Source organism: Hyla sarda, chromosome 3, assembly GCF_029499605.1.
Source record: "Hyla sarda isolate aHylSar1 chromosome 3, aHylSar1.hap1, whole genome shotgun sequence".
Classification (NCBI taxonomy): domain Eukaryota; kingdom Metazoa; phylum Chordata; class Amphibia; order Anura; family Hylidae; genus Hyla; species Hyla sarda.
Genome location: NC_079191.1, coordinates 339,945,954 through 340,018,042, shown reverse-complemented (window position 1 = coordinate 340,018,042; position 72,089 = coordinate 339,945,954). Strand labels below are relative to the sequence as shown.

Here is a 72,089-nt window from a genome sequence, read left to right as displayed (position 1 = left end):
TCAACCAATGGTGATATCGCTTGACATATCTTACTGACGTGTCAAGTATGGTGTAAATATTCATAGATGAAGTTTAAAGAGATGGTTCTATCAGGGCAGTCCAGAGCCATAGGTTTCAATTTGTGTGATGGATATCATAAAAGGGGAAGTGCAATGTGTGATACCGTTTATTAGCAAACCACCTTTCAATTTAAAAGACAAAAAAAAAACAAAACATTAATTTCACAAAATAAGAGTAGCACACACTAAAGCATGCATTTTACATGACATTTTTAAAGATGTTACAATATATCTATTTCTCAGGTTAGTACATTGCCTATAACTGTACAGAAACTCTGCACTTGTTAAAAAAAATTTTTATTTAGTTTATTTAAATCAAACTGAGTGTGGGAGATAGGTGAAAAAAGACACATCCATCAAGTTTAACCAAGTGAGGGAGGAAGATGTGGATGAAAGGGAGGGGCATAGGGAAATGGAGCATGTGACCATGCGTGCATGCCTGACGCCTCTTTGAACACCAGGGAAATGATCCGTTAATGCCTTCGACCTGAGGTGATCTAAGGTGGTGGCAGCACTATCACTTTGAGCTGCAGCGGTTGTAAGGGACCAGGAGATCGTGAGCCTGCTAAGATGAAGAAAGATGAAGGGGCACATGACCTGAGCGGGAGAACAGTAAGAAAGTTGAGGCACAAGCTGACTGGTAGCCTGTTGGTGACCTAGTGTTGAGCGTGAATATTTGAAATGCGAACATTTACCGTGAATATTGGCACTTTGCAATTTCATGAATATTTAGAATATAATGATATATATTTGTAATAATGAATAATAATTTTTTTCGAATATGCTAATATATACGAAAATACAAATATGTGAATAAATGCGAAAATTTGCGAATATACAAATATACAAATATTTGCGAATATTGGCACTTCCAGTCAGAGGACACTGATCCCTCTCTTATTTTAGGTGAAAGATATAATTGCGCATGTGCACTATGTAAATTTCATTACGAATTTTAGCATGGAAAAAAAATTACGATCATAGCGAATATGCTAATTTTGCGAATATAGGATGAATATTCGTCCATATATTCGCAAAATATTGCGAATTTAAATATGGTCTATGCCACTCATCACTATTGGTGAGACAAGAGGTAGAGGTGCATGGGACCCGGGTGGGAGAAGTAACAGGAGAACGGATGCCGGCTGGAGACGCTGCTGCTATCAGTAACAGACATCTGCTAGTAATAAAGGACATCAGAGATTGCTCCAATGTTCGTCATTTAACTGGTTAAATACCATGATTTATACAGATTAAACATTAAATGCCACTATTCCCTGGTTTCTTGTGGTCATATCGACCCTGGGGAGATAATGTGTTTCTAGGGAAGCCGGGGAGTTACCTCTTTTCCTCTGGTTTCCCTGGCTACGTGATTATTTAAGCCTGCCTTATGAAGCCCTTAGAAATCAATTTCAGATAACAAAGATCAATGCAATAAATTTTTTTGCTTTATACTCTAGGTTGTAATGCAATTTTTGCTTTATTCTCTAGGTTGTGCTAATGCCATCATATTAAGGTCAAAAGTCACCATGCAAAACATTTTTATATTATTTTCTCAAATGGAAAGTTTGAAGATGAGTTTTGATGGATAATGATGTGTGTGTGTGTGTGTGTGTATCTGTATGTTCCAGCATCACGTCCAAACAGCTAAAGATATTAACATGATGCTCTCTATGGAGCCATTTTCAAGCTTAAAGGGGTACTCCGCCCCTAGACATCTTATCCCCTATCCAAAGGATAGAGGAAAAGATGTCAGATTGCCGGGGTCCCACTGCTGGGGACCCCCGGGATCGCCGCTGCGTCACTACGCTATCATTACTGCACAGAGCGAGTTCGCTCTGTGCGTAATGATGGGCGATACAGGGGACAGAGCAGTGGGACGTCATGGCTCCACCCATCGGGACATCACAGCCCGCCCCCTTAATGAAAGTCTATGGCGGGGGCGTGATGACCGTCACGCCCCCTCCCATAGACTTGTATTGAGGGGGCGGGCCGTGACATCACGGGGTTAAGCCGTGACGTAACGATGCTCCAGCCCCTGTATTGCTGAACTCGCTCTGTGCAGTAATGATAGTGCGGTGCCATAGCAGCGATCCCAGGAGTCCCCAGCAGCGGGACCCAGGGGATAAGATGTCTAGAGGTGTAGTACCCCTTTAAGTGACACACAATCTTAGGGGGTTTAAATACCCAACACTGTACTCATTACACAGTACGCAATCAGGTGTTAATCATAATAAAAACTATCAATTAATAAAGTGCAAATATCATGTGAACATACATGATCCTAAAGTTCAAAATGTTAATAGTGAAAATTTAATGTATCTATCTTTACATTCATAGTGATCATCATAAATCTTTGTCTAAAAAGTGCATAAACAAATTAAAAATCTTTGAAAATGCTTGAAAAGGGGCAATTCCATATTCATTACACTAATCAGTCATAATACATAACTCCTGTAGTGTTTGAAATTAACTTATTCATACATTTCATAATGAAAAAGACGCTTATTGGCTCCGCTTCTCTGTAATGGCGCTGGCGGCGTGTGGATATCACACTGCGCATGCGCCTACATGTAAGTCATAACATTGCGTCATTCAAACGCTCCTCGTAATCAGTCATGTGACTGCTTTCATGTGACTGTTCACTCCGGATCATCTGTTACATGTAACCATGGCTACCGCCGACGCCAAGCTGTCAGCGGGAGCTGGGACACCGCAAACCAATTCGACGAAATGGACAAATGATGGATGGCTCTCAGTATTATCATACTAAGTACAAGGTTTACTATATCTATGTTAAATCCTGATACTAGAAAAAAAACATAAAAGGTTGTTAACAGATCTAAACCTCTATGAAAAGAATTATATAACCAAAAGTGATAGAATCTCCAGTAATATTAAAGTGTAATAAGCTAGTTGGAAAAAAATATATATATAAAAAATAATTAGTAATAACAACTAAATAAAAAATATAATAAAAGAACAAAAAAATGTTTTAAAGAACAAAAACATTTTTTCTTTTATAAAAAAAAAGAAAAAAAATATATAAAATATAAAGAAATGCAGAAATGAAAATAAAATTACAAATTATCACACATGGCTTACAGGCTAATCCACCTAAGAGTGAATTATATACAAGGAGTGGCAGCCATTCTGTTGCCCTTCTTGTACTAAGAGCCCCCTACACTGTAGGACACCCACGTCTCTACATCACTGGGATACACGCCATATGGGCTAGATATGGGCTAGATATGTAATAATTAATAAAACATTGTTTTAAAAAAAATATTTTTTTTGATAATCCGGTGGACCATGATTGGTGGGCTAACCAAGTAAATAGAAAGGGTATAGGGAAGTTAGTGTCACTAAGGAGAAAGTAATATTGGTATGTTCTTGTTCTTGGTCACATATTTTTTATGAACACAGAAAAGGATTTTTTTCTTTTTTAGTTCTACATTCTTCATTTGTTTATTTTGCTATTTTTATGATTTTTTTTGTTAATATTTGTCACATTGGGTATATAGTATCCGTACTTGGACTCTCTCAAGATAGAGTGATATGCCCAGATTAAGTACTAGTGCCACTGAAAGAGTGGGCACACCCTGAGTGATCTGTAGAGGGGGTGAGGGAGATATGAGGTGACCGAAGGGGACCGAGTGCCTCGCTCCCCTTTGACGCCCGGTTGTCGTGTATCCCAGTGATGTAGAGAAGTGGGGGTCCTACAGTGTAGGGGGTTCTTAGTACAAGAAGGGCAACAGAGTGGCTGCCACCACTTGTATATAATTCACTCTTAGGGGAACGTGCTGTTAACCATGTGTAATAATTTGTAATTTTTTATTTTCATTTCTGCATTTCTTTATATTTTATATAATTAAAAAAAATTGTTCTTTTATTATTTTTTATTTTGTTGTTATTATTTATAATTTTTTATATATTTTTTTTATTTTTAACATTTTTTTTTTCAAACTAGCTTATTACACTTTAAAATTACTAGAGATTCTATCACTTTTGGTTATATAATTTTTTTCATAGAGGTTTAGACCTGTTAACAACCTTTTATGTTTATTTTTTTTCTAGTATCAGGATTTAACATAGATATAGTAAACCTTGTAATTAGTTTGATAATACTGAGAGCCCTCCATCATTTGATCATTCCGGCGAATTGGTTTGCTGTGTCCCGCCTCCCGCTGACAGTTTGGCGTCGGCGGTAGCCGTGGTTACATGCAACAGATGATCCGGAGTGAACAGTCACGTGACAGCAGTCACATGACTGGTCACTGGGAGTGTTTGAATGACGCAATGTTATGACTTACATGTAGGAACATGCGCAGTGTGATATCCACACGCCGCCGGCGCCATTACAGAGAAGCAGAGCCGGTAAGCATCTTCCTCATTATGAAATATATGAATAAGTTAATTTCAAACAATACAGGAGTTATGTATTATGACTGATTACTGTAATGAATATAGAATTGCCCCTTTTCAAGCATTTTCAATTTTCTTGAAATATTTTTATGGACTTTTTAGACACAGATGTATGATGATCACTATGAATGTAAAGATATATACATGAAATTTTCACTATTAACATTTTGCACTTTATGATAATTTGTGTTCACATGATATTTGCACATTATTAAGATGGTTTTTATTATGATTAACACCTGATTGTGTACTGTGTAATGAGCACTATGTTGGGTATTTAAAACCCCTAAGATTGTGTGTCACTTTAGCATGAAAATGGCTCCATAGAGAGCAGAAACGTTGCTTGCTGACTTGATATGAAGGAATAAATACACTTTTTTTGGGGATCTTTTGAGTGCTGCATTCTTTGGTGGATATTCAGGAGAGAACCTTGATCCGGTTTTGTGGACGCTGGCACCTTATTTTGCTTGATAGTGCTGCATATTTTTTGTTTCTATGAGGGAGATTTATGAAAACCTGTCCAGAGGAAAAGTTTCTGAGTTGCTCATAGCAACCAATCAGATTGCTTCCTTCATGTTTCAGAGGCCTTTTCAAAAATGATAGAAGCAATCTGGTTGCTATTGGCAACTGCACAACTTTTCCTCTACACTGGTTTTGTTGAATCTCCCCCTATATGTTTATATAGGGGAACATCTCCTTGCTCCCTTTTCTATCATTGTCTCTACTTGATTGTCAGATGCAAGATTAGGCCCTGTTTCCAAATCTGGCACCTGCACACAATCACCATTGGGGAGATTTATCAAAACCTGTGGAGAGGCAAAGTTGCCCAGTTGCCCATGTTGTTGATGCTGCCTTCAACATGCAATGGCCTCTGAGAGGCCATCGTATGTTGAAATGATCGTATGTCGGGGCCATCATAGGTCGGGGGGTCACTGTACTTCACAGGTCGGGGGTCACTGTACACTGTACTGCTTATTCTTTGACTGATCAGACACGCTAAAAATCGTTGGTCATGGCCTGCACATTTCCTCATATAATAGCAGATGTGCGGCAGATGCTTGATTGCACCATCCCAGTTGCACTACTGATCAAGCATTGTATAGGTTCTGTAAACGATCACCGATCACTGAGATCAGCACTTGTTTACAGACCTGCAACATAACCTTTAAAGGAGAATTGTGGTACTAAATAATTTAGCCCCTATCCAAAGCAGGGGATCATACCACTGGGACCTCCATGATATCCTGCCTGGCACCTTGCTTTCCCCATGAACGGAGTGGTGTCGACCCCCATACGAAGCGGTGGCCACTACGTCCTTTCTGTGCATCTCTATGAGAGAGCCAGAGATACAGCGTTCGTGTATCTCCGGCTCTCCCATAGAGACCACCACTTCGTGCCGGGGTTGACAGTCTCCTTGCACAGCGTGGAGATCGCTCTGTGCGAGCGGGGCACCATGGAGGAGGTTGAGGGGGTCGGATACTTATTCTCCTTTGGATAAGGGATAAATTGTTTAGTGCCACAGTACTCTTTTAAGTTTTAACAAGAGATTTCCAATGGAAATGCATTATAATATGTCTCAATAATTAAACAACATAAACATGTTACGGACAGAGATTAAATACAGGCCACTTTCATAGCCAATAATAAACCACAGGTAACCGTTAATCTATTGTAATTCTAAAGTCTTTACCCCTAGCTCATAAGTTGTTTTTTTTTCCTTCTTAATTTGTGTTTTCATTTGGTTATATTATCTAGCTTCTGTTCACAGGTAATCTGCGTAATTGTTCGTTGAAATTAATATTTACAAATCATTTGAATATCTACAATATTGTTTTGTAAATCTTTGTAACATAGGCATAAGAAAGACCTAAGCTACTACCTGTGAAATGAACATATATACTGTAATTTACTTTCTAGACTAACCTAAAGTACACTATAAAAGAAACCACTAGGGGAGAATTCTGTCACATTTTATCTGCCGAGGTCTTCATTATTTCTTTGCAAACTGTAATCTCTCTGGATAAGATAAACATTAAGCTCTTTTTTCATCACTCATTTAGTAGCCATGAAAGAAATATGGTAATTCAGAAATGATGTTACTAAATTTCAGGTTGATGAATTCCTGGAAAAAAAAGGCTATTAAAAATATTTTTAGAATATAGAGGTCAAATAAAAAGTAATTGGGTATTTCTTACTGTACATTCAGCTATCAATCTCATGAAAGAAATGACTTTGAGATATACCAATCTCCTCTGTGCCTTTTGCTTGTAAAAGTTTGTGAAACAGTATTTATTTTTAAGCATACCATAAATAAGGTAAAGTGGTGGTAGGTCCACGACAATATCAGCACAAGATTGGATATCAAATATAGAGCACATTTTTATGGTCCAATATATACCCTGCCTTTATCATTTACTAAAATATCTGGTAATTCTGCCAGGCCTCTACATCCTATTATAAGCTTTTGGTGCCACCTACAGGATGTATTAAAATTGTGACATGCACATACTATGAATGAGCTGTTTTATATTAGCTGGTTGGTTACATTCAGAATGAGTGAAGATATAAGAAGAATCCAAATTATATCCCATGGATTATGTGCATCCCACAACATAATAGGATGCAATAAAGTATATTTATATGTTTCCTATCTGCTCGTATATAAAGTTGTTAGGTCACATTCAAGGGCATTTGTTCTGGGCTGCCATTGTGGATTTCTGCGAATGTACAACAAAGTACAATATATATAGCTTGCATTCTTTAGAAAAGTTTGAAGGCATGTTGAAATTTTCCAAATCCATACTATGCTTCTTATTTTGCAGGTTGCCTGTGGGTTTTACCCTTTCCAATCCAAAAGATTAAATACATGGAAAATGCACAACGAAAATCACAGCTGATATATTCTTCCACAGCTGAACTCACTACATTTATCAATGAATAAAACCTGTATATGGGTGAAATGCATATGTACTATTCACATTCATTTTAACCCTTTTCCCTATCTTGTTATTGCTTCTAAATACTCTAACTAGATTGTTTTTATTAATTATTTACTATTTTGCAGAATTTCACATTTGTTTCAATTTTCTGTTTGATTTTTTTTCCCCCAAGCTTCTGCTCTGAGGTGTTAACATCATTTTGATATATGCTTAACAAGAAAAATATTCTTAAAGGAGTACTCCAGTGCAATAAAACCTTGCACGAAGCGGTGGCAGACATGCCCTCTCCATGTATACCATAGAGAAACATGAAGGGGGCATGTTGGCCGTGGCTTCCTGCAGGGGTCAGCATGCCCACTTCCTGGGGACTATCAGGGTGACATGCAGTAGATTGCGGGGGGTCCCAGTGGTCAGACCCCCCCCCCCAGAGATCTAAAACATATCCCCTATCCTGTGCATGGAGGATAAGTTTTATTGGACTGGAGTACTCCTTTAAGGTCACTCATTGACTTCTATAGGAGAGCTTTCTAGGGATTCTATGTGGCCTGTACAGAGATGTTCAGGTACATGATAAAGAGACGTGATTATAGCCTATTGTGAATGATGGATTTTGTCTTATCAATGAAGATAATAAGTAGAATGCTACAAGGTGATGGCTACAGCACACAAAATGTCATTCTATTATGAGGCTTAGTGGCCAGATTAAAAACTGCAAGGATTTAAGATTATTTTAAAATATAGAACATATAGAACAAATAGGAAAACAAGTCACCAAAAATGATTTAAAATATTACATAGTGAGATGGGTCAGCTGAAGTATAAGGTTACAGCTGCTTATAAAAGTCTACAAAGATGAGAGTGAGAAAAAAGGAGAGTGGTTGGATAGAGACAGTGTAAGACTCATGGCTGTAAGCTGGACACTCACGGAGGTAGTGGATCGGCTGGATCTGTGTGGCAGATGACACGGGCCATGCCAGGAAGCGGAGTTTAAGGTGCTGCTTGTTTTCACCAGAGCCTGCTTCAAAGCGGGGTGGTCTTGCTGCTGCAGGCAGCACCCAAGTCACTACCCCTGGCACGACTCGACCACAGGCGGCTGAGGTAATGCGAGGCACAGAAGGAATAGGCAAGACGTGGTCTGGATAGCAGGAGGTCAGGGCTGGTGGCACAGGAGCGTAGTCTATAACATAGCAGGAGGTCTATAGGCAGGCGGCAAGGTGCGAGGTCAGGTCACAAAATGCAATGGTCTGGAACACGGAAAGGCTAAACAACAAACGCTTTCTCCAGGGCACTGGGGCAACAAAGATCCGTCAGGGAGTGATGGGAGGTGCAGATATTTATTAAAAAAAAACTGTTCAGGTGCAAAACATAATTAAGGGCGCACATGCCCCTTTAAATCAGAGAGCTTCGGCACGTGCGCGCCCTAGGAGGCAGGGGCACACGCGCCGGTGATGAGGTAGGACAGAAGAAGGAGAAGAGCATGGAGGTGAGAGAAGGGCTGGGACTCACATGCGGGCACGTCCCACGATGCAAATTCAAGCCCCGCCAGCGTGCCTGGCCGGAGCACTGGATACGACAAGCGTGCCTGGCCGGAGCACTGGATATAACAGATAGAACTTGCTGCTGCTTCTAAGGGTGCGCTATAGAGATTTAGAGGAGCAGGATACTCCCTTCTGTGCGTGTTAATACAGTGTATGGACATCATAGCAACTGGTCACCACCTACTAGCTAATGGACAACTAAAGATTAGATATGGAGCCTACTGAGGGGAAAACTGCTGAAAAATTCCATTTACAAGTTAAATAATGAATGATCAGAAATGGCAGATAATCCCAAAAATTACCTGAAAATGCAGGTACTCTTTATTGATGGCTCAAGACACATTTGTCTTATTAATTGCACATTTAACTGCATTTTAGGCTCCTGTAGAAGCTGTAAATATGACCCTAATTGTACTCATGCACGGTAATGAACGTATTACTATTCACATTTATAAAGGTCCACTCTTTATTTTTGAAGTATGGAAATCAATTTGCAAAATTACTTTAAAAACAAAAATGACTTAATTTTTTCTAGTCCTGTCTGATTTAAAAGCTACGCCAAGTAAATTCGACTTTGAGTTCCCTGGACTATTTCATTTGAGCACTGTGTTCCTCAACACTGACATGTTTATGAGGTTATTTTTGGCCTCAGTACAAAAAGAAATACAAAGAAATGAATGAATAATACATTAGAAAGAAGGGGATTAATAAAATGTAAACAGGGAGACAATGCACTGAGGTATTTCACATGTGGCAGATCTGTTGCAGAAATGTTTGTGTCTATACCTTTAATGCAGAAATATACCATGTATAATTATACCCTTAAATTCCTTCTCCTTAATTAAGACTCCCCCCTGCCAATCTATGCTGTTATCCTTAGATACCATAGCAAAAAAACTGGTCCCTGTTATTGTTCTGGGTTTTGTGACCAAGGACAAAAGGTGTTGCTGTTTGTTCTTTGAACATTGGGCCAGTTACTTATCCCGATGTTCACTAGTATTGAGCGCAAATATTCGAAATGCAAATTTTTACCGCGAATATCAGCACTTTGATTTTGCGAACATTTAGAATGTAGTGATATATATATTTGTAATGACAAATATTCATTTTTTTTATTTTTAAATGCGAATGTCCTTTCTTTTAGGTGAAAGATATAATTGCTCATGTGCACTATGCAAATTTCATTCCGAATTTTCGCATGGAAAGAGAACTAACATAGCGAATATGCAAATTTCGCAAACAGAACAATCCCACTGCCGGCTATTAAAGGGGTATTCCGGCCTTATACATCTTATCCCCTATCCAAAGGATAGGGGATAAGATGTTTGATTGCAGGGGTCCTGCTGCTGGAACCTCCCCCGATCTCTGTGCAGCCACGGGCATTCTGTGCTGGGCATTGCCTCCGATACGTGACGTCACGGAGATAAGATGTATAAGGCCGGAACACCCCTTTAACTGTTTAGATACTACTGTTAAAGCTGACAGCAGCATTTTAACAGCCACCCTCAGCATCACTGATGGTGCAATGGTTTGGATTTGTTGTCATGGTGTCCCAAGGCTTTTGCTAGGCCTCTGCAGCTGCTGGGACTCTGCTATTGATAGAGCATGCCTAGGGCACATATACTGCATTGATTTGTATAAGCAAGTGAATGTACAAGTGCCTAGTGGGACTTAAAAGTGTAAAAAAAAAACATAGAAAATGTTTTTAATTCCCTAAAGGGCGTAGCTCAAATTGCCCTTATAACACATCAAGTTTCCTTTTTTTTTTATTTTTTTTTTTTTTCATTTAGGTTTTTTCCTCCTCACCTTTTAAGAGACATACATCTTTTATTTCTCCAACCACAGAAAGGGGCGGACTGACAACACTCAGGGCCCCCATATAGCGGTAGATACCATCTGTTCACAGGATCTGTATACCATGTAAGTGATTATATACAGGGTCATATAGAGATAGACACCAGCTGTACACAGGATGTGTAAACAATATAAATGATTACAGTTACATTTGAAGATTCACAATCAAAACATTTTCTGATGAGTATCGATCTTTTTCGTTTTCTCTGTCCACATCAGATCGCCATGTCGATTTCTACAAGCCAAAACATATGTAAGACAAACATGTTGCACTCTGCATTTTTACAGTGCCCTCCCCTCCTCTACACAATCTCCCCATCTATAGGCCCCGAACTGTTATAATGCCCTCCTGCACAGTTAAAGGGCAGGTAGGTAGGTAGCCAACTAGGTAGTTAGGTAGTCAGGTATGTAGGTAGGTAACTAGCCAGATAGGTAGGTAGTCAGCCAGGTATGTAGGTAGGTGTGTAATTATTTAGCCAGGTATATAAGTATCCATGTAACTAGCTAGGTAGTTTGTCATTACATCACTCATTTTACCATAAAATATATGGCGAAAGCAAATAACAATATTCGTGGGTCGAATTTTCTTTAAAAAACTGTGCAGTTTGCAAATTTTGGAGAGGTTTCTTACTATGCAAAATTACACATTGGCCCAGATTTATCAAACTGTGAGAGAAAAAGTGGAGTGATTTTCCCACAGCAGCAAATCACAGCTCAGTTTTCACTTTACCAGAGCTGTGATTGGTCTCTGTGGAAAAATCATTCTATGTTTTCTCTCACACACAGGTTAATAAATCTGGGCCATTGTCTTTATGATAATAATATGCTATTATTACAACGATACCCACATTATAAAGGTTACAATACCCACATTATATAGGTTTTGCATTATTTTACTACCTAAAAAAAATTATAGCTTTTTGTAGGAAAATGTGTGTTGCAAATCATCCTCTTACCCCCATAACTCTTATTTTTCCGTATAAAAGGATGTATGAGGGCTCATGATCTGTAGTTTTTATCGGTACCATTCTTGTTCAAATTGGACTTTTTGATCTTTTTTTTTATTCATTTTTAAATATGAAGGTATATGAAGTGACCAAAACTCAGTAATTTTGGACAAATGATTGATGTCATTTGAAAGCAAAATTGGTGACGCAAAAAACGTTTATATGTTACGGGTGCTGGATCCGGCTGGGGGAGGGGAAAACCGGGCTCTCCCGTACCCCATCCGGACCAGTGCTGAAATCCGTTTACTTTAATGAGCCGACAGGAGTCAAACGGTGACTCCGCTCGGCTCATTTTTGACCCTTATGCTGTTTGCTGACCGTACCTAAGACCGTAGTATACAGTATGAATATAAATAGTATATATAATATACATATATAAATAGTATGAAAGTTTTCTAATGGAGGCTGGTGAACTGAGGGAGAGATTACTTGCGAGGGAATACCCTAAGGAAATACTAGACAAGGCTCTAGATAGAGCATTGTCACAGGATAGAAGGTATTTGTTGGATGGAGGCAGTTGTGAGGGGATACCCTAAGGAAATACTAGACAAGGCTCTAGATAGAGCATTGTCACGGAATAGAAGGTATTTTCTGGATGGAGGCAGAAGAAGAAAAAAAGAGTTTTGACAGAATCCCGTCCCTGCCAGGAACGAGTTCTTTTCCTTTTCTTTTAGATTCAGCCCAATGGCGAATCAAATAAGAAAAATAATTCATAAAAATTGGTTCCTAATAAAAAATTATACAGAACTTAAAGGGGTTCTCCGGTGCTTAGACATCTGATCCCCTATCCAAAGGATAGGGGATAAGATGCCTGATCACGGGAGTCCCGTCGCTGGGGACCCCCGTGATCTTGCACGCGGCACCCCGTTTGTAATCAGTTCCCGGAGCGTGTTCGCTCCGGGACTGATTACCGGCGACCACAGGGTCGACGGTGTGTGACGTCATGCCTCCGCCCACATGTGACGTCATGCTCCGCCCCTCAATGCAAGCCTACATGAGGGGGCGTGATAGCTGTCACGCCCCCTCCCGTAGGCTTGCATTGAGGGGCGGAGCCTGACATCACACGGGGGCAGGGGCGTGACCTCACAGGCCGCCCGCCCTGTGGTCGCCGGTAATCAGTCCCAGAGCGAACATGTTCCGGTGACTGATTACAAACAGGGTGCCACGTGCAAGATCACGGGGGTCCCCAGCAGCGGGACTCCCGCGATCAGGCATCTTATCCCCTAGCCTTTGGATAGGGGATAAGATGTCTAAGCACCAGAGTACCCCTTTAATAAAAATGTTCCCCATAGACCCATGATTACCTTTCGTAGGTGCAAGAATATAAAAGACCAGGTTACTAGAAGCAAGTTTCTTTCTGAACAAAAACCTAATTCAAATTGGCTAAGAAGATCAGGCCCTATAGGGAACCACCGCTGTGGCTCCTGTTTTTGGTGTCCCCCCTTTAAATCAGGTAAATACATAAGAGTTGGAGGGGTCCATATAATGGTAAATCATTAATAAGATGCAGAACCCCATTGGTTATATACGTACTTACCTGTAGTTGTGGAAGATTTTACATAGGTAGTACTAAGAGACCTGTTCAAATTAGAGTCCGCGAGCACATCTACTCAGTGCTCTCGAGAAAAGGTTTACCCAGATTCATTGAATACATGATTGGAGCGCATAGTGTAGACTGCAGAGATCTGATGTTTCAAGGTATCAACCGCATTAAAAAAAGAGAAGGTTGTGATCTAAGGAAAATCCTCCTACAAACAGAGGCCCGTTGGATAATAAAAACTAGTGCACAGGGGAACCTCGGTCTAAATGAAAGACTGGATTTTAGTGTCTTCTTGTAAAGTTTTAATAATTCGTTGTAACTTATGTTTTATTTAATTTTTTGCATTGCATAGATAGGTAAATATGTTTTTATTATGTATATTGTTTACTTCCGTTTTTTATGAACCTTGGTGTCCCTCCCCGTGCACGTCACCAGGTGAGAGTACTTAAGGTGATAGGCACTAGGGAGGGCAGGGTCTGATGAAGCGTGAATGCGCACATGCAACAGCTGTCATCCGTTTTCTATGCTAAAGAATCTTGTGAACTGTCCTGCCATCTGATGTGAATTGATACACCTTTGAAATAAAGAAATAGCAGTTTGCACCTTGAAGCTGGTTAGTGAGATCCATCCTTTCTTCGTTTTAGTTTGCATTGGATATCTGCCTTTTCCTGGGTTTACGCACCGCAGCAGGTGCATGAGGATTGAACCACGGTCCCTGGTTTGTTGGACTGATCTGGGCTGACTCATGACCTGAGTGGAGCAATATAAAGGGGGGGTTGGAGTGCCGACTTCTGTTTCTTTTTGTACATACGGCCAAGCAAAAACATGCTGAAGCCAGAACAATTTGTGACAGCACTAGATTACTAAGTTAAATATCTTCAGATAATAGATTGATACTGCAATACCCCTTTAACCCCTTAAGGACCGGGGGTTTTTCTGTTTTTGCACTTTCGTTTTTTGCTCCTTGACTTTAAAAAATCATAACTCTTTCAATTTTGCACTTAAAAATCCATATGATGGCTTATTTTTTGTGCCACCAATTTTACTTTGTAATGACGTCAGTCATTTTGCCCAAAAATCTACGATGAAACGGAAAAAAAAATCATTGTGAGACAAAATTGAAAAAAGAAATGCCGTTTTGTAAATTTTGGGGGCTTCCGTTTCTACGTAGTACATTTTTCGGTAAAAATGACACCTTATCTTTATTCTGTAGGTATATATGATTAAAATGATACCCTACTTATATAGGTTAGATTTTGTCGTACTTCTGGAAAAAATCATAACTTCAATCAGGAATATTAATACGTTTAAAATTGTCATCTTCTGACCCCTATTACTTTTTTATTTTTCTGCATATGGGGCGGTATGAGGGCTCATTTTTTGCGCCGTGATCTGACGTTTTTAACGGTACCATTTCTGCATTGATAGGACTTATTGATCGCTTTTTATTCATTTTTTCATGATATAAAAAGTGACCAAAAATGCACTATTTTGGACTTTGGAATTTTTTTGCGCGTACGCCATTGACCGTGCGGTTTAATTAACAATATATTTTTATAATTTGGACATTTACGCACGCAGCGAAACCATATATGTTTATTTTTATTTACACTGTTTTTTTTATGGGAAAAGGGGGGTGATTCAAACTTTTTATAGGGGATGGGTTAAATGATCTTAATTCACTTTTTTTTAACTTTTTTTTTGCAGTGTTATAGCTCCCATAGGGACCTATAACACTGCACACACTGATCTTTTACATTGATCACTGGTTTCTCATAGGAAACCAGTGATCGATGATTCTGCCGCTTGAATGCTCATGCCTGGATCTCAGGCACTAAGCAGTCATTCGGCGATCGGACAGCAAGGAGGCAGGTAGAGACCCTCCGGCTGAGCCCACTGAGCTAACCGGCACTTTTTACTTTTACTTTTAGCCGCGTGGCTCAGCTAGCGGCGGGTCCCGGCTTCACTATGACGCCGGGCCCGCCGTGATATGATGGGGGGTCACCGTGGGACCCCGCGTTATATCACGGGAGCGGGACCAAGGACGTACTCATACGTCCTTAAGGGGTTAATCAATGTAGGAACCTTCACTCAGTTTGGGGTCACTGTTTAGGGTGGATCATATAAGAAGGAATGGACAATGGACTAGGATAATTTAGGACTCATTGTACCCCTCATGAGATGTGACAGTTTTACATTAGGATAAAAAAAACTAAAAAATTGTAAAAAGGCATGCAAGTCCTTGTGTCTTTTTACAAACCAGAAAAAAAACACACACAGAAAAGTGATAGAGGCCTAAAGGAGATTTCTGACAGATTTTCTAACTGCAGTACTGTTGCATTTAGCTGATATATTAAGTGCAACCAACAGTATAGTTTATGCTTGCATTTGCATTTTGCAGTTTAGATTTTTGCTTATTAAAGTGAAATATTATATATTGTAAAACTCTTAACTGCATCGAGAATTGTATTAAATGTTATTATAATCACATAAAAATGTTTATTGTGTCATGTTGAAAAGGCAAATGTTTATGGCAGTTCTGTAAGTACATCATAATTGCATGTATATTAAAAATAATCGGCTCGTTTTTGTTCAGTTTAGAACAGTCATGATTGGCCTTTTATAACACAATACAATTATATTTAAATAAGAATTGCATCATCCTCTCCCATTTAATGTGATATAGCTGTAAAATAAATTAATTGTAATTAAAATGCTAAAATACTGAATGTTCACACCAGTCAAAGTCTTGGAACAAACTATTTTTTTGTATATATAGGTCACTTTCTGATGTGTTTTGTAAGTTTTCCTATGTTTTTAAGACATACAAAAGACATTTGTGATCTATGACCTTTGTAAAAAATGTAATTGTTTTTAAAATTCACAATTTTTTTTATTTTAAAACATTACTTAGACTGAACATTTTGTTTTCATAACTTTATTTATTCAAATTTGAATACAAAGAGACATACAAGAGAGCAACACAGTACTCTCTACAGATAGGGCATATACCGTGATAAAGGCAAGTGTGGGAACATTCCAGTCATAAGGGGGGGGGGCGAGGAGAATGGGGGGGAGGGTAAGTGGAGGGGGAAAGGACATGGGGGAGGATGAAATAAAGAAGAAAGTTAGGGGAGAAAGGAAAGGGGATGGAGTGAAGTATATGGAATAAGGGAGGGAAGGAAAGAAAGGGAAGGGGAACAGGCAAATCGAAAATCACGCTATACAACTAAACAAAACATAAGTACACCCTATGCTTAACTGGGAAATTCTGTTGGAGACATACTCGAATAATTGAAGAAGAAGAGAGAGTCCCACAATAAGGCATGGTAAGGCAACAACGGGACCATCAAAAAGAAAAAGGATATAAAACCTCTTATAAAATAAGAAAACCCTAATGGAGGTCCCCATCACTAGCTGGAAAGAGAGGTCGGTAACTGGTGGTCCAATGCATTCAAACCGGAATTCAGCCATGGGCCCCAGTTCCTGAGGTAGTCTCGCTCCTTATTGCGGCATTGTGCCATAAGTTTCTCCATTGTGCAAGAGTAGTTAACTTTGGCAATCAAAGCAGGGATACTTGGGATGTCCTTAGATTTCCATGAGGCGGCAATGAGGATACGTGCAGTGGTAAGTATGTGGAAGGTAACCCTCCGGTTGGCAACAGGCATATCTTGTAGATGCAGGGAGAGGAGAGCCATGCCGTGTCCCCATTTTATAGTGAAGCCGAGTACATTAGTGATTAAAGAGTACACTGCGCTCCAGAAGGGGGCAAGGGTAGAACAAGACCACCACACATGTAGGAAAGTCCCCATCTCGTCCCCGCACCTCCAGCATGATGGGTTGGCATCCGGAAATATTTTGGATAAGCGCGCGGGAGTGTAATTCCATTTATATAAAAGTTTTCTAGATGACTCTATATGATTAGTGCATTTGGAGAAGAGAAACGGAGCAGAGAAAATAAAATATGCGACCATTGGTCATCTCGTATAGGTAATCCTAAATCTCTTCCCCAAGTTAATTGAAAAGGTAGCGTACCAGGAACCGCTAAGCGTTGTAGGGATCGATAGGAAATGGCAATCCCCCTTTGACTCCCACTCTGGTAGTAAAATAGGTAGTGTACATCTTATCCCCTAAATGTTCATGCCATGAGAGGTAGGATAGAAGATGCCTAAGCTGCAAAAATTTGTAAAAGTCATGTGATGGGATCGGGAATTTTGCACGAATAGTCTCGAAATTTAACAACTGCCCATGTGCACATATATCTCCCAATTGATTTATACCCAGCGCAATCCAGTAGGAGAATGAAACATGAGTTAGGAAAAGTTGAAGGACAGTCAGAGGAGTAGAGGCAAAGGAGATCGGGGAGAGAAGTTTCGAAGAAAGAGCAAAGAGCCACATATCTGGACTAGCCGAGATGGTAGGACTGAACGTGGAAATGTGAGATTTGGTAATGGCTACTTTCCCTTATAAGTGATGTAAAGAGGGCACCTCGGCTATGGCCCACTTAAATGGATACTGAGTTTGAAGGGTAGAGAGGTCAGAAGGTTGTAAGCACAGAAGTAGAACAGTAGTTTTGGAGAGATTAAGTTTGTATAGGCTAGCAGAACTGAAAATATCGATAAGACGTAAAACATGAGGGAGAGATCATGATGGGGAGGTCAGCGCGATCAGGACGTCATCCACAAAAAGTCCTATTTTGTGTTCCTTACCGCCCACTAGGACACCAGAAATAGAAGAGTTGGTTCTAATACGTTCCGCAAAGGGTTCCATGACAAGGGTAAAAAGTATCGGGGACAGGGGGCACCCCAGTGCACCCGGTCGAACGTCTTCTCCTCGTCCAAAGAGAGGAGCAGAGAAGGGGTCCGACTTTTGTGGGCCGCAGCGAGGATGATGATGAAGCGTCTAGTGCCGTCAGAAGATTGACGGCCTTTGACAAACCCCACTTGGTCACCATGAACTAGGGAGTAAAGCAGTAATTCTAAGGGCCCATAATTTAGCGTACAATTTGATGTCCGTATTCAACAGGGAAATGGGGCGAAAGTTGGGAGGTTCGATAGGAGGTTTACCTGGCTTAGGAAGGGTGACTATAACAGCTTCAAGCATCTCAGCCGGTATACATCCATTTTTAGAGATGTCATTAAAAAGAGCAGTCAATATTGGAGCAAGGTGAGCTGCGTGAAGCTTATACAAATCATTAATTAGGCCATCGGGCCCTGGTGACTTACCCCCTGATCACGCCAAGCACCTCAGAAAAGGAGGCAGAGAATGAATCAAGAGCAGTTGAGGAAAGAGTAGGAAGGGAAACTGAAGTTAGGAGGTCAGAGATAGAAGATGGGGTAGGCATGGTAGATGGTTCAGAAGAAGAGAGATTGTATAGAGAATGGTAGTATGCAGCAAAGGCGTCAGCTATTGTTTGTGGGTCATATGCCCTAGTGCCATCTGGTAAGTTAAGATGAGCTATGCGGTTCCTAGACGCCCTAACTTTAACCTGCCTAGCTAACACCTTGCCCGGTTTGTTAGCGCACCAGTAAGAATCTAGTTGGAGGCGTCTAAGCGCCAGGTCAAACTTATACAGATCCAACCTATGTAACTCATCAGATAAAGAAGAAATGCGGCAGTTACTTCAAAGGAGAAGCATGCTTTATTCTGTCTTTGAAGAGCAGTGAGATCAGATTGCAGAGTCAGTCTTTTGTCTTTCACTGACCTCCCATGGTGGGCCAACTGGCTAATAAGCACTCTCCTTGAAATAGCTTTAAACGCACACCACAGGGAGGTTTCCTTAGACACCGAGCCTCTGTTAGTATCAAAATAAGATATAATAGCATCCTGCAATTTGGGTCTATACAATTTATGTTGGAGAATGTAGGAGCTAGCTCGTCATAGGGAGGCCTTAGGAGCAGGCAGCCGCTCATTTATGCATATAGAGATCGGCGCATGGTCAGACCAAGAAATTGTGTGGATCTGGGATTTGGAAATTTGGTGGAGAAGGGGTTTACTAACTAAAAAAAAATCTATTCTCGTATAAACATTATGTGGGTGGGAGAAAAAGGAAAAATCCTTCTCACTAGGATGTTGGATCCTCCAGACATCGAATAAATCTTTGCTGGAAATAGTGTTGAACAATGGTGTGGGTTCCGGACCTGGTGTCAGGGAGGTTGTGTCAACGGAGGGCCACAGGGTAGAATTAAAGTTGCCCACCATAAGCAGACGCCTGCAGGATCTGATCTCGCCACCCTCGACAATACGTATTTCAGGAAAACGTGTTGCTTCCTGTTTGGTGCATAGAGCACTACAATAGTATACGGTACAGCATTAAGAGAACACTTAGCTATAAGGAATCTACCGCCATCATCCGCCTCCACCACCATGTCCGTAACAGCAATAGTGTTTCTAATGGTGAGCGCAACCCCCCTCTTTTTATGAGTAGCATGTGCAAAAACAATATGCGGAAATTTTTTGTTATGCAGCCGAACCGAATCCCGTTCCGAGAGATGCGTTTCCTGAAGGCATAAAAGGTCAGCATGAAGGTGCTGCGCCTCAGCCCAGACCAGGGAGTGCTTAAATGGGGAGTTTAATCCCCGAACATTTAAAGAGGTAACATTAATGACCATGGTGGCAAAGGGGAGGACCGTGGCAACCATACAAGATTACAGGGACATGAATGTAGAAATACAGAGTATATTCAAAATTGAGATGAGTGCATTGGGTGTACAATGAGAACAAACTCATAAAACCTGAGAATAAACTTGCACCCATAGGTTGACAACTAACAAGGCAGGTCAGATGTGCCAATACCAAAGTGGTCCTGAGAGGGAACCACTATCGGGGAGATAAGGACAAGAAAGGCAAACCATATCATAACGTGTGCCTACCCGGCAAAAATAAACTATACCTGCATAAGGAAACAATATTAATTAGAGCAGCGCTTACCATACTGCACTACAGTCCAGGCGTTGGAGAGTTTTTGGGGGGGACGAGTGGGGATCCCATCTTCAGTGGTGTCCGGTAGAGACAAGTGCCAGGCATGGCAGAGATCAAGTAAGTCCTCTGGCGTAGCAGCGACATGCTTAGATCCATTATGCGTAATTATAAGCTTGGTGGGATACCCCCATTTATAAGGGACATTGTTGGCTCTAAGGATGGCCGAACCTTTGGAAAATTCCCACCGACGTGCTAGGGTTGCAGGAGAGAGATCGGCAAATATAGACAGATGGGAGAACCGATCGGGCAGATTACTTGCTTGACGTGCAGCCAGGACCAATTTTTCTTTAATGTGATAGAAATGGACCCGTAGTATAACATCTCTTGGAGAGGAGGCAGGAATAGCTTTCAGTTTGGGGAGACGATGAACTCTGTCCAGGAGGAGATCATGTGAGGAAGCAGAGGGTAGTAGGACAGAGAAGTAATCGATAACAAAACTATACAGATCCTCTGTTTTGACCTCTTCAGGGACGCCTCTGATCCTTAGATTGTTCCTCCTGGAACGGTCTTCAATATCAGCAAGTTTGGCCTTGATGGCCGTAATGTCATCCTCCACAACCAAATTGTGTGCAGAAGTTAGCTCCCCCATTTTAGTTTCCAGTTGAGCAGTACGAGTCCCCAGAGAGTGTAGCTCCTGCTGAATGCTGGAGACTGCCGACCGGATTTCAGTCCGGATCGTGGCCGTAATGTCTGCTGCAACAGCAAGCAGCGCCTCCTCGGTGAGCGCAGGCAAGGGCCCAGATGAGACACCACCAGGTGCAGTCACTGACCTTAACAGGGTTGAGGTGCTTGAGCCAGCAGGCGAGACTGGTTGGCAGTGTAAGGGCAAGTCCTTCACCGGGGATCCAGCAGAACTTGGAGAGGAGGTAGCTGCATGAGGAGAGGCTCGTAGAGACGCTGATGAGCCATTAGCAGCCCTGGTTTCCTCAGCACCGGAGGCCCGTAGAGCTCCGGCGCCATCTTGGGAATCAGCAGCCGGGAAGAACTGGGTCAGTTTAAGCGGGCTTTTCTTCCCCTTCTTAGTTCTGGCCATGTCAGCACACAAACGGGATCGGTTCAGTAGTAGGCAATGTAAGTGGAGCAGGAAATAGCTGGTTAGTGCTGCTGAATAGCCGGTAACAGACGGAGCTCACAGACTATGCAACTTCCGCCATGCGCGTCCAGGCCACGCCCCTAGACTGAACATTTTTAATGTGACAAACAATGGAATCGAACGTGAGAATCAACACGGTAAAGGAGGAGAGCATATTTAAAAGAAGAAAAACTACCACAAGAGGACATAGTTTTAAATTAGAGGGGCAAAGGCTTATGCAGTAATATCAGGAAGTATTACCTTACTGAGAGAGTAGTGGATGCATGGAATAGCCTTCCTGCAGAAGTGGTCGCTGCAAATACAGTGAAGGAGTTTAAGCATGCATGGGATAAGCATTAGGCTATCCTTCATATAAGATAGGGCCAGGGACTATTGATAAGATTCAGATTGGGCAGACTAGATGGGCAAAATGGTTCTTATGTTCCGACACACGTTTCTATGAGTCACAAAGTTTGTTGGCTGGAGCAGTCACATTGAGCCCTCTCTGCAGGTGCTAAAAAATATTTTGGGAACAAAGCCGATCTCCTGCCGTGAATTTGATGTTGATGGTGAATTTCCTTATTTGTCATAGTAAACCGTGTTACACTTTCTTTTTACATCAAAATTATTGTTCTATAGTTGATAACACTGTGATCTAGAAAACAGGAATTTGAGGGCTACAATAGAATAGAGCAGGAAACTTTATTAGATCGCTTAATGGGGTACTCCGCTGCTCAGCGTTTGGAACAAAATGTTCTGAATGCTTAGAGCTTTTGCCGGGGGCTCCAGGAAGTCAGATACAAGTCACACCACATTTAAAGGGGTACTACGCCGCTCAGCGTTTGGAACAAAATGTTCTGAACATTTAGGGCTGGTGCCGGGGGCTTGTGATGTCATGGCCCCGCCCCCTTAATGCAAGTCTATGGGGGGGGTGACGGTCACCACGCCCCCTCATATAGACTTGCATTGAGAGGTGGGGGCATGATGTCATAAGGGGGAGCGGTGACAGTCACAAGCCCCCAGCACCAGCCCTAAATGTTCGGAATATTTTGTTCCAAACGCTGAACAGCGGAGTACTCCTTTAATTGTGGTGTGACCTGTATCTGACTTCCTGGAGCGCTTCCAACAGTCAAATACCTAGGACATGCTAAATTTAAAACATAGACTCTTTATGGGAATCAGATATCATCAATAAAATGTATAAGGCAGTAAAATGCAGAGAAAAAACTTTCCTACAGTATCATTTGAGGAGAAGGGATTAGCTTCTTTGCTTTTTCTGTGGGTATACATTTTTTCATGCTTAAAAAACTATACTTACCTTACTCTGGTCCTCTATTCCATTCATCTCTTCTGGCTGCTTCCAGGACAAGAGCTCAGAGAACCTGCCTACTCAACCAATCACTGACTGAAATAGGACATTGCTGCGCCAATGTTTAGTTGAGCAGGTAGATCCTATTCTGGGTATTTTTTCTATTTTTCCACAGGCTAAGCAACATATACATTTTTTTAAATGTTGAATCACACCTTTAATGTGTTACTGTAATTTATTACACTTTTGACATGTCACACAGACACTCAAAAGTTTAGATCGGTCAGGGTCTCAGTTTTAAGGCCCCCTTCAATCATTATATACAGTACAGCATGGGGAAGTAAATGGCAGCCCATCTCCTGCAATTAGACGGACTGAGCAATGATCCAGGGAGTGATGCCTGCCTTACCTTGGTATATCTAAAAATCGGACAGGGTCTCAGCACTGAGACCCTGAATTATCTGACTTAAGTTTAATTGTGTAACAGTAACACTTTAATGTGGCTGGAAGCATTCTCAGTAGCATCTTTCTATTGATTTTAATGGGATCTGTCAGGATGTCTAGCTTTTTACTAGAGGAAATAGCGCTAAATACATAACTTTTCTGTCTGCAAGAGAGGCTCCTAATGGAACCTCCAATGCATATGTGAATGAAGCCTGTGTTTCTCTGTATTTATGAGAAAGACTAGAATACACCAGTATTATAAAAAGCACATAGTTGATTGGTTACTTGACTACAGACATACAGTATAACAATACACATTGGATAAGAAGCCCAAAATAATGGAAGATGGTCGATATAACTGTATTATTTAGTCTTCATAATTAAAGAAAAACTGTCAGCCTGTTCACTCACATTAAACCCAACACACTAATAGTGTGGGTTAACAGAAGTCCAACGAGGGGTCACTTACCTAAATATATTGAGTAGGTCCTGAGATATGTCCCCCAGAAGATCCTCTGCTGAATTCAGTGAATTGTGTGCAGGGGCGGGGCTTTGCGACTCAATTTACATAACCACTGTCTATGACTCCACTTCACTAGGATGTGGCGTTACACACAATAAATATGTCAATTGAGCTGGTGAAGCCCCGCCCCATGCACACGATTCACTTAATTCAGCAGTGGATCTTCTGGGGGACATATCTCAGGACCTACCGAACATATTTAAGTAAGTGACCCCTTATTGGACTCCTGTTCACCCACACTATAACACAGTTTAATGGGTTTAGTGTGGGTAAACAGGGTGACAGTTTTCCTTTAAGTGCAATTCTATGAAATGTCGTAAAACATAATAGTAATATCTACTTATGTAACTGATGGGGGGTTCTGCACAAAGATGCAGAAGATACAGAATTAAATGGACTTTGTATGTCTGCTCTGCCTGAATGCATTTTGAAGTGTTCAGGTAAAAGGGATGCATTGTTTATACTGTAGCTATGAGACAGCTGTGATGGATTACTGTTATGCCTCGCTGTGCATTTTTGTGGATTAAGGAGACCTTGTTATGGCTGTGAATCTGGTGAATGAATTTATAATTCTAATTGAAAATAGAATTATTTGGTCTCATATATTGGATTCAATATTGTTGGATAAAGAAAACTAATAAACCTATATTGTTACCTCTTACATGAAGATCATAGAAGTAAAATTAAAAATAGGTGCCATATTAGATCAGAATTCACAGCTGATATCTACCAAAGTGAAACTAGGCGGTGGTCTAGCTCATAGTAAAACCTGAAACATTTGACACAGAAGCATACAATATAGGTTATTGTGAATATCTAAGCAAAGTAAAACAGAACTGATGGCTCTCCTCTGCTGAATGCTCACACCTGCACCCGGATTGACCGGCAGTGTTCCCAGTCCACACAGCAGTACAGAAGAAAGAATTTCCAGCGCAGGATACAATGCAACAGGTTCTATATTACGGATCACTTGGAATGCACAGATAACACCAACGCGTTTCGGGTCAAGCTGGAAATTGCATGCTCATGTTGAATCAGAAACATTGATATATGTTCCCTCAAAATTTTCAAACATTGTCTTCTTTTTTTAAACCGGAAAACAGGTGAGAAAGCAGATGTGGTCATGCTGAATCCATCAACCCCCATAAACAGCAAAGGCTAAACAAGTGACATGGTAATAGTGGTTAATGGACATGTGATATTCAATGAAGAAGTTACAAATTTAGTGCATCATTACCAAGCACTACGGCCACAAGGACCACAGCCCCTCTCTCCTGGTTCAGAGGAAGCTTTCCGATGGCAACTTACCACCTGGTTACATACTGATGTAGGCATGGTTATCTTGAATATGTTAAACTTACACAGTAATGTATTTTACTGGGATATCCTACTTTGATTTTTGTTTGCTTGCATGCTCCTTTTGCAGTAAGGTAGACTCTTCTTCCATGTGCATAACTTCACAGGTGGTCCTCTCAGCAGCTGTCATATCTGCAGCTGTCTCCCCCACCTGCTCTACTCTAAGGCTGGGTACACATATGTCCAACGGAGAGAAATTGATGCTAGAACTGATCTCATTCATTTGAGTGGGACAGTTCACAATCATCCAGCATTTCAATTTTGAAGCCAGATGGTTGGACACGCCAGATAGCACCGGAGAGGGGGGGGGGGGGGGGGACGCATGGAAACAATTGATGCCGGATGCCATATTACTGATGACAACTAATGCACATTGTCATCAGTTATGGCATCAGTGGCGTTGAGATCTAGGCTGAGTTCACCTATGTCGGGCACCGGACGTATGTGAACCCAGCCTTAGTGGCTCACCTGTCGGAGGTAGACTTTTTATCCTTCTGCAAGAAGTCTGGCTCCAACAAAAGCTGCCTGGTGTGGAGACTGGAGGGAGGCTCCCTGTTGTCATGTATTTTTTTTTGTACTCTTTTTTTACATCAGCTGACTGGAACTGTCTTTGCAGCTTCTGATTTATTACAAAGGAGGCTTTGTGACCCCTAGAGTATGCAGGGTGCAAATGAATCACACCCTTTTCCCATTTTTCAAATAAAATAATGTAAACAAACAAACATAAATATATGTGGTGTTGCCGCATGTGGAAATGTCTGAACCATTAAAATGTTACATCAATTAAACCACACAATGGTGTATATATGTACAAAATACTAAAGTTCAGAATTGCTGATTTTTGGTCACTTCATATATCAGAAAAAAAAAGCTATAAAAAGCGATAAAAAAAATTCCCATCAAAACAAAAATGGTACCAACCCATAAAAACTACAGATCAAGGTGCAAAGAATGAGCCCTGTATACATCCAAATAAAAGTGTTATAGGGATCAAAAGTAGACAATTTAAGTATACTAATTTTCACACAAAAAAGTTATACTTTTATTAAAAGTAGTAAAATAAAATAAAAACTATGTAAATCGGGTATCATTGCAATGGTATCAGCCTACCGGTAATGTATCATTTTATTTTACCGAAAACACACTGTGTAGAAATGGAAGTTAAATGTTGTTGTTTTGTTTTGTTTTTTTCTCTAATTTTGCCCCACAAATATGTACAGTATATTTTTTTGTTTCACCTTAGAGTTTGGGGTAAAATTAGTGATGTTGCTACACAGTACAATTGGTGGTGCAAAAAACAACATTTAGGCTGGGTTCACATATGTCTGGCATCCGGAATAAGTGAACTCAGCCTAGATCTCGACGCAACTGATGCCATATCTGATGACCAGTTGTCATCAGTTAAATGGCATCCAAAGTCCCCTGTCAGGTGCCCTCCGGCGTGTCCAACCATCTGGCGTCAAAATTGAGACGCTGAATGATTGTAAACTACCCCATTGAAATGAATGGGATCAGTTTTAGCATCAGTTTCCCTCCGGTGCACTCCTGTGGAAAATTGTGCCGGACAACTGATATATGTGAGCCCAGCCTTACATGGGATTTTAGATAAATAAATATAGAAAGTGTTATGGCTCTAAGAAGGCGAGGAGGAAAAACAAAAGTGCAAAAATGAAAAATTGATGTGTCCTGAAGGGGTTAATAGCCCACTTCTCTTCTCCCTCTGAGTGGGTGACACAGATCTGTCGCTACTCAGACGAATACATTGGCTGGCTTTGCATTCAGAAGAGGCACCAGCACTGTGATCAGTGCTGCTTACTTTCCTACTTTCTTCTACAAGGACTCGACTTGAAGCTACAAGGGTGCGGTTGTCTAAAGCAATTACTAATAAATGTGGTCCATTGATTTATGTCTAAATATGTCTTTTTGTAAATTCTTTTTTTGTTGGTAAACAAAATGTTGTAGAAAAAATAACGGTTATGTTATGGAAAGGTCAGCACCTAATAAACATGTTCAGAACACTAAAAGGCAAATTGGCTCCAGTCACAAAGTGGTTAAGCAGATAGCAATAACTGTCATAAGCGAGGTAATTGTTTCATTTCGTCTTACTGATATCTATCTTTTGTTACTGCCAAAAAACAGACAATAAAAAAAAAAAAGAATCACCTCTACTCAACCCTGACACATGCCAGGTCTGGAACTAGGCCACCATTTGAAGGTATGCCAGCATATACACAATGTCATTTGATGCAATAAGAGACTTCACAAGGAAATAGTCACCAAAACCTAAACATCAAATAGCTTTAGGGACAAGGGGATGGACAGGTTGACAAATTGGGAATATACAGTAAGCCATTGTAAAATAGCCACAAAATGCAGAGCCTGCTTTATACATATATTTATTAATATATTTTATATATACGCATACAATATAAAGTATTGTATATGACAGTTCTCAATTAAGAGATCAAATTTATGGTGGCTGAAGCTAAATGTTTTATCTTGGTTTATAGGCATAAATCTTACTTTACTTTCCATTAGCAAGAATTCATGTACAGTCCATCTGAAGGGCATTTTATACTATTAAATTATTGACACATTTAATCAAGATAATGTGTTCAAGGTAGAAAATGATATTCTTACGCTGGGATTCTTTTTTATCTACTAGGACATGTCTAGAAATTAAAGTTCTTTGTTAAATTCCATAGCTATAATTCTGGTTCAACAAAGCAACTGCAGGTACCTTAAAAACTGAATAAGAAATGAAGTGTCCTACTGTCAAATGGCGGTGGTAGGATGTGGCTCAGGACCTCGAGGCACTGTGGCTTGCAGTTAAAGTCAAAAGTTACAGTATACAGTAGAAGATAAAAGATAAAAGTGGAACTAACCCTTGATGTTTGAAACAATAGTTCCTTAAAACAACACGGCAGAATGGACAAAGACAACAGACAGGTAAGCAATGCACGTTTACGCTGCCAGGTGTTTCTGCCAGCTACAACCACTTCCATGAGTGAGAAGGAAGTTATTCACCTGACCTCATGACGTAGGGATATGTAAATCATACAGGTTATATGAAAAAAATATAAAATAAAAGCACAACTCAAAGAAATAAGTAGCATTAGAAGAAGAAATAATAAGATGAAAGAACGAAGGAAAAAGCAGAATTAGAAAAAAAAACTGAGAATATTCATTAAGATTATTTAAAGGGGTACTCCGGCCCTAATACATCTTATCCCCTATCCAAAGAATAGGGAATAAGATGTATGATCATTGGGGTCCCGCCGCTGGGGAGCCCTGCAATCTGTCATTCCGCACCCACCTTTGTGAGCTCTCTGCAGCGCTGGAGGCTCCAAGTGGCAAGTGTGACATCACGACTCCACCCCCATGTAATTTCACACATGCCCCCTCAATGCAAGTCTATGGAAGGGGGCGTGATGGTCGTTTGGATAGGGGATAAGATGTATTTGGGCCGTAGTACCCCTTTAATCCTAGTCCTTCTAATGCTCCGGTCTTGAGGATCCATTTGGCTTCACATCTCAGTAAAGCCTTGCGAGGGTCAATCGCAGGGTAGTTACACTTTTAATCCCTGTGAATTGCAGAACATCAGCATTTCCTCTATGCTCAGTACGGACATGCTCAATAAGACAGATGAAGTTGACTCCCCCTTGAATAAACCTCATATGTTTACTAAATCTGATTCGTAGGGGTCTGATGGTGAAGCCCATATAGAAATGCTCACACAGCAAAAAATGAGGTAGATAAGAAAGTCTAAATGGCTCCAAAAAAGTTCCTTCAACTTTCAGAGTTTTTCCTAGGGAAAGAAATTTCCAGCGGGGGCAATGGCCACATTTGTGGTTACCTTTAGTGGGTGAAATAGATTTTTCTTTTTAAAAGCATCTAATGGTACAGCACTTTTGATGAAGATGTTTCTTAAAGGGGTATTCCGGGCAAAAACATTTTATCCCCTATCCAAAGGATAGGGGATAAGATGTCTGATCGCGGGGGGCCCACTGCTGAGACATGAATGGAGGGGGCGTGGCGTGACGTCACGTCCCCAGGTTTCCGAAACGTCACGGAGGTTTCCGAAACTGGAGATTCAGCACCCGCATAGAATGCAGGTGCTGAAGGGAGATCACAGGGGGTCTCAGCAGCGGGACCCCCCCGCGATCAGACATCTTATCCCGTATCCTTTGCATAGGGGCTAAATGTTTTTTGCCCGGAATACCCCTTTAAGCCTCTACTCCTAAAAAAGACAATTGAACTTTTTTTTTTTAGAGCCGTTTAGAGTAGTTCACCAGGATAGAAAAGAAAGACCAGAGGACAGTGCCTCAAGTATTACGCAGGCATTCAATGATTTTGCTTACGGGTCAATCAAGATAAAAGTCTCTGTAAGATGGCCGCTCATTGTACATGAAAAAATAGTAACATAGTAACAAAGTTCATAAGGTTGAAAAAAGACCAGAGTCCATCAAGTTCAACCTGTAACCCCAATGAGTCCCTACTGAGTTGATCCAGAGGAAGGCAAAAAAAAAAAAAAACCCTCCTAGAGGTAAAAATTCCTTCCCGACTCCAAATATGGCAGTCAGAATAAATCCCTGAATCCACTTTCTGTCCCTATAAACCTAGAATCCATAACCTGTAATGTTGTTATTCTCCAAAAATGCATCCAGACCCCTTTTGAACTCTTTTATAGAGTTCCCCATGACCACCTCCTCAAGCAGAGAATTCCACAGTCTCACTGCTCTTACAGTAAATAATCCTTGCCTGTGCTGGTGTAGAAACCTTCTTTCCTCAAGACATAGAGGATGCTCCTTGTTATAGATACAGTCCTGGGTATAAATACATCATGGGAGAGATTTCTGTAAGGTCCCCTGATATATTTATTAGAGGTGCACCGAAATGGAAATTTCAGAACCGAAACGAAACCGAAATAAAAAAAAATGTCCGGTCGAAACCGATACCGATACCGAAAATGACTTCTCCCCGTCTTCTGGTAAAATGCAGCGCTCTGCTCATTAGATTAGATTCCCCCCCATTAGATTGCCAGCTCCCCCACATTAGATTGCCAGCTCCCCCACATTAGGTCGGGAGCTCCCCCACATTAGTAGGCAGCTCCCCCACAATAGTAGGCATCTCCCCAATAACAGTAGGCAGCTCTCCCACAACAGTAGGCAGGTTCCCAAATTAGGTCAGCATTTCCCCCACAATAGTAGGCAGGTTCCCAAATTAGGTCAGCATTTCCCCCACAATAGTAGGCAGCTCCCCCCAACAATAGTAGGCAGTTCCCACACAATATTAGGCAGCTCCCCCCAACAATATTAGGCAGCTCCCCCCACATTTGTAGGCAGCTCCCCCCACATTAGGTCAGCAGTTCCCCCACAATAGTAGGTCAGCAGTTCCCCCACCCCACAGACATACAGCTTCCAGCCATATACAGTGTATGGCTGGAGGCTGTATGTCTGTACATCTGCCCCCACAGTGTTCCGGTCACCGCTCCTCCGGCCCGGGGTCACATCTACTGCTATGGCCCATGGACCACAGTAGTAGGTGCCGGGACCGAAGGAGCGTTGACCGGAACACTGAAGAAGATGACGCGGTCACTTACCAGGCCCCGGCCGGCCTGCGTTCTCCAGCGACGATCCTGCGGTCCTCCTGCGTCTCTATGGTTGTACGCACAGGACGTCAGTGACGTCCCGTGCGTACGACCATAGAGGCGGAGAAGCGAAGGACCGAAGGAGGATCGCGGGAGGACGCCGGGGAATGGTGAGTGACCGCCGGACATCCTTATGTCCCGAAAAGATTTTTCGGGACACAGGGATGTCTAGGATAGGAATACTTCTTTTTATGTGCCCGGGCCGGCACCTGTGTGTGGCTGCAGGCGGGGGCCGACCAGAGCATATAAAATCTAATACTGTGTACTAAAAACCAGGGGGCCTCCAGCTGTTGTGAAACTACAACTCCCAGCATGCCCAGACCAGCAAAGTCTTTGAACCCTCTCCAGCTCCACTATATATTTCTTGTACACTGGTGCCCAGTACTGTACACAGTATTCTATGTATGGTCTGACTAGTGATTTGTACAGTGGTAGAATTATTTCCTTGTCGTGGGCATCTATGCCCCTATTGATACACCATATGATTTTATTTGCCTTGGCAGCAGCTGCCCGACACTGGTCACTACAGCTAAATTTACTGTTAACTAAGACTCCTAAGGCCTTTTCCACATCAGTCGTCCGAAGTGTTCTCCCATTTAAAACATAATCCCAGCCCAGATTTTTCTTCCCCATGTGCATTACCTTACATTTATCAGCGTTGAACCTCATCTGCCATTTCCCAGCCCAAACCTCCAACCTATCCAGATCCATTTGTAACAGTTCACTGTCCTCTATAGTGTTTACCACTTTACAGAGTTTAGTATCATCTGCTTTACTATTCAACCCCTCTACAAGGTCATTAACTCCTTAAGGCCACATGACGTACTGGAATGTCATGTGTCCGCTCCCGATCTATAACGTCATAGCGGGTCGGGCCCAGCCTCTAACAATGGGCAGGACCTGTGGCTAATAGCGCGCGGCATTGATCACGGTGCCGCGCGCTATTAACCCTTTAGATGCGGCGTTCAAAGTTGAACGCCGCGTCTAAAGTGAAAGTATGCCGGTTAGCTCAGTGGGCTGTTCGGGATAGCCGCGACGAAATCGCGGCATCCTGAACAGCTTACAGGACAGAAGGAGGGTCCCTACCTGTCTCCTCGCTGTCCGATCGCCGAATGACTGCTCAGTGCCTGAGATCCAGGCATGAGCAGTCAAGCGGCAGAATCATCGATCACTGGTTTCCTATGAGAAACCAGTGATCAATGTAAAAGATCAGTGTGTGCAGTGTTATAGGTCCCTATAGGAGCTTTAACACTGCAAAAAAAAGTGAAAAACAAAAGTGAATAAAGATCATTTAACCCCTCCCCTATTAAAAGTTTGAATCACACCCCCTTTTCCCGTAAAAAAAAAAACCACAGTGTAAATAAATTAAAATAAACATATATGGCATCACCGCGTGCGGAAATGTCCCAATTATAAAAATATATCATTAATTAAACTGCACGGTCAATGGCGTACGCGCAAAAAAATCAATAAGTCCTATCAATGCAAAAATTGTACCGTTAAAAACTTCAGATTACGGCACAAAAAATTAGCCCTCATACTGCCCTGTAAATAAAAAAGTTATAGGGGTCAGAAGATGACAATTTTAAACGTATTAATTTTTCTGCATGAAGTTATGATTTTTTTCCAGAAGTACGACAAAATCAAACCTACAGAAGTAGGGTATCATTTTAATCTAATCGTATGAACCTACAGAATAAAGATAAGGTGTAATTTTTACCGAAAAATGTACTACGTAGAAACGGAAGCCCCCAAAAGTTACAAAACTGCGTTTTTTTCCCAATTTTGTCTCACAATGATTTTTTTTCCGTTTCACCGTAGATTTTTAGGCAAAATGACTGACATCATTACAAAGTAGAATTGGTGGCGAAAGAGTTGGGATTTTTTAAAGGCAAGGAGCAAAAAATGAAAATGCTAAAACGGAAAAAACCCCGGTCCTTAAGGGGTTAATGGACATATTAAATAGAAAAGGACCAAGACTGAGCCCTGTGGTACCCCACTAGTAACAGTCACCCAATCAGAATAAGTACCATTAATAACCACCATCTGTTTCCTATCACTGAGCCAGTTACTTACCCACTTACACACATTCTCCCCCCCAGCCCCATCCTTCTCATTTTATGCACCAAACTTTTATGTGGTACCGTATCAAATGCTTTGGAAAAATTCAGATATACAACATCCAGCGATTCCTCCTGGTCCAATCTGGAGCTCACCTCCTCATAAAACTGATCAGGTTAGTTTTACAGGACCGATCCCTCATAAAGCCATGCTGATATGGAGTCATACATTTATTTTTATCAAGATACTCCAAAATAGCATCCCTTAGGAAACCCTCAAATAATTCCTGTGGTCACCTTTTGACCCCTTTTTAAATATTAGCACCACATTTGCTATGCGCCAGTCCTGGGGAACCATCCCTGTCACTATAGAGTCCCTGAATATTAAAAATAGGGGTCTGTCTATCACATAACTTAATTTCTTTAGAGCACAGGGGTGCATGTCATCTGGACCTGGTGATTTGTCTATTTAGATTTTTTTTTAGGCGGCACTGTACTTGTCCTGGGTTAGGGTGGGTTCACACCACGATTTTGCTATATGGTTTCGGCGTACGGTTTCATAAAAAAAATGTATCCAACTGTACAGAAAACCGTGCCCATAGACTTCCCATTCAGAACTGTATGCACCATAATGTATACGGTTGTCTCCATTTTTCAAACCATACAGTTTTGAACAATTTTTTCCGGACAGAAAACCGTGGCCTACCATAGTTTTTGGTCCGGGTGAAAAACCGTATTAAACCGTATATATATTTTTTAAACATGAGATCAATGGGGACCGTACAGAACCGTATGTGTGTACGGTTCCATCTGGTTTTCACCATACTATTTTTGGCTTAGCACAGTTTTTTTTTCTTGGAATTTCAATCAAACAAGTGAAACTTTATTCATAATGGAGTGAAAAGTTAAAAACGTATACTTTTTTTTTTTTTTTAAACGGATGCATATAAGCTATAGTCAGAAACCTGTTTCCTTTATGAGATTCACAGGTCTCAGTCTCCCAGTTTATATCAGGATAATTAAAGTCCCCCATTATTATCACATCATTTTGATTTGCTGCCTTGTTTATTTGCCTCAGTAATTGATCTTCTGCCTCTTCCATTATGTTTGGTGGCTTATAGCAAACCCCTATCAGAATTTTTTTTTTTTATCTCCATATATTTCTACCCATAATGACTCCACATTATCGTTTCCCTCCCAAATATCCTCCCGCAGTGCGGCCTTCAGACTGGACTTTACATAAAGACAAACTCTCCCCCCTTTCCGTTTTGTCTGATCCTTCCTGAATAGACTATAACCCTTTATGTTGACTGCCCAGTCACAGCTATCGTGCAACCAAGTCTCTGCTATACCCACTATGTCATAATTTTCCTCAGACATTATCAACTCCAGTTCGTCAGTTTTATTAGTCAGACTTCTGACATTAGTAAACATGCAATTCAAAGGTGTAAGTTTTTTTTCCTATGGAGCCTATCCCTATTAACTATTTTAACCCCTCTCTCTGCTCCACCCCCAAGTACTTTAATAAGTCCCCACTCTCTATCTACACTATCTTCCCCCTACTATTTTGTAGGTTCCCTCCCCCCCATTGAGGTGCATCCTGTCTCTACAGTAGAGCTGGTACCTGACAGAGAAGTAAGCCCAGTTCTCCATGACCCAAACCCTTCCTTCTTACACCACCTTCTGAGCCACCTGTTTACCTCATCAACCCTATTAACAATTGAATGCTTTAGAAAAGATGCTGAGCCCAGGGATTGCAGGAGACGGCAACCTGTCCTGTAAAATCCGGTACGAAAGAAGAGCCTTCTGACGTCAGGCACTGTTTGTCCAAATGAAAATGGATTCCACATTAGGAGTAATTTTTAAATATAAAGTGGACTTGTGAATTTGCTGTACAATAAAATAATAAAAGAACTAATCATGCGTATCAGGGTGCACTTTCTTTCCGTCTGATTGGGTGTGAGGAAGTGGGGTGTACCCGAAAAGCGTCCTTGGCCCATTTATTATTTTCATTGTACTGCAATGAAAAGGTCCACTTTGGATTTGTATATTACTCATGACTTGGATTCCATTTTCATTGGGATAAGCAGCACCTGATATCAGAAGCGTTCTTCAAGAAAAAACAGTTCAAGATGGTTGTTTTTTGTAGCTTATAAAAGATAACTGTATCCGAATGAAAAATACAAAACGTCTTTAGTAACAAGATTTCAATCTTTTATTTGTAAAATAATTTCAAATAATTTTAAAGTTCGGCATACCGGCAGAACCGAGCTTTTGAAAATTCACTTATCTCTACCTAATACCTATTTTTAGGCAAATAATACTTAGGACATGCAACCCAACTGTACAGGGTGTCCCTAAAGTCTGGACACATAAGAAATAACACTAACTATAACTACCTTTCTGTTTTGGAAGCTCTGGGACTATTTTTCTTTGATGATCATGTCATTGATGAGACATAATAGACATACTGCACCATGTTGAGAGGCCAGTTAATGTTCCAAATTTAAAGGCTAGGTAAGGGACTCCCTGAGTGGTTCTAAGGTTGAATGAATGTGCTCGAATTTACAAAAAATGTGAGTTACTGCATTGAGTTCAGGTGAACCATGCCAAGTAGATGGAACATTATATCACAAATTATGGAAATCACATTGAAGACGTTATGAAATAAACAAAATAAAATATTGTTAAAAATATCCATTTTGGCTTTAGGGACACCTATTAGTACTGTATTAACTTCAACAGATAGCGTCTGCAACTTGATGCACGTTGAGAGTGTAATGTTGAATGTGGCTCCTGATTTCTATAACTTGGAGTTTAAAGTATCTTAAAAGGTGTAAAATACTGAAGATTTCCTGGCACATTTGACGAAGAAAAAGTGTCACATATACAGTAACCCCTCGACCTACGATGGCCCCGACATACAATAATTTCAACATGCGATGGCCTCTCAGAGGCCATCGCATGTTGAAGGCAGCATCAACATACGATGCTTTTTTATGTCTGGGCCATCGCATAAACGGCTATCCAGCAGTGCTGACTGCTTCAGCTGCCGCCGGATAGCCGTTCACGGTGCCCCGTGTGGTCCGCTGACGATCATGCCGGCGCGTCCTCTTCAGGCTCCCCTATATCGTCGGCGCTCTCCATCGACGTCATCACGTCGCTGCGCACGTCCTCCAATAGGAGTGGCGTGCGTAGCGACGTGATGGCGGCGACGGAGAGCGCGGTTGCCGGGGAAGCAGAGGCCTTGCCGGAACGTCGGGGATATCCCTGGCAGCGGTGACGAGTGGTGACGGTCCGGAGCGGCAGGGACAGGTGAGTACAACTTTCTCTAACAGTGGTCTACAACCTGCGGACCTCCAGATATTGCAAAACTACAACACCCAGCATGTATTGTAGTTTTGCAACATCTGGAGGTCCGCAGGTTGTAGACCACTGTCCTATACTTTACATTGCACGGATCCCTCAACATACGATGGTTTCAACAAACGATGGTCTGTTTGGAACGGATTACCATTGTATGTTGAGGGACCACTGTATTGGCTTGTAAAGCTCATGCACATTGGCAAGAGTCATTTTTCTAGAGGAGAATATCCTCATATATATGCTTTTCGCTGATACATGCCATTTTAGCTGACCCCTTTTTGCTAACCATGTCACTAACCAAGTGTTGAAATGTCACAGAGACATGTTTAATGTTCTGATTGGTCGGGGTTTGGGTGTTCAGAGCCCCACTGATATTAAAAATAAGCAGGGAGAAGAACACAACTCCCTGGCTTGGTGTTAGCTCTGTCCAGTTGCAGGAGACAAGCTTTATAGACTTATAAGGGAACCTGCAAGTCACTTGATCACATGACTGCAATTACTCACCAAAGTTACATATAGAATTAGACTTTTCATAAATAGAATGGAAGAAGGCACAAAGTATGTGTCTGATTTTTGTCTCTGAGAGCAACCAACCATAGCTCAGTATTCATTTCTCAAATTCATTCTAAAATGAAAGATGAGCTGCGATTGGTTATCATCCGTCTGAGAAAAAATCAGACACAATTATGTCTCAGACAGACTGACAAATCTCAGTCTATGATGATTTAATATATCTAAATGGTAGAACTGCAGGCCCAAGAACAACTAAATCTGATGGATGGGACTGATTTGCACATGTCTACAGTTTTGAATTGAACTGTTATTGAATCTAGTGGAGCGTCACTGCCTGTAATACAATATTTAGACTTTTCCACGATATCTGGAAACCCTAATGTATCTTTAATGCCACATTCATTTTATAGTAAATTCCCATAGCATGCGCCATTTGATCTGATAATATTTGTCACATATTTTGTTTTATCAGCAAACAAAAGCCTGCTTATGCGTTGTTTGTACTGCTTGCAATTTATAACATTATATTATTGTACATAATAGCAGGGCCGCCATCAGGGCATGAAAAAAGCAAAGATTAGGGGGGCCAGCATAATAATTTTTTTTTTTTTATAGCTTCAGCCTGCAAGCCCTGTAACAGCGCAGGGACTGCACTGACTGGGAAGAGAGCAGAGAGGAAATCTCCTCCCCCTCTCTCACTCTCCTCTGTGCTGACCTATTGGTGGAGCAGGCTGTGCTGTGTTTCCTGCTCCACCACAGACCCGGACACCCACCCGTGCTGCCAGGAATAGAAAGGCTTACCCTGCCCACCCTGATTTAGTAAGCATCTTTTGGGGGGTCAGGTTGCCGTTCAGGAGACAGTGGGAGGTAAATAGGAAGTATCTCAGTGTTTCCCAGCAGGGGGCCTCCAACTGTAGTAAAACTACAACTCCCAGCATGTCTTTGGCTTTTCGGGCATAATGGGAGTTGTAGTTTTACAACAGCTTGAGGCACACTGGTTGGGGAACACCTATCTATCTATCTCACATCTATCTATCCATCCAAATCTATCTATCTCATATCTATCTATCTCATATCTATAAATCTCAAATCTATCTATCCATCTATTTAAATACACACAAGGAGAAGCAGAACAAATGCATACAGTGTAGTGGGTGCCAGCAGAAAAGTGCAGTCCTGGTCAGGGTCCACGCTACTTACAGTAGTCAATAGCAAAAAAGAGGTTCCAGAGTAGAACATCAAGTGTAGCTACACTTCTACTCTGGAGTGCTGTGGAACCTCTTTATTGCTATCTATCTGTCTATCTATCCCATATCTATTTCTCTATCTATCTATTTCATATCTATCAATCTATTTATCACATCTATATATCTTATATCTATCTATCTATATAAAAGTAGAAAAAACGCAGCACACAAAGTGTCTTCAGTGCAATAAAAATTGTTGTTTTATTCCATCCTCAGCAAGAAAAAAGTGCAACGTTTCGGTAATCTCACATCACCATCATCAGGCATCCTCAACAATTTTTATTGCACTGAAGACACTTTGTGTGCTGTGTTTTTTTCTACTTTTGTATTGAAGTTGGAGACCTTAACCAAGCCTCCTGTGGCTGCGTGCACCTTAGTACTTTTGGACATTTGTGGACGGATGTGCTGCTTTTCTGGAGTTCTAAATAACTATATATCCATCTATCTCATATCTATCCCACGGCTGCCAGAATCTTTTATTTTTTTTTTTTCATTTACTTTCAGCCTATTCAAATGCCGAGACAGCCCCTAACCCTAAGTCTACCTCCCCTCCAACCCCATGATGGCAACCCTGCATAATAGAAACACAGGAATTTAATACTAAAAATAAGCCAATGGCCAGAGATAGCCTAGCATTAGCTTTAATGAAATACTGTTTTCTTCTCCATGTTCAACTTTAGCCTCAAAAATCTACATCAATTCTGAGCTTGCATAGATTTTAATTGGTGAGAGATCGATCACTGCTAAACATGCCTTTATGCTGCACTCTAGGACATTTTACCCAGTTGACAGACTTTAAGAGGAGGTAAATCACTAGACTAAGAGAAGCAGAATGGTCCTGACCAAGTTGTTAGCAGGTGTTAGATGCAATGTTAATGTTAGAGCACACACACAGCAAACGGGCACAGGACGGCCCAGACAGGCCACCAGTGGAAATAATTATTTGATCTGTGGACAAGCATGAGCAACTCCCACAGTTTCCTTGTTCACCATCCAGACACAGGGAAGTGTAATGAAGGTGCAATCTGTCTCTGTCCAGGTAATTTCCAGTCACTGATAAGAAGGAAATTTGGTGTCATGTCGCCCATCACATTGACAGCCAGTCACTGTTGCCTTTGTTTGCAGTGATGTACAAGAAGCCTGGATTGCAATAGGCCATATTGTCTTAAGTAGCAAATCCAGGTTCTGTTTAGGATCTTATGACAGTCAGGCTTGAGCATGGAGGCCTTGGGGTAAGTGTTTCAACCCTTCCTTTGCAGTGGAGTAACATACTGCCCCAACTGGTGGTTTGATGATCTGGGGAATCATTGCATTTGACAGTTGGTCACAAATAGTAGTTGTACAACGGACACTAAGGCTATGTTCACATGCTGGAATGTCCACACGGAACGTGAATCTGCTGCAGCAATATCTCCGTGTCGAATGCCAGTGCGAAATTCAACACAGAAATTCCGACTTGCGAACATGGCCTAACAGGTCAGTGATGTGCAGAATATACTGTGGCCATCTGTGTTACCTCTCATGTCAGGTCTTTCAACTAGCAATTTTCAGCAGGATAATGCTCTCCCGCACACAGCAGGGATTTACCATTTCTCTGTCAGAGTACAACCCTTCTTTGCTCTGCCAGATTTATCACCAATTAAGCATTTATGGAACCAGTGGAACAGCAGTTTTGGCAACCTACGGGTGTGCAGGGTCCACGATCTAGTTGCCACATATGTGTAACCAAAGATGCCATAAAGAACATGTATACCTTTATGCCCTGTATGCCCAACCATATTGCATCTTATAACCTGGTTAGAGACAGCCTAACAGAGTACAAAAGCCTCCTTTCCATTATACAATTCCGTTTTAACATTGTAATGGCTAACGTATATCATCATTCCAATCACGAATATAAAGTTTCATTCGATTTCAACACCTTCTCGATGTGCTTTTTTCCAGTCGATAGCAGCCTTTTTGCTATGCCAAGGCTTTTGTTGTTCTTTGACATTCACATAGCAATTTAAAAAAATAAAGGATACATATCAAGTCACACTGACTACTCTATTACCATATCAAGATACACCATTTCCAGCATTTAAGTCAATTTTTTCCCTTTTCATCCCTCCTACATTTGGAACTGCTATTTTAATGTAGAACTTCTTTCTATGGGAAAAGCATGTAAATATAGGCAATGATTTTTGGAAATGTTGCTTTTGCTTAAAATGAGTAAGAGAAAATCTGCTTATCATTTAAAATATGCATTAACGCTACTTTTGTCAAATTTTCAGTCATTTTGAAATTGGGCAGCATTTTCATTTTGCACTTTGCTTTTGATTTACTAGAGATTTTACATGGAACCTAAAAGTGCTGAGTTGACTGGCATTATTATTTGAAATGGAAAACATCTGTGCTTTCTATTATTATGTAAATGCTTGGCTTTCTCTAGTGTCGAGGCATCTCCGCAATCACGATTTTTCATAATAATGACTTGTTATTCTTTATTTCTGATGACTTAAAAGGCTGAAAATGGGAAGCTGCAGTCTACTGTTTATCTACAAAATACAATTAGTTGTTAGTCTCCACATGCTATTCATGTCCATGACTAGGTATTTTTTAGAAGCATAGCCCTTGTAAGACATTGCTTATTACACGCTAGCAATTTCCAAATAAGATATAAAAAGTATAATGCCTTTTTTTAGTATGTTCTTCATGCTTCTTATCGGAACATAAAACTCTATGTGTAATCATTTCAAATTTCAGATTTAATTATACAATATGGAAACAAAGGCAGCTTGATAAATATGAAACATTCATACGACGTATTTAAAATAAGTTAAAAAGCAATTCCACTAAAAATAAGCAATTTTTCTACTATATTCTTTGTGATACGCTATTTACATATTTTGTGCACATTCTGAATATAGCCGCAGGCTATAGATTACAAAATAGTGTTTCTTTGGGCATGCATATGGACAATATGATGGGTCAAAGCTTTTTTGAACTACATTGAGGGTATAGTCCGCTATGCTTTCCATTACAAAGGCATCCAATAAAAAGCATATACAGTTTTTTACAATGGCAGTCAGTAGTAAACTAATGTAACCATATTGCATATGTCGGGGCTATATATCCACTTCTTTGCCGGGACGTATACAAAGAACACAGTATAAACAGAGTCCTATTTATAGAACTAAGCTATGATGATTTTCTTGTGACTCGTACTTGACACTAGTATTAATGGGGCACTACAGAGAAAGGCTAAAACAAAAAAATATGCCCAGGCTGTCAGCTATAAAAGAAAAACCTATACTTACCTACTGCACTCCATCGGAGACATTCATTGGCCACACATCACCCTGTGTACAATGTGCATCCAAAAAATGATAATAATAAAGGGCCTATCCAGAGACATGTAAGAGGAAGAGTGAAGCCTATGCTAAAAAGAACACCCTGTCTGCAGTGAAGTATGAGGGGTACTCAGTGATGTTCTGGGGCTGCTTTATTTCCTCTGGCACTGGAAACCCACAGTGCTGGAGGGCAAAATGGATAAAATCAAGTATTAAGAAATTTTTGGAGAAAGTGTCATGCCTCCTTCAAGGAAGCTGGAGTTTGGATCCCCTCGACCATAGGCAATAACTCAAAGTCCACTAAGGATTAGTTTCAGAAAAAGTCCTGGATGATTCTGGAGTGGTTTTTACAGTCCTCAGACTTCAACACGAACATTTTGGTGGGATTTGAAGAATGCAGTTATAGCATGTAAAACCCAAGAATATTATAATAATTCCTTTATAATTTAGCATCAACAAATTCTGTAGTGCTGTTATTAGCCTATCATTAGTTAAATCGGTCTAAATTCCACTATTAGGCTAAGTTTCCACTTGGTTTTTTTTTTAAGGAAAAAATACCAAGAAAAACGTCAATTCAGCCGCATGGCTTTTTTTCGGCCAAAAAAGCTGCAACCAGATGTTTGCTGTAAATCAATGAGAAATCGCAAAATTATTTTTCCACTTGGTGTTTTTTTTTTTTTTTATCCTTTTGGTGTTTTTTCACTCTTTTTTTGCCGTTTTTCAGCTCCTTGGCGGTTTTGCAAAGTCATAGCATGTTGAGCCTATGGCGTTTTTTAGTCAAAATCTTGGCCTTTTTCTCCCATAGAAGTCTATGGGAGTGAAAAAACACCATTAAAAACGCCATGTGGGTTTTGCATTTGAAAAAAGGGGCTGTTCCCAGGAAGAGGAACAGCAGCCATTTTCTCTGTAGTCAGCCAAAAAGCTTATTCAGAGGCTGGACCTTGCTAGCTAGGTGAACAGTTGTGAGCAGCATGGTATTTAATGTAGACAAGCTGATTCAGCTTGTGAGCATACGTCTTGCTGTATGTGTGGGTGTACAATTTGCCAAATATTGTATGTGTAGGTGAGTTTATGTGGGGTTTTGGGTTTGGGGTTTTGTAGGCATGTGGTTAATTTTTATACTGTACAAACTTTACAGTTATGTTTGTTTTGGGAGGGTCATGACATAAAGCAATGTTGCGAATGTATCACACATTCGCAACATTGCTTCTCAGAATTATTGCGTTGTTTTGTGAATTTTAAATTGGTTTACTTAAAAAAATTATAGGTGGAAGCATGTTCCATATTATGGGACAGGTCACTGGAAGAAAATAAAGATCGGATGTTGAAGGAGGAGGCTTGGATGGAGGTCTTCAGGGAGCGGTTTCCCACATGGGACAGCAAAAATGATCGGGAGCAAGGGGCAATAGGTTAGTTTTGTCCACTTTTTACTTTTTCGGTCATATATTGTTAAACATTGTGAGATGTCAAGTAGCCCAGTTGCCCCTAGCAACCAATTACCTTGCTTATTTTATTTATAATATTGTATCTCCATAATGAATTAACCAGTCTGATTGTGTCTGACTTTATTACATTATTTATGTTCTATACATACACATATTTTTCAATAAAAACAATGCATGGTTATGACTCTAGTTGGAATGCTGAATGTAAGAAATAATTTTTGGAATGAAAAATGTTACCAAACTTACTTAATTTAAATTGTTAAATTAATTTTTTTTTTTCATTTGTAAATTTTAAAAATAATTTACTAAAAAAAATGACCCATTGAACTTGACATTGTTCCAAATTCACCAAATTTTATATTGGAATAACATATGTGGTGTCTAAATGTGAGTACAGTTTGTTGTGTCTCCATTAACAAACACTGTCCGAGGATGATGTACATTCTCCTGGTCCAGGCATTGGGCCAATGATGACGACAATTTTTTTTTTCTAGAAAAATTCAGTACAGACCAGAGCCGAAGAAATGTCAATTATGCCTTGTTATTCCTTTTTCATTGGCATTTCTTGAATATTCCCAAAACATGTCCATATAATATATTTTAGTTCTCTTTGTAGAGGAAGCTGTGTCTAATTTAAACTAATTTGACAAACTTTTTTTTTTAATTGTAGAACTGAGAGCAACATGGATTTTGTGTCAGAGGAAGAGGGGTTGGCTGCTACACAAGAAACCCAGGATGAACTTGGCACACAAACATATAAGGGACAGTTAAGTGCTTGGGAAGACCAACAATCCCTCAATTTTGACGAAACTGAACCCAGGCCCAGGGCCGTTTGAAGGAATTTGGGGGCCCCAAGCAAAATGGACATGGAGCCCCCCCCCCCCCCTTTGATGTTGACGCACGTCACGCTCTAGGGCCGGCGTCAGGACATAGTAACACCGGCCCTTGAATTCTGGGAGCGCAACGTGAGCGAACGTCGATACGATGCACATTAGGTGCAGCAGAGTTCCCCCACATTAGGTAGGCAGTGTTCCCCCCACATTAGGTAGGCAGTGTTCCCCCCACATTAGGTGCAGCAGTGTTCCCTACCCATAACCCCTGTCCAGACCCCCCCCCCCAGGGCCATTTTTTTGGGTGGTGCTTTGACTGCTGAGACCCCCACCGTTCACCTCGGTTAAAGTGGTTCTCCAGCTGTTGGAAAGCTAAAATTCCCATCATTCTGGAGAGCCTCTTGCAATGGGAGTTGTAGTTTTGTAACAGCTGAAGAGACACAGATTGGACACAGTTTTACCCATCATCACTGCAGAACTTACAAGTGACTACAGTTCTGATGGGACAGTCAGGAGAATACACAATGATATCAGTGACCTGAGTGACGTCTTCTGACTTGAGTGATATATTTTCTGTTATCTTTTCTTCTTCATCTGGTCCAGAGACCAGGTCTTCCTCCAGCTCCATCTTCTCTACAGAGTCTGACATCCCGACATCTTTGGCTCCTCAATGTCAGCAGATCCTCATCCTCTGCATGAAGACAGTAATCATTATAACCTTGCCAGAAAGTGTAACCTAAATAAAATAATGCCCCACACTGTACCCTGAATATAATACTGCTATACACTGTACCCACTTAATATAATACTGCCCCACACTGTACCCTGAATATAATACTGCCCCACACTGTACCCTGAATATAATACTGCCCCACACTGTACCCTGAGTATAATACTGCCCCACACTGTACCCTGAGTATAATAATGCCCCACACTGTACCCTGAGTAAAATACTGCTCCACACTGTACCCTGAATATAATACTGCCCCACAATGTATCCTAAATATAATACTGCTATACACAGTACCCACTAAATATAATACTGCTATTCACTGTACCCACTAAATATAATACTACCACACACTGTAAACACTAAATATAATCCTGCTATTCACTGTACCCACTAAATATAATCCTGCTATTCACTGTACCCTAAATATAATACTGCTATACACTGTACCTTAAATATAATACTGCCCCACACTGTACCCTGAATATAATACTGCCATACACTGTACCCTGAATAAAATACTGCTATACACTGTACCCACTAAATATAATACTGCCCCCCACTGTACCCACTAAATATAATTCTGCCACACACTGTATCCTGAATATAATGCTGCCACACACTGTACCCTGAATATAATGCTGCCACACACTGTACCCTGAATATAATGCTGCCTCACACTGTACCTTGAATATAATACTGCCACACACTGTACCCTGAATATAATGCTGCCACACACTGTACCCTGAATATAATACTGCCACACACTGTACCCTGAATATAATGCTTCCACACACTGTACCCCTGAATATAATACTGCCCCACACTGTACCCTGAATATAATCCTGCCACACATTGTACCCCCTGAATATAATACTGCCACACACTGTACCCTGAATATAATGCTGCTCCACACTGTATCCACTGAATACAATACTGCCACACATGCATACACATCATATATACATATACACCCCCTCTTATCCTCTGTGTCCTCATCATCCCCATAACCCCCCGCCAAACCTCTCCTCATCATTACTATAACCCCCCCCCCCCACACACACCTCTCCTCATCACTATTATAACCAGGGGGGGGTTATGGGGGGGCGATGAGGAGAGGTGAAGGGGGGGGGCACCTCTCATGACCCCCATAACACCCCCTGCATCTCTCATGACCCCCATAACACCCCTCCTGCATCCCTCATGACCCCCATAACACCCCTCCTGCATCTCTCATGACCCCCATAACACCCCCTGCATCTCTCATGACCCCCATAACACCCCCCCGGCATCTCTCATGACCTCAATAACACCTCCCCTGCATCTCTCATGACCCCCATAACACCCCCCTGCATCTCTCATGACCCCCATAACACCCCCCTGCATCTCTCATGACCCCATAACACCACCCCTGCATCTCTCATAACCTCCATAACACCCCCCCCCCTGCATCTCTCATGACCCCCATAACACCCCCTGCATCTCTCATGACCCCCATAACACCCCCTGCATCTCTCATGACCCCCATAACACCCCCCTGCATCTCTCATGACCCCCATAACACCCCCCTGCATCTCTCATGACCCCCATAACACCCCCCTTGCATCTCTCATGACCCCCATAACACCCCCCTTGCATCTCTCATGACCCCCATAACACCCCTCCCCTTGCATCTCTCATGAAGCCCATAACACCCCCCCTGCATCTCTCATGACCCCCATAACACCCCTGCATCTCTCATGACCCCCATAACATCCCTGCATCTCTCATGACCCCCATAACACCCCCTGCATCTCTCATGACCCCCATAACACCCCTCCTGCATCCCTCATGACCCCCATAACACCCTTCCTGCATCTCTCATGACCCCCATAACACCCCCTGCATCTCTCATGACCCCCATAACACCCCCCCCGGCATCTCTCATGACCTCAATAACACCTCCCCTGCATCTCTCATGACCCCCATAACACCCCCCTGCATCTCTCATGACCCCCATAACAACCCCCTGCATCTCTCATGACCCCATAACACCACCCCTGCATCTCTCATAACCTCCATAACACCCCCCCCCTGCATCTCTCATGACCCCCATAACACCCCCCCTGCATCTCTCATGACCCCCATAACACCCCCCTTGCATCTCTCATGACCCCCATAACACCCCCCTTGCATCTCTCATGACCCCCATAACACCCCCCCCCCCCCTTGCATCTCTCATGAAGCCCATAACACCCCCCCTGCATCTCTCATGACCCCCATAACACCCCTGCATCTCTCATGACCCCCATAACATCCCTGCATCTCTCATGACCCCCATAACACCCCCCTGCATCTCTCATGACCCCCATAACACCCCCCCTGCATCTCTCATGACCCCCATAACACCCCCCCTGCATCTCTCATGACCCCCATAACACCCCCCCTGCATCTCTCATGACCCCCATAACACCCCTGCATCTCTCATGACCCCATAACACCCCTGCTTCTCTCATGACCCCCATAACACCCCCCTGCATCTCTCATGACCCCCATAACACCCCTCCCCTTGCATCTCTCATGAAGCCCATAACACCCCCCCTGCATCTCTCATGACCCCCATAACACCCCTGCATCTCTCATGACCCCCATAACATCCCTGCATCTCTCATGACCCCCATAACACCCCCTGCATCTCTCATGACCCCCATAACACCCCTCCTGCATCCCTCATGACCCCCATAACACCCTTCCTGCATCTCTCATGACCCCCATAACACCCCCTGCATCTCTCATGACCCCCATAACACCCCCCCCCGGCATCTCTCATGACCTCAATAACACCTCCCCTGCATCTCTCATGACCCCCATAACACCCCCCTGCATCTCTCATGACCCCCATAACACCCCCCTGCATCTCTCATGACCCCATAACACCACCCCTGCATCTCTCATGACCCCATAACACCACCCCTGCATCTCTCATAACCTCCATAACACCCCCCCCCTGCATCTCTCATGACCCCCATAACACCCCCCCTGCATCTCTCATGACCCCCATAACACCCCCCTTGCATCTCTCATGACCCCCATAACACCCCCCTTGCATCTCTCATGACCCCCATAACACCCCCCCCCCCCTTGCATCTCTCATGAAGCCCATAACACCCCCCCTGCATCTCTCATGACCCCCATAACACCCCTGCATCTCTCATGACCCCCATAACATCCCTGCATCTCTCATGACCCCCATAACACCCCCCTGCATCTCTCATGACCCCCATAACACCCCCCCTGCATCTCTCATGACCCCCATAACACCCCCCCTGCATCTCTCATGACCCCCATAACACCCCCCCTGCATCTCTCATGACCCCCATAACACCCCTGCATCTCTCATGACCCCATAACACCCCTGCTTCTCTCATGACCCCCATAACACCCCCCTGCATCTCTCATGACCCCCATAACACCCCCCTGCATCTCTCATGACCCCCATAACCCCCCCTGCATCTCTCATGACCCCCATAACACCCCCCCTGCATCTCTCATGACCCCCATAACACCCCTGCATCTCTCATGACCCCCATAACACCCCTGCATCTCTCATGACCCCCATAACACCCCTGCTTCTCTCATGACCCCCATAACACCCCCTGCATCTCTCATGACCCCCATAACACCCCCCTGCATCTCTCATGACCCCCATAACACCCCTGCATCTCTCATGACCCCCATAACACCACCCCCTGCATCTCTCATGACCCCATAACACCCCTGCATCTCTCATGACCCCCATAACACCCCCCCCCCCCACACACACACACAGACCACACACACACACACACACACACCTCTCATCACCATTGCAGTCCCCTAACCACCACACAATCCCCCCGGCCCCCCGCGCCAGTTTACTTACCCTGCCGGGGATCGTTGCAGAGGCGTGAGTCTGCTGCTGCTCCTGTCACTGCACGGAGGATGCTGGAGGTTCCCGCGGGGATGCAAGCAGGGACAGGTCAGGTGATTGGCGTAGACGTGCGTGCCTGCGCGGGGCACGTGACGTCTCTACTCCCATCATCCCCTGACCTGTCTGGTGCCGGCCCTGCTTTGTTTCTTAAGGGGCCCGCGCCCCCCAAAAAAGGTAATTTTGGTGACATGTGCGGGCCCCCCGAAGTGCCCCGTCGCTACAGGACGGGCAAGCACCGGCTCTGCTCGGGGCCCCCCAGCCAGCTCGGGGCCCCAAGCAATTGCTTGGTTTGCCGGTCCGGTAGCGACGGGCCTGCCCAGGCCAAAACCAGCTGTGGGGGAATCCACAGATATTGGGGAAGATTATAAGGTCCCAGGGCCCAGTGGAATGCAAGGCCCCAGGTCATCAACCCCTATTGGGCGTGTTGGTTTACCTGCAACCAGAAGGCCATACCAACGCTCAAATGTGCGTTGCAGACTCCATCCTGACCAGTAGTTGAATAATGAAATAATAGCTCTGGTCCACCGTCAGTGGTCGGAGGATGATAGTAACATGTTTGGTAGGGTGGTAGCCCAGAGATTACGGGAAATGGAGCCACCAAATAGAACACGCTGCATGACCTTCATACTAGGCTGCAAAGAGTATTTTCCCCACCATACCATCCCCGTCTAGCACCAACCTTACTGCTTCAGATGATGTCCCAGTGCACTCCATCAGACCATAACAGGAGAGCAGAAGAACCCACACGCAGGGACTCAGCAACTCAAACCGAGTGGCATCATGTGGAGCATACTGTGTTCCCCAATAATAGACCACCTAGTTTTTATTCTTCAGATGCTACCCATTATGATAGTCGTAATGAATCTCAGATGTATGGTCCGTATTCACCTATACATCAAGCACCACAACAATACTATCAACCCAGCCCTCCTGTACTACCTCCTCACCAGCAACACAGTGAAGGTTGCTCTGACTTCACCACAGGACTAGTTTTACATTTTTTTGTGTAAATTCAAGAGTTTCAGGTTGTGTATAATGTGCCACACATTTTATGTTCTGTGTGTTTGTATTTTTTAGTTTTGGATGGTCTGTTTCTGGTAATTTTGGCCATTCTTTGAAAATTATTGACCAGTTTGGTCTTTATTTTATTTATAAAAAATATTTTGATTAAAATACAAGTGCCCAGTGTTTAATGTCTTTTTCTTGTTATAAAAAAAAATTATATATATATATATATATATATATATATATATATATATATATATATGAAAATTAGAGATGAGCAAATTGAATCTGAGGAATCTGAATTTGTTACAAATTTCAGGAAAAATTCGATTTGCAAGAAATGCGAATATCGCCCTGATTCTATTGTGCAAATTGCTTCTTAAATTATAGTGCGGTCCAAGCTCCAGGGCATCTAAAATGGCAGATCCACATGTGAGGACATGGGGCAAGGAATCCTGGGAAGGCAGGAACAAGGATAGGCAGGATGACCCTGAGTCACATGCAGCCAGTCACCCCTGTGATGTCACAGCCCAATATAATCGGCAGCCATATTGCGGCCAATCAATTCAGTCTTTCGCTGCAGAGAGATAGATAGGGAAAGACAGCGCTGTGTGTTGTACAGAAAAGCTTTTTTCCAGCAGCGATGCACCTCTTAGTCAAGTCAGCGTTCTGTTGCACAGAGGGAAAGAGAGCAGTGTGTTTTTCACAGAAAAGCATTCTTACTGCAGCATTTCACCTCCCTGTCACTGTCTACAGCATTCTATTACTGAGAGGGACAGAGAGCAGTGTGTTGCACAGTGTTTTGCACAAAACAGAACTGTTAAAGTCTGCAAAAGTGCTCACCGGCTGGTATTGTACACAAATACTTTTTTAAGCATACTGTAGCGCATTTTTCTCCCCTCATAAGTGCATACCACATCCGTACATCTAAGTGGTGTACTATTTTGTTCCTGTTAAAGTCTCAAGGGCCAAGATACTGTGAAAGGATAGGCAAAGTACTCACTGGCTGGTGTTGTGGACAAATACTTTTTTAATCGTACTGTAGCGCATTTTTATCCCCTCATAAGTGCATACCTCATACGTACATCTAAGTGGTGTATTATTTTGTTCCTGATAAAGTCTCAAGGGCCTAGATACTGTGAAAGGCCAGCCAAAAGTACTCACAGGCTGGTGTTGTACACAAATACTTTTTTAAGCGTACTGCAGCACATTTTTCTCCCTTTATAAGTGCATACCACATACATACATCTAAGTGGTGTACTATTTTGTACCTGTTAAAGACTCAAGGGCCTAGATAATGTGAAAGGCCAGGCAAAAGTATTCACCGGCTGGTGTACACAAATACTTTTTTAAGCGTAGTGGAGTGTATTCTACTCCCCTCATATACACACTAAGTATGTAAGGCAGAGAAGTGCCAGGACATGCACAGAGGAGTGGCAGAGGCCTAAATTCATCAGGCAGAGGTCGCAGCAGACTAGGGATGAGTGGAAGCAGGAGTCGCAGCGAGAGTCCTGAGCTCCCGGTATCAACTAGCAGTCGTGTCTCGACCAGTAACCCATCTGCCGTCGTCGATTGGTTAACACAGTCATCCACTTCATTACAAGTGACATTTCACATCCTCAGTCAACAGTCGGTGGGTTCCTCAGACACAAACCTCAGTTGGCATGGCCTGCAAGCAGTCCCTATCCTCCCATTGCCTCTGTCCTATGCTGTTCCCTCCCCCACAGAAGTATCTTATGCTGTGGGTTCAGCTCCACTATTTAGTGAGGACGATCTAGAGAACAGTCAGCAGCTACTGCCCATCCAAGAACTGGAGGAGACATCCGCTGCTTCCTACGCTAGGGGGGCAAGTAGTGATGAGGAGAGTGGCGTGGGAGGTGGTGTTGCATGCATTCAGGAGCAGACACTGTTGAGGAACCTGAGGAGGACATCAGTGACGTGCAGACACAACTCAATGATGATGATGAAGCCGATCGCACTTGGGAGCCGGATGCGGATGGGGCTTCATCATCATCAGAGAAGAGGGTTGCAAGTTGCCCGTGAGGCAGCAGCTGAGCCAGCAAGGTGGTAGCATGGTTGGCAGTCAGCATGGTTGCAGAAGTGGAAAGTCTGGTACCAAACGTGCCCGTGGTAGACCACCTGCATCGCGGCAGCCTTCCTTTCCGGGAGGTAGTGAAACAGGGGTTCCTGGTGTCGGAGGCAGTAGCAGTCAATCAGTGCGGACTCTTGGTGGGAAAATCAGCTACTCGGCGGTGTGGCAGTTTTTCATCAAGCATCCAGAGGAGGTTAACCTGGCAGTGTCAGCAGAAGGTGAAGCGTGGCCAGGGTCCCAATGTTGGTACCACGGCCCTGCGTCAACATATGCAGCATCACCATAAAGCAGCCTAGGAGAACCGTGGCTCCGATGTGGTGGTCCAGCCTGCTGCATCACCCAGTGGCATGCCGCTCCCTGTTTCTGCCAGCCAAGGCTCCACCACCTCAGCCGAAAGGAGCTGTGTGTCATACCCATCTTATGTCGATCCAGATGCTCTTGCACCTCGTACTTCAAGTCAGTCAATCCACCAGCAATCCATCAGCGAAGCCATATCCAAGAAACAACAGTATGTGCCCACTCATCCAGCGGCGCAGAAGCTGAATGTGCTCCTGTCCAAGTTTCTGTTGCTGCAGTCCCTCCCTTTTCAAGTGGTGGACTCTGCACCTTTCAGAGACCTGATAGCTTGTGCCGAGCCAAGGTGGAGAGTGCCAAGCTGTCATTTCTTTGCAAAGAAGGCAGTACCAGCCCTGCAAAATTTTGTGGAAGAGAAGGTGGGCCAGTCCTTGAGCCTGTCCATGTGTAACAAAGTGCACGGCAGCACCGAGGAGTGGAGCCGTAACTACGGTCAGGGACAATACATATCCTTTACAGCCCACTGGGTGAATGTGGTTCCTGCACAGCCACAACAACAGCAACTTGGACAGGTCACACTGCTTCCGCCTCCATGCTCTCAGACCGTTGGTCTTGCGACAGTGTGTGACTCTGCCTCCTCATCCTCAGCCTTCACTGCACGGACAAGTCTCAGTGCCCCTCCAGCATTACATGTGTGCAGGGCACGTCGGTGTCACACCGTTCTTCACATGGTTTGCCTTGGTGAACAGAGTCACACTGGGAGGAACTGCTAAAAGTAATTCATGAAGAAATCGAATCATGGCTAACTCCACGAAAACTGGAAATGGAAACCATGGTGACCGACAATGGGAAGAACATCTTGTCTGCGCTGCGACAAGGAAGCCTGAGGCATGTGTCATTCAACCACTTTAAGTTCTCCTCGTGCTGCCGCCAACTCCAGGCTGTGTTATTCAGCCACTATATGTTCTCCTCATGCTGTCGCCACCTCCACGCTGTGTCATTCAGTCACTATGTGGTCTCCTCATACTGCCGCCAACTCCAGGCTGTGTCATTTGGCCACTATATGTTCTCCTCATGCTGCTGCAAACTCCAGGCTGTGTAATTCAGCCACTATTTGGTCTCCTCATGCTGCTGCCAACTCCAGGCTGTGTCATTCAGCCACTATATGTTCTCCTCATGCTGCCACCACCTCCACGCTGTGTCATTCAGGATGTATATGGGCTCCTCATGCTGCCACCATCTTCATGCTGTGTCATTCAGACACTATGTGGTCTCCTCATGCTGCCGCCAACTCCATGCTGTGTCATTTGGCCACTATGTGTTCTACTCATGCTGCCCCAAACTCCAGGCTGTGTCATTCAGCCACTATATGTTCTCCTCATGCTGCCGCCACCTCCATGCTGTGTCATTCAGTTACTATATGGTCTCCTCATACTGCCACCACCTCCACGCTGTGTCATTCATTCACTATATGGTCTCCTCATGCTGCCGCCAACTACAGGCTGTCATTCAGCCACTATATGTTCTCCTCATTCTGCCGCCACCTCCATGCTGTGTTCAGCCACTGTGTGGTCTAGTCATACTGATGCCACTTCCAGGCGGTGTCATTGTGCTGCCATGTGACTCCTTGTTAGATTTGGTATTTTGTAACCACACTATTTATTCAAAGTAAACGCCGGACCCCGGGACATTAAACTTGTGAGTGTAATATTAAATTTAAATTTCAAAATCTTAAATTTAAATTGCAAAATCAATGTCATATTTTCAAGACTGAGGCCCTTAGGTCGTCGACATCATGTATTAGCTGTGGAATTACCACAAGAATCCAATGAAACAAGTTGGAGCAATAACAATTAACCATAACTGATTAAATTAAACATTTGCAGTTCCACAAAGAGTAAGACAGTGGGCGGGGGGGGGGGGGAGGGTACCGAGATGCACGAGATGGAACAGGTGGTATTTCGCCTCGCGGCGGACTGCCAGCTCGATGCTCACCAGAATGGGTGTTTAAAAATTTTTCATTAATTCAAATAAAATAAAATAAAAATTACATAAAAAATCTCTTTATTCTCTTCAATTTTGACGCCATATGGTCTCCCTGCTGCCACATCCAGATGCTCTGCGGCATTGATTCTAATAACGATGCCTGTCTGCATGTAATACTGAATAACAGTATTATTTTACTAACACAGCCCACTCCCTATGCATGTTAGGACAAGGCAAAGTGTTCTACACCCCTATTGAGGCTCTCTGTAGGCCAGAAATTGCTGTTTTAATAGCGATTTGCCGCAAATTTATTTGGAACAAAACAATTTTTGGGGGAAAATTTGTCGAATCAGCCGAATCAAATTTTTCAAAAATTCACTCATCTCTAATGAAAATAAAAAATCATATGCCTTATCAATGTCCAGTACCAAATGGATAAAGTGCCTTCATAAGACATCCGCCAATGTAGAGGATGGACCCTATATTCAATATCTGTGTCTCCTAGAAATAGGCTACAAAAAAAAAATTGCACACAAAACCAAGAAATTTTAACATTTATTTACATTTCACACCCAAAAAAAACATATAAAACACAAAACCGACACATCAATTCAATCCTGCAAGCCAAAAGCAACAGCAAACAATTTGCAGCATCATTGGTGGCCAATCTGGGAGCAGACATTCTGAATAAAGAATGCCTTAAAAAACACTAAAAAGCCAAAAATGCATCCGCCGGGGTGGGTTTAAGAAGAACACAAAGGAGTTTTTCACCGCGGCAGCAGTGGATGCAGCCCGGCACAGCACCAGAGTGAACAGGTCACAAAGCTCACTCAAAATGTGCTCCCAGATAAAGGTGCATGTTGTTTTTTTCTCCATTTGAATTCACATTGTGTTTTCTATCCCCCTATCTATTTGTTTTTATTTGGTCCGCACTCTGTCCCTCCCCCTCAGCCCAGGCCTATATAAATAGGCAGGAAGCGGCATAGGGCCCTATTCTTTCCGGCAGTCTCCCAGTCTTTGACTGGGAGCACATGGAAAGTGAGCTTTGTGAGCTGATCACTCTGATGCTGCGCTGAGTGGCGTCCATTGCTGCCGTAGTACTGTGTCTGTGGGGAGGCACGGCCCAGGGTCTGGTTTGGGCAGCATTGGGGCTGCTCTGCCAGTGGGCCGTTCCCCTATGAGCACTGGTGTTATGGTGGTGGTGGTCACCGCTTGATGCAGCAGAATTTTATGCTAGGAATGTTAGGACCCGCTACTTACAGGTGGCTGTGACATGGCACTTCATGATCATAAAGTACACAAATTCTGTTAGTTTAATAAATGTTGCTGAATAACCTTAGATCAAGGTGCATGTTGAATATGTGTGACCATGTCTGATTTTTTTCTCTATTTGAATTCACTCTTAACCCCTTCACGACGAGCGACGTACATGTACGTCGCCGCGAAGTGTCACTTGGCGCGCGGCGACGTACATGTACGTCGCGGGGTTCCAGGAGCGCCGCGTCACCGGTAGCGGTGATCGGGCCGGGATGACTGCTGTTATCTAACAGCAAGCATCCCGGCACATCGCCGAGGGGGGTCCTGAGACCCCCCCATGACCGCGATGCGCGCAAATTGCAGGTCAATTCAGACCTGCGATCTGCGCGATTCCGGGTCATACGGGTCACTGGTGACCCGGTAAATAAGAGGGATCGGGGGTGTCCGAGACACCCTCGATCCCCCTAAAGGGATAGGAGTTTGGTGGCAGGGGTGCCACCCCTCCTATCCCTGCTATTGGTCGGCCGAGCGACCGACCGATAGCAGACCAGGGGAGGGGGGGTTAAAGTTCGGTTCCCCCGCTTTGCCCACCTATCGGTGTCCGGGCAAAACGGGGGAACCGTCCAGGGAAGGTCGGTGCCGGTGGTCCCTACCTGGATCACGGATCCTCGTTCGTGATCCACCCCCATGTGCGGCGGCGGCAGCAATACTTCCGGGTCCTGCTAGGTGAGTTGTTGCCTAGCAACATCCAGAGGGCCACAGTTTACAGTGGTCCCTAAACCGTGGCCCTCCAGATGTTGCAAAACTACAACTCCCAGCATGCCCAGACAGCTGTTTGCTGTGTGGGCATGCTGGGACTTGTAGTTTTGCAATATTTAGAGGGGTTCAGGTTGCAGATCACTAAGTGGTCTCAAACTGTAGCCCTCCAGATGTTGCAAAACTACAACTCTCAGCATGCCCAAACAGCAGTTTGCTGTCTGGGCATGCTGTGAGTTGTAGTTTTGCAACATCTGGAGGGCCACAGTTTTGATACCACTGGACAGTGATTTACAACTTGAACCCCTCTAAATCTTGCAAAACTACAACTCCCAGCATTCAGGAACAGCATAAGGCTGTCTTGGCATGCTGGGAGTTGTACTTGCGTGCCTCCAGCCATTGCATAACTACATCTCCCAGCATGCCCTTCCGCAATCAGTACATGCTGGGAGTTGTAGTTTTGCAACAGCTGGAGGCACACTGGTTGGAAAATACGGAGTTAGGTCATAGAACCTAAGTTTTCCAGCCAGTGTGCCTCCAGCTGTTGCAAAACTACAACTCCCAGCATGCATGGTCTGTCAGTGCATGCTGGGAGTTGTAATTTTGACCCCCCTCCCGTGTGAATGTACAGGCTACATTCACACTGGCGGCAGATTACAGTGAGTTCCCCGCTACAAATTTGAGCTGTGGCAAATTTTCCGCCGCAGCTCAAACTCCTAGCGGGAGACTCAGTGTAATCTGCCGCCAGTGTGAATGTAACCTAAAAACACTACACTAACATAAAATAAAGAGTAAAACACTACATATACACACATACACTGCCCCCCCCCCCCATCCCAATAAAAATGAAAAACTTATTGTATGGCAGTGTTTCTAAGATGGAGCCTCCAGCTGTTGCAAAACAACAACTCCCAGCATTTCTGGACAGAAATTGACTGTCCAAGCATGCTGGGAGTTTAGCAACAGCTGGAGGCACCCTGTTTGGGAATCACTGGCATAGAATACCCCTATGTCCACCCCTATGCAAGTCCCTAATTCAGGCCTCAAATGCGCATGGCGCTCTCACTTTGGAGCCCTGTCGTATTTTAAGGCAACAGAATAGGGTCACATATGGGGTATTGCCGTACTCGGGAGAAATTGCCTAACAAATTTTGGGGGGCTTTTTCTCCTTTTACCCCTTATGAAAAGGAACAGTTGGGGTCTACACCAGCATGTCAGTGTAAAAAAATAAAAAATTTTACACTAACATGCTGGTGTTGCCCTATACTTTTCATTTTCACAAGAGGTAAAAGGGAAAAACGCCCCCCAAAATTTGTAAAACAATTTCTCCCGAGTACGGAGATACCCCATATGTGGGCGCAAAGTGCTCTGGGGGCGCGCAACAAGGCCCAGAAGGGAGAGTGCGCCATGTACATTTGAGGTGATTTGCACAGGGGTGGCTGATTGTTACAGCGGTTTTGACAAACGCAAAAAAAAAACACACCTACATGTGACCCCATTTTGGAAACTACACCCCTCACGGAATGTAATAAGGGGTACAGTGAGAATTTACACCCCACAGGTGTCTGACGGATCTTTGGAACAGTGGTCCGTGAAAATGAAAAATTTTTCACAGCCCACTGTTCCAAAGATCTGTCAGACACCAGTGGGGGGTAAATGCTCACTGTACCCCTCATTACATTCTGTGAGGGGTCTAGTTTCCAAAATGGTATGCCATGTGGGGGTTATTTTGCTGTTCTGGCACCATAGGGGCTTCCTAAATGCGACATGCCCCCCGAGCAAAATTTGCTCTCAAAAAGCCAAATATGACGCCTTCTCTTCTGAGCATTGTAGTTTGCCCGCAGTGCACTTCAGGTCCACTTATGGGGTAGCTCCATACTCAGAAGAGATGGGGTTACAAATTTTGGGGGGTCTTTTCTGCTATTAAGCCTTGCAAAAATGTGAAATTTGGGGGGAAACCCACATTTTAGTGAATTTTTTTTTTTTACATATGCAAAAGTCGTGAAACACCTGTGGGGTATTAAGGCTCACTTTATCCCTTGTTACGTTCCTCAAGGGGTCTAGTTTCCAAAATGGTATGCCATGTGTTTTTTTTTTTTTGCTGTTCTGGCACCATAGGGGCTTCCTAAATGCAACATGCCCCCCGAGCAAAATTTGCTCTCAAAAAGCCAAATATGACTCCTTCTCTTCTGAGCATTGTAGTTCGTCCGCAGTGCACTTCAGGTCAACTTATGGGGTACCGCCATACTCAGAAGAGATGGGGTTACAAATTTTGGGGGGTCTTTTCTGCTATTAACCCTTTAAAAAATGTGAAATTTGGGGGAAAACCAACATTTTTGTGAAAATATATTTTTTTTTTTACATATGCAAAAGTCGTGAAACACCTGTAGGGTATTAAGGCTCACTTTATTCCTTGTTATGTTCCTCAAGGGGTCTAGTTTCCAAAATGGTATGCCATGTGTTTTTTTTTTTTTTGCTGTTCTGGCACCATAGGGGCTTCCTAAATGCAATATGCCCCCCAAAAACCATTTCAGAAAAACGTACTCTCTAAAATCCCCTTGTCGCTCCTTCGCTTCTGAGCCCTCTACTGCGCCCGCTGAACACTTTACATAGACATATGAGGTGTGTCCTTACTCGAGAGAAATTGGGCTACAAATATAAGTATACATTTTCTCCTTTTACCCCTTGTAAAAATTCAAAAATTGGGTCTACAAGAACATGCGAGTGTAAAAAATGAAGATTTTGAATTTTCTCCTTCACTTTGCTGCTTTTCCTGTGAAACACCTAAAGGGTTAAAACGCTGACTGAATGTCATTTTGAATACTTTGGGGGGTGCAGTTTTTATAATGGGGTCATTTATGGGGTATTTCTAATATGAAGACCCTTCAAATCCACTTCAAACCTTAACTGGTCCCTGAAAAATTGCGAGTTTGAAAATTTTGTCAAAAATTGGAAAATTGCTGCTGAACTTTGAAGCCCTCTGGTGTCTTCCAAAAGTAAAAACTCATCAATTTTATGATGCAATCATAAAGTAGACATATTGTATATGTGAATCCCCCAAAAAATTTTTGGTAATATCCATTTTTCTTACAAGCAGAGAGCTTCAAAGTTAGAAAAATGCTAAATTTTTTATTTTTTCATCAAATTTTGGGATTTTTCACCAAGAAAGGATGCAAGTTACCACAAAAATTTACCACTATGTTAAAGTAGAATATGTCACGAAAAAACAATCTCGGAATCAGAATGATAACTAAAAGCATTCCAGAGTTATTAATGTTTAAAGTGACAGTGGTCAGATTTGCAAAAAAGGGCTTCGTCCTAGAGGTGAAAATGGGCTCCGTCCTTAAGGGGTTAAAGGGATAGCAACCAACTAGGCATAGGTGGGTAACACAGTACCCAAGGTGCCTCAAACAACAACCAATACGTAAGGAAAGTAGCAGGGTCAACAGCTCCGATCCACTCCCAGTCCTCCCCTCCACACATACAAAAGCAACCAACTTTTCACACAAAGGTTGCAACTGTGCAATTCTTTGCTAAATAAACTGTAATATCTGAAACCTGCACAGGGACTTTCAGTAATATACAAATTTCCACATTGTTTGCAAGTTACCAGAGTGTCTGGACTATTAAACTTGTACTTTGCACCATGGATACAACCAGTTTTGCATAAGTGTTGTGGGACTTACATCCATCAGGTTAGTAAGACCACCCTGCCACATGACATTAGCATCTACTGCAACCATAAGACTATTACTTCCAGCTAGCCTGCAACAACTCTTCGTGGGTTCCACACTAATACTCCAGCTGACCATTCTATGTTTGTTTGTCAAATATCAGATTTATGGATAAAAATGGGTAGTTCACTTAGGATATGGGTAAAGTGCTCGAGGTTAAAGGTGATGCCCCCACCCAATGGGCCTGAAACAATATGAGAAGGAATGTTTGTATATACCAGTCCTCAAGAGCACAGGGGATGTAGTAAAGATAAGATATCTTTACTACATCCCCTGTGCTCTTGAGGACTGGTATATACATACAAATATCAGATTTAGTCTAGTTATACAGTTATGATTTCTCAAAACCTGTGCAAAGGAAAAGGTGCCCAGTTGCCCATAACAACCAATCAGATTGCTTTTTTCATTTTGCAGAAGCCTTGTTAAAAATGAAAGAAGCAAGCTGAGTGGTTTCTATGGGCAACTTGGCATTTTTTCCTCTGGACAGGTTTTGATAAATCTCCCCCAGAGTTTTTAATTGATCATACTTGGCACCATTATAAAACTAGTATCTGAGACAAAATGGAATGTGGCAAAACATATTTGGTTGCTTTCATTGGAAAAAAATATGTTTGACATGTCAAAGATACATGTAAGAAGGTTTGATTTGTCAGGGTCTGGGTGTTCAGAGCCCTACAGATCATTAGAATGAGCTGAGAGAAGTGCGAGACTGAACGCTGCCCAGCCAATCTCACTCCTTCCCTGCCCTTCTAGCTCCATAGACCTTCTCTGGCCTATAGACCAGCTCTCAGCCTTGCACTTCCGGCTCTAGCGATCAATGGGTGTCTGGACACGGTGACCAATTAAAACCAAATTTTAATGGCATAGGTCATATAAATGATAAATTTACTGGGAATGAAATTATTGATTTTTTTTTTATCCGAGACCACTTTTGAATGCTGTTATATGCAATCTTATCAAACCAAAGTGACATTTTAATTTAATTTTATATATTTTTTTTTGTTCAAAAGGACTCTTTATTCTCTTTTTTCTAATGATGTTTTACATTAGGGATAAGTCACAGTTTTGTACTAACATATATATTTGAATAATTTTCAGGGAAGATTTTATAATCTATGTATAAGTCACTTGCCAGAAAATGTGTCTTGGGTAGCAGAACAAATAAATCTATGTATGTGCCAAAAGATCAAAATGGTCACCAAAAACAAAAATCTAAGCTTAATATGTCATGGAGCCAGAGGAACTTCCTTACCTGGGCACAGACTAAATCTGCAGCGATCACCATCTTGTCTTCACTCTATCGCTTTCATGGCATCCAGGGAAGAGTACAAAGAATAACAGAGTCCCGGTCCTCAAATATTTCAACCAAAAATGGATGTACAATGGATATTCGGTAAAAATAAAGTATTTAATAACACATATAAAATAGGTCACATATAAGCAGTACAATACACAATATTACAATCAAAGCATGTACAATTAAAATGACCCAAAACATGTATAGATCCTAATAATGTAAAGAATAGATACTGCAGTGCAAGGAAATGCTGGAGAATAATATATTAGTTTGATTAGCCGATCCTAAATAAAAATAAAGTCCGGAGTGACCTAACATAGACAAGAAATGATCACATGCATGCCAATGGTAAATCGCTCACCAACGCGCCAATCTGCATTAATGGCACATAATAGCGATCATAGCTGGAAAGTCCCGGTCGTAAGTTCGACTGTAGTTGAAGTGGCTGAATGTCGCCGGCCCCAATTGAGTCTCAGTGCGGACCACGGCTGGTCTCTCTGGTATAGCGTTCGGCACAGAGCGCGCACGGCAATAGCGGGATTGAAGTTAGCGTCTGATGTCACGGGACCACTGCACAGTCTGCAGCTGGAATAATCAAAGCGCTGGTGGAAGCATTAAGGTACGGTCAGAGTGGATTGCAGGATGCAGTGTGAATTGGCTCCAGTAGATTCTCACTCCTAGTTAGCAGTATGGATGGCAGTCCCATGCAAATAAGTGGATAGCAGTCCAAAGAATGAATATAAAGCTGTAAAACAGTATTTAGCAGCTCTGTAAAATCAAGTGCTCTATAAAAGCAAACTAAAACATGAAAATAAATGCAAATGTGTTTCAGGATGTGGACACATGCGTTCTAACCCCTTCTTCAGTCAGCCAATCTGCATTATGTGCCATTAACCCCTTATGGACCAACGGCGTTAAGGTATACCTTTGATCCCTTGTACTTTACCAGCGCGCGACGGGGATCGGACCGGGGTGACTGCTGATATCGATCAGCAGTCACCCCGCGCAAATGCCCAAGGGGGTCATCAGACCCCCCCATATCGGCGATCAGCTCAAATCGCACACTTGCGATTTGCGCAATTCTGGGTCATTACGGGTCTATGGTGACCCGATGACCCGGAATATAAGGGGGATCGCGGTTGTCCAAGACACCCACGATCACCCACGCCTTCTTTACCATGAGAACTGTGAACTTATGGAACAGTCTACCTCAGGAACTGGTCACAGCAGGAACAATTAACAGCTTTAAAACAGGATTAGATACATTCCTGGAACAAAATAAGATTAATGCTTATGAAGAAATATAAAATCTCATCCCTTCCCCAATATCGCGCCACACCCCTACCCCTTAATTCCCTGGTTGAACTTGATGGACATATGTCTTTTTTCGACCGTACTAACTATGTAACTATGTAACTATGTTGTCCAAGACACCCACGATCCCCCTGAATGGATAGGAGTGAGGTGGCAGGGGTGCCACCCCTCCTATCCCTGCTATTAGTGGTCTAGATGCGACCACCAATAGCAGATCGGGGGCGGGGGGTTTACTTTAGTTTTCCCCGTTCTGCCCACCCACAATAGGCGGGGCAGAATGGGGAACCGAAGGGGACCGGGCGCCGGAGTCCACTTACCCCTCCGGAGGCTGCGGCGACGATCGGCGTCGGAGATCGGCGGGGGGCGATGACATGCAGCTGGCTCCCTGGATCCGACGGAAGCCGGTAAAATGCCTAGCAACATCTGGAGGGCTACAATCCGAGACCACTATACAGTGGTCTCTATACTGTAGCACTCCAGATGTTGCAAAACTACAACTCCCAGCATGCCCAGACAGCTGTTTGGGCATGCTGGGATTTGTAGTTTTGCAACACCTGGAGGGCTATAGTTTGAGACCACTATATGGTAGTCTCTGAACTATAGCCCTCCAGATCTTGCAAAACTACAACTCCTAGCATGCCCACACAACTGTTTGCTGTCTGGACATGCTGGGATTTGTAGTTTTGCAACATCTGGAGGGCCACAGTTTGCAGTGGTCTCTATACTGTAGCTCTCCAGATGTTGCAAAACTGCAAATCCGAGCATGCTGGGAGTTGTAGTTGCAATCCCTCCCGCTGTTGCAAAACTACATCTCCCAGCATGCCCTTCGGCAATCAGTACACAGCTGGGAGTTGTAGTTTTGCAACAGCTGGAGGCACACTGGTTGGAAAATATTGAGTTAGATAACAGAACCTAACTGAAGGTTTTCCAACCAGTGTGCCTCCAGCTGTTGCAAAAGTACAACTCCCAGCATGCACGGTCTGTCAGTACATGCTGGGAGTTGTAGTTTTGAAACTGCTGGTGGTTTGACCCCCCCATGTTAATGTACAGGGTACATTCCCACGGGCAGGTTTACAGTAAGTTTTCTGCTTCAAGTATGAGCTGCAGCAAATTTTTCACCGCAGCGCAAACTCCTAGCAGGGAACTCACTGTAAACCTCCGCCAGTGCGAATGTACCCTAAAAACACTACACTAACACAAAATAAAGGGTAAAACACTACATATACACCCCCTTACACTGCCCCCCCCCCCCCAATAAAAATTAAAAACATATTGTATGGCAGTGTTTCCAAAACTGAGCCTCCAGCTGTTGCAAAACAACAACTCCCAGCATTTCTGGACAGCCACTGACTTAGCAACAGCTGGAGGAACCCTGTTGGGGAATCTCTGGTGTAGAATACCCCTATGTCCACCCCTATGCAATCCCTAATTTAGTCCTCAAATGTTCATGGTGCTCTCTCACTTCAGAGCCCTGTCGTATTTCAAGGAAACAGTTTAGGGCCACAAATGGGGTTTTTCTGTACTCAGGAGAAATTGCACTACAAATATTGGGGGGATTTTTCTCCTTTTACCCCTTATGAAAAGGAAAAGTTGGGGTCTACACCAGCCAAAAAAATGTTTTACACTAACATGCTGGAGTTGCCCCATACTTTTTATTTTCACAAGAGGTAAAAGGAAAAAAAGACCCACAAAGTTTGTAACGCAATTTCTCCTGAGTACGGAAATACCCCATATGTGGGCGTAAAATGATCTGCGGACGCATAACAAGGCTCAGGAGTGAGAGAGCACTATGTACATTTGAGGCCTAAATTGGTGATTTGCACAGGGGTGGCTAATTTTACAGCGGTTCTGACATAAACACAAAAAATAAATACAGACATGTGACCCCATTTTGAAAACTACACCCCTCATGTAATGTAACAAGGGGTATTGTGAGCCTTAACACCCCACAGGTGTTTGACAAATTTCCGGTAAAGTTTGATGGGAAATTTTCACTAAAATGCTGGTGTTACCCTAATTTTTTTATTTTCACAAGGGAAAATAGGAAAAAAGCCCCCCAAAATTTGTAGCCCCATTTCTTCTGAGTAAGACCATACCCCATATGTGGATGTAAAGTGCTCTGCTGGCGCACTACAATGCTCAGAAGAGAAGGAGCGCCATTGGGATTTTGAAGAGAAAATGTGTCCGGAATTGAAGGCCACGCGTGTTTACAAAGCCCCCATAGTGCCAGAACAATGGACCCCCCAACATGTGACCCCATTTTGGAAACTACACCCCTCATGTAATGTAATAAGGGTACAGTGAGCATTTACGCCCCACAGGTGTCTGACAGATTTTTGGAACAGTGGTCTGTGAAAATGAAAAATGTTATTTTTCATTTGCTCAGCACACTGTTCCAAAGATCTGTCAAATGTCAGTGGGGTGTAAATGTTCGCTGCACCCCTTATTACATTACGTGAGGGGTGTAGTTTCCAAAATGGGGTCACATGTGGGGGGTCCACTGTTCTGGCACCACGGGGGGCTTTGTAAACGCACATGGCCCCTGACTTCCATTCCAAACAAATTCACTCTTCAAAAGCTCAATGGCGCTCCTCCTCTTCTGAGCATTGTAGTTCGACCGCAGAGCACTTGACATCCAAACATGGGGTATTACAAATGGGGTTACAAATTTTGGGGGTAATTTTCTCCTATTACTACTTGTAAAAATTTTAAATTTGGGGAAAAAACAGCACTTAACAAAAAGTTGTGAAATACCTGTGAGGTGTTAAGGCCTACTGTACCCCTTGTTACGTTCCTTGAGGGGTGTAGTTTCCAAAATAGTGTGCCATGTTGGTATTTTTGCTGTTCTGGCACCATAGGGGCTTCCTAAATGCGACATGCCCCCCCAAAACCATTTCAGCAAAATTTGCTTTCCAAAAGCCAAATGTGACTCCTTCTCTTCTGAGCATTGTAGTTCACCCGCAGTGCCCTTGACGTCCACACATGGGGTATTTCCATACTCAGAAGAGATGGGGTTACACATTTTGGGGGGCATTTTCTCCCATTATCCTTTATAAAAATGGTAAATTTGGGGGGAAAAACTGCACTTTAGTGAAAAATTTATTTTTTTCATTTACACATCTGACTTTAACGAAAAGTCGTCAAACACCTGTGGGGTATTAAGTCTCACTGGACCCCTTTTTCGTGCCTTGAGGGGTGTAGTTTCCAAAATGGTATGCCATGTGGGGGGTTTTCTGCTGTTCTGGTACCATAGGGGCCTCCTAAATGTGACATGCCCCCCAAAAACCATTTCAGAAAAACTCACTCTCCAAAATCCCACTGTCGCTCCTTCCCTTCTGAGCCCTCTACTGCGCCCGCTGAACACTTGACATACACATATGAGGTATTTCCTTACTTCTTTACCCCTTGTAAAAATTCAAAAACTGGGTCTACAAGATTTTGAATTTTCTCCTTCACTTTGCTGCTATTCCTGTGAAACACCTAAAGGGTTAACACACTTACTGAATGTCATTTTGAATACTATGAGGGGTGAAGTTTTTATAATGGGATCATTTGTGGGGTATTTCTAATAAGAAAGCCCTTCAAATCCACTTCAAACCTGAACTGGTCCATGAAAAACTCAGATTTTGAAATTTTTTTGAAAAATTGGAAAATTGCTGTTGAACTTTGAAGTCCTCTGATGTCTTCCAAAAGTAAAAACATGTCAATTTTATGATGCAAACATAAAGTAGACATATTGTATTTGTGAATCAATATATAATTTATATGGAATGTCTATTTTCCTTACAAGCAGAGAGCTTCAAAGTTAGAAAAATGCAACATTTTCAATTTTTTCATAAAATTTGGGAATTTTTCACCAAGAAATGATGCAAGTATCGACAACATTTTACCACTAACATAAAATAGAATACGTCACGAAAGAACAATTTCGGAATCAGAATGAAAGGTAAAAGCATCCCAGAGTTATTAATGCTTAAAGTGAAAGTGGTCAGATGTGCAAAAAACGCCCTGGTCCTACAGTGAAAAATGGCCTGGTCCTTAAGGGGTTAATGCAGATTGGCAAGTTGGTGAGCGATTTGCCATTGGTATGCATGTGATCATGTCTCCTCTGTATTAGGTCTCTCCAGACTTTATTTTTATTTAGGATCGGCTATTCAAACTAATATATTATTCTCCAGCATCTCCTTGCACTGCAGTATCTATTCTTTATATCATTAGGATCTATACATGGTTTGGGTCATTTTATTTTAATTTTACATGCTATAATTGTAATATTGGGTATTTAAATGTTTATGTGTGACCTATTTTATATGTGTTAATAAATACTATATTACATTTTTACCGAATATCCATTGTACATCCATTTTTGATTGAATTATTTGAGGACTAGGATTCTGTTATTCTTTGTACTATTTTCCCTACACCTGTGGGTGCAGGTGTACCCAGTTAACCTCATGTTGTTGAGCTTTCCATTCCGTTTGGTGGCCAGGGAAGAGTCGTCCAAGGTGTGTATGCCTGAGACAGAACTCTACTTTGGCGCAGATACCCGAACATGCATGTGTGCGCATGTATGACTTTACAGAACAGGTCATCTGTACCTGGATAGCATGGGCAATGTCTAAGGGGCACACCCCTGCCAGCAGACAATCCCACGGACTCAGCCATACCTATGTTGTCTCATCAGCAGAGAAATTCCTGCCTTCTGTGGACTTTAAAGGGGTATTCCGGGCAAAAACATTTTATCCCCTATCCAAAGGATAGGGGATAAGATGTCTGATCACGGGGGGCCCGCTGCTGAGACCCCTGCAATCTCCCTGCAGCACCCGTATTCTATGCGGGTGCTGAATCTCCAGTTTCGGAAACCTCCGGGACTGGGGACGTGACTTCACGCCACGCCCCCTCCATTCATGTCTATGGGAGGAGGCGTGACATCCATTATTTATTATAACTTGTCATTTTTGATTGGTTCCTGCCACTGGGTTTCCTACTTGAATAAAGGAAAGCCACTTCGCAGGTTACACAATAGTTGCTATAAATGGGTATAAAGCAATTACTGACATGTGGCAAAAAATATTTAAAGTCAAATTTCATATTTTAACAACATTTGAAATATGAAGTATACATAAAATTTCAGTAACAATTTTTAATATGCTTCATAATATTTTTATCAGTTTTTTTTTTAACTTCATATTGTTTTCCCCTCTTATATATAATAATCTCTCAAGTTCCTGTAGCCCCAGGATACAACATTTAAAAAAAAAAAAAAGTACTATTATTAATGAAATGTCTTGATCGGTGCGTCACATTGGGGACAAGTAGAGCGTGCGCTGTGAAGTGCATGCACTAATAGGCTTTATGGTAGAGCCTCTCTGAGGTGCAGTACAGGATTACATGTTCTCTATGTTTGACAGGATGAGATGCTTATTTGGACACAGGTTAAGAGGGCACCATATCATTACTGTACAAGATGCTCCTATCTGCAACAAGACAGCACTCAGCAGGCTGTTCTGACTTTCGTAAGGACATACTTTACATTCCAATAGTTACATATAGCTAGTTCTTACCTGAGCTATGTTGTCAAGCTACAGCATTTTCAAGTTACAATGTTCGTGCTGCAAAAACAAATAATTTTGTAAAGTTTTTGTATTACATTGTATTAAATATTGTATTATTCATGCTCTAGCTGCCTTCAATACTTTTTTCTAAATTCTTTCCTTTTGTCCATACAATGGTTTATTAGTTTCTGTTGTCAGATCTATCTATTGTTGATCTATGAGCTTAGTTGCAACTGTGTTACTATCATTTAGGCTCCCACAATGCCCTGCTTTCATGTAACCGGAATTAGTAGAATTCTGAATGTATTTTACTGCCAGAAACGCCAATAAAATATCATATCATGTTACTGAAATGTAGTTCAAGAGAAATATAGCAAATATTGCAACTTCTTATTTCGACCTTAAAGAGGACTTGTCAACTGCTACTTGATGATCACTTTGGGGCATTTAGTCAGTGGTTTTTATTTATAGTTCATTCACATAAAGATATTTATTATACAATATACATATATGCATATGGGTGTATTTGATCATATTTGTGTGCTTTCTGTGATAAGCTGATCTATCTTTAGGTATTGGGTAGAATACATACACAATTCACAAATACATACACAATACTACTGGCAGCCAGTTGTATTGGTGTCCACATTACAACTCAACTAGTGTTGAGCGGCATAGGCCATATTCGAATTCGCGAATATTCGCGAATATATGGACGAATATTCGTCATATATTCGCGAATATTCGCATATTCGTATATTCTCGTTTTATTTTCGCATATGCGACAATTCGCGTATGCGAAAATTAACATATGTGAATATTAGCATATACAAAATTAACATATGCGAATTTTCGCACGCCAGTCTCACACAGTAGTATTACAGCCTTCTTTACACCACACAAGCTGGAAGCAGAAAGGAGTGATCACTGTGATGTGTACTGTGAAAAAGAAAAAAAAAAACGAATATTCGTAATTACGAATATATAGCGCTATATTCGCGAAATTCGCGAATATGCGATATTCACGAATAATATTCGAATTGCGAATATTCGTGAGCAACACTAAACTCAACATAGATGGGACTCAAATGAGATGGACCCTGAGAGAGACATACTTTACAGTTATATGAGTAATCCCATCACCCTGATCATGATATCAATTGTCCACCTATAAGTTTTCTTCAGTTTAGTTAAAGTGTACCTCCAGAGTTTCAGTGCCATAGCTTCAGTGCCATATGCACAGTGTGGCGTACAGAGATGCAACTCATGCTGGGCAGTCGAGTTTCTAAAGCAACAAGATGACGCCTAGCTAGTTCTATGAGTCCTATCAATTAGAAAAGGGGCATTGTACAGTTGCCTTGACAACCTGACCACCCTGTGTTAGCTCCATCTCTTCACACTGAACTCTGCAGAACGTACAGCACCACAACTCTGGAGGTACATTTAATTTAAGGAATACAACATATCACACTATGTTAGCAAACTTCTCATCAGACTACAACTCACACACAACCACTGGGAGGCCACACATAAGCACACTGGGGAATTTCGGTAAAGGCTACAACAAGAAAAAAAAAGCATGATTTTTCTAGCATTTTACTATTGCATTATTGTTATTGCAACCTTTTGCCCCTTTATGCCAAGCCTACCATTTTTTGAATATGTGTGAGGGAATTTAATGCAAAGTGGGGAGGGGACATTGAGCTACCATTTACACAAATAACCTGCAAAATCTATTGTGGAAATCTATGCCACATGAGTGTCACAGCCAAAGAAGCAACATGAAACACCGGTGTTATTACCATAGTACCCCATTTGGCATGCACCTCTCTAAAATGAGCATCTCAAAAGCTAGTCACCTTTTTGGATACTGTGTATTGACCCGTGAGATTTTGTTACAATACTGCATGAGGTTTTGTTACAATATTGCATCTTTTGATGTCAACTAGAGATGAGCGAACTTACATTAAATTCGATTTGTCACGAACTTCTCAGCTCGGCGGTTGCTGACTTTTCCTGCATAAATTAGTTCAGCTTTCCGATGCTCCGGTGGGCTGGAAAAGGTGGATACAGTCCTACGAAAGAGTCTCCTAGGACTGTATCCACCTTTTCCAGCCAACCGGAGCACCGGAAAGGTGAACTAATTGATGCAGGAAAAGTCATCAACTGCCGAGACGAGAAGTTCATGACGAATCGAATTTACTGTAAGTTCGCTCATCTCTAATGTCAACCACAAGTCTATTTACATACCTTAAGAACAGACTTTCATCAGCATGTAATATAAAATCAGTGTAATTAATGAATATGTATATATATATATATATATATATATATATATATATATATTTCACTATATATGTTAGCAATGTACCCTATACATGTACTATAGCATACTTGTATTTGAGTGAGCCAGCTTTATTAACAAATCCATAAATAAGAAGCAGAGGCGGTGCTAACCCACATAACATGACCATTTTCCATTAGCTGGAGTCACTGAAAGCTAAGACAGAGAAACATGTAAAGTGCAGATAAAACCTAGCAGAATTATGAAGCAGCGTGATGTCCACTTGAGAAAATCCATTTTTAGAAATGAATTTTCCTGCTGATGTCCTATTGTGCCTTGACATCTTAGAGAGCAGCATGCGGTATTAGCGGCAGGATCCTGGCCAGAGGAGATAAAACCTTTATGATGTTCAGAAGTACAAAAAGTTTATGCAAATGCGGTACATTATTTGAAATTACACTAATGAAGTAATTAGCTCATTTGTATTGTGTCTTCAAATTATTATTATTATAATAAGAGTTAAACATGGGCTGAATGGTACCACAAAATGCAAAGTCATTCACCAAATTCTAACTTTATACAAATAATCACAAGATTGCAAATTAAAATGGTTACCAGTACAACTGTAAATGTTTACACATATTAAAAAAAATACATGGGTAAAGGTTTTTTTTTTGGGACCTTTACAGTGATGGCCTAGCTGGTCAGTAGTGGTCCAACACCTGCCTCCCCTATCGATCAGCTGTTCAGAATAGCTGCACCTGCATAGACAATGAATGGAAACAGACGGAAAAGTACATTGAGGGAGATTTATCAATACCTGTAAAAGGGATGAATAGTGCAGTTGCCCATAGACTGAGATTGCCTCTTGCATTTTGAAAAAGGCCTCTGTAAAAATGAAAGAGGCTATCTAATTGGTTGCTATGGGCAACTGCACCATTTTTCCTCTACAATGGTTTTGATAAATCTCCCCCATTGTATAGTGGCCATGCTCAGTTATCACTGTTCAGTTCTCATTTATTTCAATGGGACATTTCAAAAGGATACATAAAAATGTTGCTCTCCTTGCTTTATATTTTGTTGTTTTTTTTTTGTTTTTTTACTATTACTATATTTTATTATTGTAATGCTGAAAAGTAAAACATTTACACAATGCACTCCGGTATTGCAAAAGTGCATATGGTGTTGTACTTGGTCTGGATTACAGAACCTTTTTAAAGGCTCATACTTGGGTTTATGTGAAAATTGTGGCACAAAGTTTACACGACCTTTGTAATGGTATGAAAAGGTAAAAACAATGGGGGAGATTTATCAAAACCTGTCCAGAGGAAAAGTTGCTGATTTGCCTACAGCAACCAATCATATTGCTTCTTTCATTTTTCAAAAGGCCTGTGAAAAATGAAAGAAGCGATCTGATTGGTTGCTGTGGGCAAATCAGCAACTTTTCCTCTGGAAAGTTTTTGATAAATCTCCCCCGATTAGCATCCCATTATACTCATTCGGATTACACGCTGTAGTTCATACTGTGAACTGTGCAGCATGATTTTCTAAGATGCTTGTTTGCCTGTATAAAAACATATTACACAATATGCAGGAGACTTATCATAACCTGTTCAGAGGAAAAGTTGAGTTACCCATAGCAACCAATAAGATTGTTTCTTTTATTTTTGGAAAGGCCTCTGAAAAATGGAAGTGTAAAAAGATTTTGGATGTTTTGAGGAGATATTTATAGAAAATAGGAGATAGACTTTCAGATTTGTCTACCCTTCTCAATGACAACTGCAGGTTAGATATAGTAAACTTGAGAAATAGGGGTATTATTTTAACCCCTTCCCGCAGAATGTCATATATAAACGCCGGGTTGTGCAGTGCGTTCGCGCATCCCGACGTTTATAAATGACATTCAGTTAACCCGGCGATGCGCAGCATCGCACGGTTTAACTGGCAGAAGTCCCGCTGTTTCCAGCAGGGGACAACTTCTGTTTCACCCCCCAGGACCATCCATTGATGGTCCTGGTCAGCGATCACTGTGATTGGTCCCTGTGGACCAATCACAGTGATCTGGGGTGAAAGTTCAGATCCCCCGCACTGCCCGCCCCTGGAAGTCGGGCAGAACGGGGGACGATGGCTGCGGGGACCTGCGGCATAGGGGAAGGGACATCAGGGGACCGGCGGACTTACCTGGCGGGACCGAGGAGCACTGCGGGACCGGCCACGTGGACGAGCAACGACGGGACCGGCAGGTAAGTATATGGTCCTCAGAGGCAGCAGTGAAGATCTTCACTGCTGCTTCTAGGAGTCTGAAAACTACAACTCCCAGCATGCCAAGACAGCCTTTGGCTGTC

General features: G+C 42.4%; 1 long non-coding RNA gene across 1 annotated transcript; it reads right to left on the bottom strand.

Annotated features, from left to right (window-relative positions):
* Positions 1 to 24,722: 24,722 nt before the first annotated feature.
* LOC130360806 (uncharacterized) lies at positions 24,723 to 68,891 on the bottom strand. The gene is made up of 3 exons (XR_008890803.1): positions 68,662 to 68,891; positions 67,470 to 67,517; positions 24,723 to 24,850 (listed from the first exon to the last, which is right to left on the bottom strand). It is a non-coding gene; the product is annotated as an uncharacterized LOC130360806 (long non-coding RNA).
* Positions 68,892 to 72,089: the final 3,198 nt, after the last annotated feature.